General features: G+C 40.3%; 1 protein-coding gene across 1 annotated transcript; it reads right to left on the reverse strand.

Moving 5' to 3' along the window:
- Positions 1-38,933: 38,933 nt before the first annotated feature.
- Positions 38,934-41,759, reverse strand: LOC145130897 (uncharacterized). Its single transcript, XM_079065651.1, has 6 exons — positions 41,678-41,759; positions 40,672-40,991; positions 40,517-40,604; positions 40,155-40,425; positions 39,457-39,878; positions 38,934-39,148 (listed from the first exon to the last, which is right to left on the reverse strand). Exons 1-6 carry the CDS (start codon positions 41,757-41,759, stop codon positions 38,934-38,936), a joined length of 1,398 nt encoding a protein of 465 aa, XP_078921777.1.
- Positions 41,760-72,089: the final 30,330 nt, after the last annotated feature.

Raw genomic sequence — 72,089 nt, forward strand, 5'->3', positions numbered from 1 at the left:
TTTCTAGCTGTCTCAAGATTAACGATTATAGCTATTGGGGATATGCCAAATTTAATCAAGGCTTTTGTAACAGCCTAAAATCCAAGTAAAAATTTTCATTTTAAAAAATAGAAATTACATCCATAATATGTTTCCAAATCCATTACACCTTAAACATGTTCAATTATCAGAGTAATAAATTCAGTAAGTGCGGAAAATATTGGAGAGTAAATGTTGTGCCATCAAGCTGGGCCCTTCCCCTCAGTACCGGAAGTACCTGAAATCAGAATTCAAACTGTAAGCAGATGCTTAGTGAGTTCCCAAAATACCACATAACATACAATCACAAAATACCATGCAACACACATAGGATTGCCACAGGCTACCCCCATGGTCTTTCTCCTGGAATGCCATGGGCTACCCCCATGGTCTGATATCTAAGTGCCATGGGCCACCCCCATGATCTTTCATAAAAGTGTCACGGGCTACCCCTGGGGTCTTCAGACAAGTAAGCACATAGAAAACTATCATTTCCACATGTCACGTAATGGGCCGACAATGGTGATGGGTTTTGAGCATAGCAAACAATTCCTATGTGTGCATGCAACCCTAATTTATTTGATCTATGTTTTCTCTATTAGACATACAAGCACTGAACACAAAATATAGAAACCCTAGGAGGAACATGTAATTTTCGAAATTAATAATAAACTAGGGTTAGGATACATACCTTTAAGATTGTTATTGTAAACAATCTTGAATCCTTGCTTGAAAGACCTTTGGTAGTAAGCGCCACAAGTGTCGTGCCTTTAATGGTTCACAAACAAACCCTAGAAACCAAGGAAAAACATAGACGAGTCATAAACGAAATTCAACCCTAGGGAGGGTTTATATAGGTGTTAGTAAGTTATTGGATAAGGCAGGTATCTCTAAGATAACCCTAATCCCTTAACTTCTTCCCTAAGGCATCCAAGGCACCCTTAGAGTCCAAGAAACCCTCGAGACACTCTAGATTTCGTTCCCCCCTATTTAGGGAGGCTCTAGAATTGCCCAATGCTCAACTATGGAATATTGTCACCTTTAGTCCCTGCACTTTTAATTAATTCCTTTAACCCCAAAATTAATTCCAAATTAATTTCTGATTAAATATTAACTAAACAATATGATTTCTAATTAATATATTATTTCCATAATACATTAATAAATCATTTATTTTGATTTCTAATTAATTTATTAACCAAGTAATAAATTAATAAATCATTCTTCTCTCTCTTAAAAGTTATCCTATTCAATTGCCAGGTTTGAAGGCAACCCAAAAGGACTGTGCTACCATCAATTCAAGTTTATACCAATTATAGTTATGGGCTTAGACACCTAATCCAACAGTCTCTCACTTGGATAAGTCTAATAACTATAACTGCCAGTATAACTACTGAATTGACTAGCAAAGTGTAGCTACCAAAAGCCGCTGTCGAACTCTGACCCAGTCAGTGACGTGTCCTAAGATAAGTGATCCAATATTCCTCTGTTCCACAAGATATCGTATGGACATGAGACATGAATTATAATCAATCTCTCTGTCCAAGATTTGTTTCCTAATTTCCGATTTATGATGACTAATATCAGACTACTAATTGAACACATCAACTCAGTCCAGGCTTGGCCAAGCGCTTTAGACGTCATCATCAAATCATCGAGGGGCCCACAAATATCGTTTTTTCCTATTTAGGGAAAAAGGAACGGATAAAATTCGACTCATATGCTTGCACTATTACTCATCAAATCACACACAACAATACGTTTTATAACATCAAGTTACTGACGCGTTTACGTATTATCAACGCACAACTGACTCGTAAACAACAACTCATATATATTCGTTTCAAGAATATAAGATATTATCGTCTCAAAAATACTCGTGATAAAATACATGAAGTAATTGTCTGAATGTGGGTTTCTCCAATACTTAAAATCCCCATTTTCAAGTACTCATGAACATTGTAGGAAAACTGTTGCTATGTATAATCTCCATAGACAATCTACAATTCAAATCACAACAGTCTTAATTCGCTACTTACTTCCAAAAGTACGATTGACCGTGGATGTTTGAATAATCCAATTATTCGGGAAGTAAAACATGCGAAATGAAACACAATAATAACCTAATTAACTATGGTCTAAAAACTACTGAATATAAATAAAACACTTATTATTTAATCACCATATTAATTATACTTTATTAATTGTATAATGTTTCGATTAATCAATTAAACACTTGAATTAAACATGAGTCATGCCATGTTATAAACATGCATACTATGTCTCTTTATGGTCCTTCCTTTGTAAACAAATCAATTGGACATAATTCCAATGATGCTCATATCACAATTCCAAATCCTTATTACAAGTGTAAGAATTCCAATTTCTTGTCACCACTAAATGTGTTGGAGTCTAACCTTGCATGCAATATCCTTTTGTGATGATGTGGCGTCAAAGTCACTGTGACTTAGCCAATGATGTCACAAAATGCTCCATTGAAACTTTTTTACTAAAACAATTTCATGGTAATGAAGTATCAAATTCAAGGTAAACCCCTTGAACATCTTCCTTGCATTAAAGTTTCTAACTCACATGTAGATTTCAATAACTAACTCTCACTATGGAAACACTTCCATATTTTCATATGACTACAAATTCTGAATAAGAATCGCCTCCACTCAGAATTATGTCAATATGGTCCTTCCAACCAATATTATACTTCCAACTATCCACAAGCAAGCAATCCTTTGGTATAACCTCAGAATGTTCTTTACAGTTGTTTAACAACTTTAGTCATACCAAGTTCTAGTCTTTTTCCCTCTTAATGCCCTAGGCATTTGGAAAATCAGAACAACTGAATATTATGGCATATGTAATCGATCCTATATACGAAGCATACGGGATTCGATACATAATGTCTCACATAAAGACATGATACTTGATCAGTCTCTTACTATAATATTTCCATATATTAAATTTCCTATGTTGAATCATTTCAACACGGTATTCATATATGCCCATGACCAAGTTCTTTCAAATCCTTTCAATCCAAACTTTTAGATTTGAAATGAAGTATAAGTGCCCTCTTCCCTAAATCCTTTTGTAGCGAAACAATTCCTAAACTTTTCAATTTTGTAAATTTGAAATCTTTGTTTCCTAAAACTAGTATTGCCAACCTGCAATACTTAGCATAACAAATATGCTCCCACTAGCTATGACATGTACCCAGAAATCAACTGGACTTCTAGAAATCAATACTCTTGACTTCCTTACTAAAGTTCAGATTTCTGATACGTGATGCTTTGATAAGTCTTCATCTAGACTTCTCAAGCTCATACACATGTCATTAGATAGCATATGTTTTTGTTTAAACCCTTTCAGAACTTATAGCTATAAGTATTGAACGTTCAAACTATTTCTTGCAATTTCTGACAATTTGAACTATGAAAAGGGCTGTCGTAATCATATGCGAATTTGAGAACGCAATTATCACAACTGCTAACCATAATGATAGTAATCAGATTTAAAATCTACTAGCGAAAATGTTTCCTCATAATCATTTTCATGAATAGGGGAGAAACCTTTTGCCACCTAGATTTTATGGTGTATGTGTTCCCATCCATGTGAATGTTATCATTTCCAACCCACAATCACAACATAAGGTTTATGATAAAATTCAAATTTAGCTTTTATGGACTGAACTTGCTTGTTCTTAATTTCTTGCCTTATGGTAGCCGCAGGGCCTACCAACGCTTCCATGTTGTTTAAGCAACTCACTTCCATTGGTCAATGTACCATCACCGACCAACGTTGTCACACCCCCAAACCAGACGGCGGAAACGTCCGAGGGTGGATGACTTCATTTGTAGTATCACAACACACGCATTATAGCAATCAAAGTACAAAAAACCATTGCATTAATATGTACAAGTTTTTACATGTGTTCAATCACTGTATATTGACACCAAAATAGTTATACAAAAAAAATACAAATACAGAACACTGGTTTACAAACAGAACGGTTTTATGGGATTAAAACTACTTTTCATATACATCAGAAAATACTGGATTTTCTGGAACAGTTTACTTATTCAAGAAACAGAAACATACTTTCAAACATAAATACTTATGCACTCACTCAACTTTATGTTGATACTCTCTTTTCAAATTACTTTTATTCTCAGGGAATCAGTAGACAGATACTCCCCAAGCTTTTGAGAAGATGGAGCTATTTTGAGTCATGTCTTCTTCTTTTGTATAACTATTTTGGTGTCAATATACAGTGATTCAACACATGTAAAAACTTGTACATATTAATGCAATGGTTGTTTGTACTTTGATTACTATAATGCGTGTGTTGTGATACTACAAATGAAGTCATCCACCCCCGGACGTTTCTGCCGTCTGGTTTGGGGGTGTGACAGATTGGTATCAGAGCATTATTTATAGTGAACTCAGTATATCAATCCATAAAAGATATACAAACTATAAATACATTGGGGATAAGAGATCTGACTACAAGTATACTTTAAAAAAAATTAAGTATTTTTACAAGAAGTATACTAACACTCATACCTACAAGTACAATATCACAGTTATAAGAACTTAAAAGTATTTGGATGTTGGACACTGCAGTCAAGCCTGGGCAGTTATGTAATCATATCTGGGATTAATATAGCCTGATCAACTATATTGGTTTAAGATATGACCGACATGTGTTTGGGAGTGATGGTAGTGTTGCGACATGTCTAAAACTTACCAACTATACATATACAAAAGAACTCTAGAACAGAACATAAAGTTAAAATACTATAGGAGTATTTTAGGCACTATATACTAATAACAAACATGTGAAAACAAAAGAATCATTGTTGGTAGAACTATAAATATTAAGGGTATATTACAGTTATATATAATTTAAGTTATATAGACTTAGAATATGTGATCCATCTTTATTTCATGTTCCTTGTTTGGTTGTGGATTTAGAGCAGGATCATTTAATCAAAGGTCGGTTATACCCAAGTTATATATAATTAGTATACACTTTGTAATTATAAAAGTACCCAAAACGTGTCATACAAAATTCATTACTTGTTAATTGTAAGTTTCTCTCATAGAAACTTGTATTTTCAATCTATCGTTACTAATTATATTCTATATCTCTTATCCCTATTCTCACTTAGATATCAATGGCTGGATTCCATCTACCCGGAGACCCGTACTTTCCCAATCAGGGAAATGGAGGATGGCTTGATGAAGAGCCAGAAGAGAATCATGAAATCCCCTTAGATGATGATTTTGCAGAAAATTTTCTTGAAGATACTGATTCAGAGTCAGAAGCCTATAATCCACCACCAGTTGTTCAGAATCCCAATACATGACAAAATTTCCAAGGCCCAACGCCTTTATGGGCGATAAACTTAGATAGGTGGAGTAACGAACAGGGTCACAACCTTCCTTACCAAGGAGACCGAAGCTTCTACAATCTGGACACAGGAGGCTCAGAAAATAGAGCCCTCCCAGTGTTAGTTCGTTGTGTAGCGCGCAACGATGAACAAGGAAGAGCTGCTATCGACCGAGTCATGCAGGTTGATGCTTCTACAGGAGTCAACACTGTTCGCATTTGTAACTTAGAAGACAGTCATAATGTGACAAGGGATCGTACTAATTACTTGCTGAGAGAACTAGCAGCATCCCAAGCCGAAGTTAGAGAACTGCGAGAACGATAAAGATCATTAGACAGGCGTGTGTACGAAATAGAACGCCAGTTAGCCAAATCCAGGGCCGGGCCTAGTAGGAAGTAGATCATACTTTACTTGTTCACTACTTACTCTTTTGGTTATAGATTAAGTGTACGTATATGTTCCAGCGTTATTTTTCATAGTTTTCAGTACGACCGCGAAAATTTCATTTTCGGTAGGTCGGTATGATGTCGATGTTTCCCAGTACCTTGGTATATTGTAGACCTGTTCTAAGGTCAAGTTTTCAGAAACTCTATGTACTTAATATAAAAATACAATCGACATACATTTCCATACTCTTTGAAAAATAACCATTCAAATTCATATTACCCTGTTGCAAGTTGTACTTGTAGTATAATTCTATAAGTGTTTTAGTTCAGAGATATCATATTCATGTTCATCCTTAATATCTGATTGCCTTTCCATCTTTTATTTCTTAAAGTGAAAGATGCCTCCAAGGAGAAACCCAAGGCGTATCAATGTAAATGAAGCGCCAACACCACCTCCGCCACCACCTCCTCAATTTGACGCTGCCATGTTCCAGGCGGTGGTCACGACAGTTGTTGCAGCTGCTATGTCTCATATAAACACCATTGGCGTAAGTGGATTAGGAGTTGGTGTGCATCCCTCCAACCACAGCGAGAGTCACGGGCACTCACGAGAGTGTACCTATAAGGACTTCTCGAACGCCAAACCCAGGACCTTTAATGGAACTGGAGGAGTTATGGCGTTAAGGCAATGGATTGAGAAAACAGAGGCAGTCTTCGAGATCTGCTCCTGCCCGGAAGGTAGCAAAGTTAAATTTGTTGCTTGTACATTTGCTGATAGAGCCCTAACATGGTGGAACGGCCATGTTAAGTCACTGACCTTGGTAGTGGCTAACTCCATAAGTTGGGAGAACTTGAAGACCATGCTGATGCGGGAGTACTGTCTGCAGGGTGAAATTCAAAAGCTCGAGCAAGAGCTTTGGGGTCTGACTATGGTTGGTTCAGACATAACAAACTACACAAATCGATTCTGTGACTTAGCGATCCTATGTCCAGAAATGGTTGCTTTGGAGAGCAAAAAAATCGAGAGGTACATCTGGGGACTGTCACCCCAGATTCAGGCAAGTGTCATTGCTTCCAGGCCTGTTACCTTTGACAGTGCCAAAGAGATGGCACAGTCTCTCATTGACCATGGAGCTCGTCAAAACTATGTGGTTGCTGTCCCAGAACAACCCAAGGGAAACAACAACAACAGCAAGAATAAAGGTTGGAATAAAAGGAAGGGAAAATCTTCTCAGGAAACCTCGAAAAAGCAACAGCTAGTGGCCGTCCATGCTGCTACTGTACCTACTGCTATTCCTGCTAACCCTACACCAGCTAAGCCTTATGTTGTTAATATCCCCAAATGCAACAAGTGCAATTATCACTACAACGGAAATTTCCGAGAAATACAGTGTCGTAAATGCAACAGAAAAGGGCATACTGCCCGATTCTGTACTTCACCACCCCAACCGATTAACCAAGTACCTGCCGCTGGAGTAGGTCAAGCATGCTATGGATGCGGTGATGTGGGACATTTCAAAAGAGATTGTCCGAAAGCTGGAAATACCGGTGGAGTTGGGAGGATTCTAGCATTGGGTCACGAAGAAGCGATGACAGACCCTACAGTGGTCACAGGTATGTTCCTTCTCAACAATACTTATGCATGCATTCTATTTGATTGTGGTGCTGAGAAGAGCTTCGTGAGCCATAATTTCAAACACATGCTAAATCAAAACTCCCAAACACTAAATGAAACTTTCACAGTCGAAATGGCTAACGGGAAATCCGAATACACCAACGATATATACATAGGATGTACCGTTACCTTGAATAACTTTTCATTCCCAATAGACCTTATGCCGGTCTCTATCAAAAGTTTCGAGGTCATAATAGGTATGGATTGGTTGTGCCCCAACCATGCTGACATCCTATGTTATTAAAGAGCCATTCGCCTGAACTTACCAACTAATGAAACTCTTATCATTTGTGGCGACAAACCTGGAACGAACCTTCAGATCATTTCTTGCATCAAGGCTCAAAAGTACCTTCGCAAGGAGTACTGTGCTTTCTTAGCTCATGTGGTAGACAAAAAGCAAGAAGTGAAAGACATCGCGAGCATTCCTAAGGTCTGCGACTTTCCCGACATTTTTCCCTACGATCTTCCAGGAGTGCCTCCCGAATGACAAGTCGAATTCAGAATCGACTTAATCCCTGGGGCTAACCCTATAGCCAAATCCCCCTATCGTCTTGCACCTTCAGAAATGCAGGAATTATCCAGCCAGCTGAACGAACTCCATAGCAAAGGTTTCATAAGACCAAGCTTCTCACCCTGGGGAGCACCGATTTTGTTCGTGAAGAAGAAGGATGGATCATTCCGTATGTGCATAGACTACCGCGAGCTGAATAAACTTACCATCAAGAATCGATATCCACTGCCTCGTATTGACGATCTGTTCGACCAGCTTCAAGGTGCGAGCTACTTCTCGAAAATAGACTTTAGATCCGGGTATCACCAGTTACGGATTTTGGAGGAGGACATTCCCAAAACCGCATTCAGAACTCGTTATGGTCATTACGAGTTTGTAGTAATCCCATTCAGATTGAAAAATGCACTTGCTGCATTCATGGATTTGATGAACAGAGTCTGTCGTTCATTCCTGGTCTAATTCGTCATAGTCTTCATTGACGACATCCTTATCTACTCAAGAAGTGAAGAAGGGCACGACCAACATCTTCGTCAAGTCTTGCAAACACTGAGAACAGAGAAGTTATATGCGAAGTTCTCAAAGTGCGAGTTTTGGATCAGGAAGGTTGATTTCCTAGGTCACATGGTCAGTTCAGAAGGAATACACATGGACCCTTCCAAAATCAAGGCAATCGAAGACTGGCCAGCACCCAAAACACCTACAGAAATCTGTCATTTCTTAGGTCTTGCTGGCTACTATAGCAAATTTATTCAAAATTTTTCCCGAGTTGCTAAACCACTTACCACCCTGACACAAAAGGGTTTAGTTTTTAGTTGGGGAGAGAAACAAGAAACAACGTTCCAAACGCTGAGGCGAGCTCTGTGCAGTACACCGATGTTGTCTTTTCCTGAAGGGACAGAGGATTTTGTAGTGTAACTGTGATGCTTTTAGTCAAGGGCTTGGATGTGTTCTTATTTAAAGAGGAAAGGTTATATCCTACGCCTCGAGACAACTAAAGATGCATGAGGTCAACTATACAACACTTGACCTTGAACTAGGAGTAGTAGTATTCGCTCTGAAGATCTGGAGACATTATTTATATGGCACGAAATGTACAATATTCACGAACCTATATATTTGACCAGAAAGAACTGAATATGAGACAACGACGGTGGGTGGAGCTACTGAACGACTACGAATGTGAGATTCTTTATCACCCCGGTAAGGCCAACGTAGTAGCTGACGCCCTTAGCAGAAAAGAATACTCAGGATTCCAAGTAAAGTCGTTGACCATGACAATCCATTCACATCTGTCCACACAGATAAAAGAGGCTCAACTCGAGGCCTTGAGACCCAAAAACGTGGCAGGTGAAACCCTGAGAGGAATGGATAAAAACTTCGAAGTCAGAGATGATAGTGCCTATTGTTTCATGAACCGAATCTGGACACCAAAGTTCGGTGGTTACAGAGACGTGGTTATGAATGAAGCTCACAAAACCCGATACACCATTCATCCAGGTTCAGACAAGATGTATCTGGACCTCAAGAAACTGTACTGGTGGCCTAACATGAATGCCGAAATCGCTACCTTTGTGGGCAAGTGCCTTACTTGTGCCAAAGTCAAGCTAGAGTACCAGAAACCTTCAGGTTTATTGCAACAACCTGAAATCCCTGAATGGAAGTGGGAGCGGATTACAATGGATTTCATAACTAAGTTACCCAAGACATCGGGTGGTTATGATACTATTTGGGTAATCGTTGATAGATTAACCAAATCCGCACACTTCTTGCCAATAAAGGAAAACGACAAGATGGAGAAGCTAACAAGAATTTACCTCAAGGAGATAGTTAGATTGCATGGTGTGCCAATATCTATTATTTCTGACCGGGATAGTAGATTCACTTATTGTTTCTGGCAGTCTTTACAAAACACTCTGGGAACTAGGCTGGACATGAGTACAGCCTACCATCCACAAACCGACAGACAGAGTGAGATGACGATTTAAACTCTAGAAGATATGTTGCGAGCCTGCATGATAGACTTTGGAAAGGAATGGGATACTCATTTACCCCTTGTCGAATTCTTTTATAACAAAAGTTATCACACTAGCATAAAGGCTGCTCCATTCGAAGCCCTCTATGGCCGCAAGTGTAGATCACCTTTGTGTTGGGTTGAAGTGGGTGACACGCAGCTAGCTAGAAGTCAAGTTCCTGACAGTACTCTCACTGGTCCGGAAATCATTCGTGAAACTACGGAGAAAATTATACAAATTCGGGAGCGACTTAAAGCTTCCAGATATAGACAGAAAAGCTACGCTGACAAAAGGAGAAAACTTTTGGAATTCCAGGTTGGTGATCGCGTCTTGTTGAAGGTCTCACCCTGGAAGGGCTTGATGTGCTTTGAAAAGCGTGGCAAGGTGAACCCAAGGTACATAGGACCATTCGCAATTCTTGCTAGAATCGGTCCAGTAGCTTACAAACTCCGACTACCTCAAGAACTAAGTAACATACATCCTATCTTCCACGTCTCTAACCTGAAAAAGTGTTTATACGATGAGACTCTTGTTATCCCACTCAACGACATCAAGATAGACGAGAGCCTCAGCTTCGTGGAAGAACCCGTAGAAATCTTAGACATGGAAGTAAAGAGAACCAAACAAAGCCGTATCCCGATAGTGAAGGTTCGCTGGAATGCAAAACGGGGACCGGAATTCACTTGGGAGCGGGAGGATCAAATGCAACAGAAGTATCCACATCTTTTTCCCTAGTCTTTCTATATCTCTTTAATCCAAATTTCGGGACGAAATTCTCTCTAACGGGGGGATAATGTAATATCCCGTAATTTTCTATATGTAAAGTCAACCCTAGTCAATCAAAGTCAAACTTGGGTCAACTAAAGTCTTCTTTATTGTTTTGGGTTTTATTAAGGTTAAACTAATAACCTTTGTTTATTAAAAATGCTTAAAATAATTGTGGGTGAAATAGGAAGGGAAATGCATAAAAACCGAGAACTTTCGCATCTCATTCTCTTCCTTCGCTTCGGACCGCAAACCTTCGGGCCGCAAAAGGTTCACGGTCGTGAACTCCTCGGACCGTGAACCCTCGCAACCGTGATCATTCTAGCCGACTTCGCAACCGTAAACACTTCTCGGCCAGCTGACTTCGGACCGTATATGAGGTTCACGACCTTGAACCCTCGGATACATATACTTTTCAGCCGAGTTTTCTTCAGTTTTTACACTATCAAACACCAATCCAAGCCTTTTTCTCTCAAGTATCATCAGCCAAGAACACAAAGAACAACCTCTCTCCTCAAGAACATGATTTATTCATCCTTTATCATCATATTCAAGTGTTAAAACACTAGTTCTTCATAAGATCCAACTGGTATCATTTCTTGATCTTGTTATCATTTCAAGAACACCATTTAATCTTCTTATACTTGGCTAAAAATCATTTGATTTCACTAGTCTTCACGAAGAACAAGAAGAACACACGAAGAACACGAAGAATAAGCACCTGAAAACCTTTGAATATTATTAGAAACGTGCATAGGATCATCAAGTGTTCTTCAATCATTCAAGAACATTGGGCCGTGAACCCTTCAAGCTAGGGCCGTGAACACCCCTCTCCTGGCCGTGAACACCTATCAGCTTCCATTTTAGCTTCTAACACTCCAATTTGTAAGTTATACTTACAAATTAATCCAATTTCCAATCATTTCTATGATTATATTAGCTAATTGGATGCATATATGCTATACAAATCATTATATGGGACTTATTTTGCTATGGGATTTCACTTGTGGAACTAAACATCCTATACCAAATCATCATTTGAATCACCTTCCAAAAGGTGAGTTCATACCCCCGTATTTTCATAGTTTTTACTGTTTTAAGGGGGGAGGGGGGGGGGGGGAATACAAGTCTAACACAAGGATTTTGTGTTACAAACAAATGGTTTCAAAACATCTTACCAAAATGGATTTAAATTATCATCAAATCAAATGATTTCAAATTGTGTTAAAATGACATTAAGTCATCAAAAGTATTTCAAAATATTAAACTTTTTAAATGATTTTATAAACTTATATTTTCCCCAGAAATCATATACATATATATATATATATATATATATATATATATATATATATATATATATATAAAAGATTTAAAAGGCTTAGGACTGATAACTCGCTTTGGTTCCTTTTCCTTGTTTGGATGTGGGCTTATAGTATCGGTTATTTATCCGAATGTCATTTAAATTTTACTTATATATATTTGTATATGTATATAAATATAAAAGTTATTTCATCCAGTTCAAATACCCTTTGTAACATGTTGAGCAATGGGTTGCATTCATAAACAGTTAGTACTGTGAGACCAAAATAGATATGATGTGCAGGGACAAGGTTTGATAACTCAAACCTTGAGTGAATGCTTAAGATCAATGTCTGCTTGCTAATAAATGTTCTAGTCAAGCCTGGAAAGACCAGTCAAGTCTACAAATGATCAAGTCATAAATGGAGAATGAGAATAAATGATCAAGGTAAAGATAATAAATGAAGAACAACAAGAATGATTGAAATAACTTCGTAAATGCCAAAAGTTGAGTGAAAGATCCGTTTTTGACTTTGCATTGAAAGCTCCTATAAATAGGAGTGAAGGTTACAACGAATTAACTAGAAAACTTACATAGGACTGGACAATAGAAATGTTCCTGACATTCTGATTGTCTAATATAACAAAAGACTAAGTCCTATGAAATGTCACATCAATAAAAAGACAAACTTAATAAATGCACAAAGACAAAATATTGTTACTTCGGATCAGCATCCATTCCGGACATGAGAATCATTCCGGAATGCCTTCAGCTTCGTATCTTCTTCTCTTCTGGTCCGGACAGATTCCGGACCACTCCTCACATTTGACTCCATACCATTTGTTTTGGAATACAAGTACTTCGGAATCCGGACATAGGATTGCTAGAGGTTGACTTTCAGGTTCCAACAATCTCCCCCTAAGTAAACTTAGCAATCCATCCAATTACACTACTTCTTCCTTGATGAAGGTGTAAGCTCGGAATAACCATTCTCTGACTTCAATGTACCAGGTCAGTTGGCTTACAAATTTTGCTTTGACCTGTTCCGGAGCTTTAGACTTTGATGCACGAGAGATGAACTTCCGAAGTGCTTTGATTGGGACTAGGTATTTGTCAAGGACACGAAAAAAGTCCTTCTTGTTTGTTTTCTTGGTTGTATAGACAAACCCTAGACCGGATTCATCGATTGGACCATCTTCAAGCAGATCAGCTTCCGGAAGAACATAGGTGATCTTCGCAATGAAGTCTTCAGTTCCGTAGAGGTGAGCCAACTCATAGTCGCATCTGCAGAATTCCGTGACGTAATCCTTGAGGAAGCTTAGAGCAGCATGAAAGGCACCCATGCCGATATCGTTGTTTTGCATTCCTTGAAAGTGAGCAGCCAGAGTCAGAATGTCGTTCGGATTCAAGGAAGGGAAGTCCGCATCAGTAATGGTTTGGTAGGTAGGCTTGTTCCGGAAGACGTGAAATCGAAATAGTGGGAAGTTGAGTTCGAATTTCACTAGGATTTTTCTTGCAAATCCATGAACTTTGGTGATTCTTTTTCTAGTCCATACTTCCTTAAACGGTTGAGCATTCTTGGAGTAGAATGTTTCAAGCCTTTCTCGTTCCGTCCGGAGGATCACTTTCGGATCGTCATTTGGGTGAAGAGGAGCAAACTTGATGTAGTACTTGCTGAAAGGAGAGAGAGGAAGATCGAGTTGTTTGGAATCGTTGGTGGGAACATCGTAGTACATAAACGGAACAATTTCTAGATCACGAAGTATGCCTTCACGACAAAGAGGAGATATGCCACGCATCGGATCAGGATTATCCTTAAGAGCTTGGATCCGGATGCTGTCCTCCAGTGGCTTGTTGATTTCATCCTGAGACCATCCTTGTTTTTGCTTGGGAGGATGCCTGGAGTGGAAGGCTTGTTGTTTAGCAATCATTGGCATTTTGCCTTTGTCTCTTTTTAGAGCGGCCATGATGACCTGCATGTTTTCATCTACGGCAAATTCCGGAGTGGGGTTCGGAAGAGGATCTTCCGGAATGTCATCAGGTCTCCGGAGTGGAGAGCCCTGGTCTATTTCAGCAATTTTTGGAGCCAGAATAGGTGGGAGCATAGAAGGAGTGGCTCGGAAGGCTTCAGCTGTGAGGAAGGTTTTGGCTTTGGCCATTTGAATGGCCCTTCGAAGAGCGTCAGGTAGAGAGGATGGACAAGAGGTTGCAGACCATATCCTCTTTTCTTCCTCTGTCAATACCTTTGGAAATAGCTTCTTCGGAGCCTCCAGACCAAGAACTCCTTTGGTGATATATTTTTCTTCTTCACTGTCTTCTTCATCATCAGAGGAAATTCCTAGAAGTCCGGACACAACTTGGGCTTCATCTTCGGAATTCAAGTCTTCATCTCGGAGTGTGAACTCTGAGGCAGGTTTCCATGGTTGGCTAGGACCTTCTCCCCCTCTTGCAGTGGTGGAGCTTGGAACCAGTGCAAGTAGTAAAGAGTTATTTAGATCATCAAATTTGGAAAAGACTTTCTGAAGACCCGTGTTGAGTTGAAGAGTGAGGGTATTGTATTCTTCAGAAGTGGGAGCTTGAGCAACAAGGTGGTCGAACAGATGACCGAGAACAGCTAACGTCTCATCAAACTTTCAATTCGGAACATCAACGATGTTCCAAGTGAATCGAAGTAGCTTGATGAGGACTTGTTAAATTATAAGGTTCATCTCATACTTCTTCTTGATCTCTTTCTCTAGCCTTTGTATTTGTTTCTCATGACGAATATGGGTCTTCTTAATAAGATCTTTGGTAGCAGACACCAAGTCGTCATGGACTTTGAGAATAGAGGTGATTAGGTTGAGATAGCGGTCAACCAAAACATCATATTTAGTTTCAACTTCCTCGATGGAGTGCTTGAGTCGGAGAGAAATCAGTTGATCTAGTTGGGCTTCTCGTTCCGCAACTAAAGGTCCGGACTGTTGTGAGAGAGACTGGAGGATGGCATCGAGTTTGGAATCAAGTCTGGAAACCTTTTGATCCATCTTTGTGTTGAGCTCGGTTACAAATGTTTCGATTGAAGAGAATTTCTTCATAGTATCTGACACATTGGTTTGAATTTCGAGGAGAGCAAAAGGATTAATGTAATCACCAGCAGAGGATTCGGAGTCAGAGTCCGAGTGTTGCGGCAGAGCTTGTCGTGATGAAGTATGTGTGGATGGACCAGGCTTAGTAGTGGCATCATCTTTATGTAGCTGGGAGTTGGTTCCACCATCCGGAGTGGTTGAAGAAGATGATCCGAAGTCAAAAGCAGACTTGGAGGTTGATGGCTTGGATTGAAAGCGGACGGATGACATGAAGTTGGGGTCCGGAACAAAATTTCCTTCATCATTGATCATTATTTCTTCGGAGAGTTCTTCGTCCGAATCAATTTGGAATACGTTGGTGTGAGTGGTGATGGGAGGTTGTTCCGAAGCTAGTTCTTGATTGGCATCATCATCTGTAGGAGGAACATACGGAAGGTTGCTTTGATGAGCTCTGTTGTACATTGAAGTAAGAGTGGCCTCCACTTGAGCTCTTGTCAGATCCGGATGTCTGGAGACAGCCCTGTTAACATAATCTTCCCATTGGGGATCGTTAGCACCTGGTCGTCCTGTACACCTTCCGGGTATCAGACCAGTTGAGGCATCCGGAGTCGGAGGGACTGCTCCAGCTCCGGAATGATTAGGGTACGGAACAGGGGTTCCGAAGTGTGTGCTTGTGTGAGAAACGAGAGGGATATGAAATGAGACTCGTGGGTGTGTTCCAGGGGGCTGCAAGGAACTATTGTCAACACTGGCATCACCTTTTTGGGAAGGAGAGGGTGGATTATGTGGAGACTCCCCGTGAGTGTGTGCAGGTGATGTTGAAACATTAAGGGGTACTTCAGATGAGTGGGTTGGTGGGGTGTTCGGACGGCCATAGTCAGTCTGAATGTCATGAGCATCTTCCTTTGGAGAGGAAGAGATGACTTTGGTTCTCTTTTTAGGATTTGACTTGGTGGGAGAATTCTTCCGTTTGGCAGATTTTTTAATCTTAGGTCCGGACGTGGGAGGACTGGCCTCTTCCGAAATGGGTTCAACTGAGACTGGGGCTGGTTGTGTTGGGTCAAACACAACCAAAGTCTCTAAATGTTGTTTCAGATAAATAGAATTGGAAGGAATTAAGGCCAACATGTGGTCCGAAAGTCGTCTAACCGGACCAAAGGAGGATTGGTCCGGAATCCTATAGGCCTTGACAACCTTGAAAGAAACACATACCTCCAGAGAAACTGTGGAGACCGGAATTGGTTCGGAAAGCTCATTAAAGAGTTGTTGAATCGTCAGTGCCCAGAACCTAGGGCTCGAAATTTCATTGTCCTTTCTCTTGATGACAAATTTGCAGAAATATTGCCATAGAACCTCGGGAAGATCAACCGCGTTGTCTCGTCCGGAGTAGATGCTATAGAAAATATGAAGCTAGTCCTTGCTGAGTGTATCGCTTCCTCCGTGCTTACCAGATAGCCCTCAAATGATGAAGTGCATCAACACAGTCCAGAGTCCAGAGATGGCTGATTTCTTGAAGTCTTTTGCTCTGTAGTCTTGATTGTAACCAATGTGGTTCAAGAATGTCTGAAACTCTTCAGCAGTAGGTTCTTGGACTTTGAATCCCTTGGGGTTTGGTTTAACACTGATCGCCTTTAAGAAGGTAGATTTGTAGATTGGGATAATTTGATCGCCAATGATTTTTGTCTCCAACACACCGTCGACTTCCTTGATTCTTGCGAAAGCCCTGTGGAGATAATGAAGTGGAAGAGGAGGTTCAAGAATTTTAGTGAGAGGGATGGAGATGGGATGATTAGCGATAAACTCAACCATAACACGAACATATTCATCATAATCTTCAGGATTTAGGGAAAACAGTTGCTTCGTGTCCCTTAGGAATGGTTCAGGGGTTGTTGATGATGAAGAACCTTTTGAGCGTTTCTTCTTGGCAATGGACTTCTTGGGAGTTGAGGCGGTTGGAGCAGTTTTCTGTGGTGAAGAGTGGGAAGCCATTGTTGCAGAGTTAAGAATGCTTGAAGAACACGAAGAACACATATAGAATTTAAGGGTTTAGGAGGTATTGGGCGTGTAAAGAGGTAAAAAGGGGTTTTAATGGGTATTTATAGGTAAGGGAGGTGGGTCGGATTAGTAGGGTAATGACGAGGATCCGAAAAACGGGTTACATTAAATGAGTAATTGGTTTAGGGGGCTGAGTTGACCTGGGAGGTGAAAGGTGAGGTTGTTTGTAGCTTGAAATGGAAAACCCTAAACGGCGATTCGATGGTTGCTTTATGGGGCGTGCAATCGTGTCACGAAATTCGAGGAAGATAGGATAAAGATCTTCTTAAAAAATAACCGTTGAAAAAACGCTTCACCTTATTAACCTTTGGAATTCCGGATGAGCGGTTCCGGACAGAGTTTGATCCGGAGAATAAAAGGTTGTGCTCCGGAACATGGTTGTTTTGAAAAGTGGTCCGGAATGAGAGATAATCCGGAGAGAGTTTCGATTCCGGAGTCAGAAACTCATTGTGATTTCGAAAAAGATTTTAGATTCTGGAGCAGAAATTCCGGAATAATGATTTTCAAGAATTTTCGGAGTGAAATTTGAGAAAAATTTCCGGAACATGATTGGGAAAGCATTCCAGAATAAGAATTGAGAAAACTTCCGGAATGGAATTTGAGAAAACTTCCAGAATGGAATTTGAGAAAACTTCCGGAATGGAATTTGAGAAAACTTCCAGAGTGGATTTTGAAATTCCGAAGTGCAGAATGCAATACCTTTCCGGAGTGGAATTCCAGGATGAGATCATGAAGTATATTCTGAGATGACAATGTGGACTTTGAATAACAAATAATCAGGAAGAACTGTACAGCTTAAAACTCAAGTGATGGTCAGAAATAAAGACAAGTAAAATGATCCTATGTATTTAGAGAGAAAGTAATTCCGAGATGAAAATTTTAGTTTGGAACTAATTTTCTTTCGAATACGTCTATCAAAGAGAACAAGTCTCTTGAAAGAGCTGAGAATCTGGTATCATCATACCCATCTTGTTCAGAAAACCATTGAATTTGGTTTCGTCTAATGCCTTAGTAAAGACATCAGCAATCTCATCGTCAGATGGAACAAAAATGAGTTCAATGTTACCATTTAGGACATGATCTTTTATGAAATGGTACCTTATATCACTGTGCTTAGTCATTGAGTGCTGAATTGGATTGTGGGAAATCGCAATGGCACTTTGAGAATCACAATAGATAGGAATGCGTTGAAAGCGGTAACCATAATCCAAGAGTTGAGATTTCATCCACAGAACCTGAGATGTACAGCTGGAAGCAGTGATGTATTCGGCTTCGGCTGTAGAGAGTGCAATGCAGTTCTGTTTCTTGGATGACCAACTGACCAAACAACCACCTAAGAATTGACAGCCACCTGAAGTGCTTTTTCTATCAAGTTGAAGACCACCATAGTTTGAATCTGAATAGGCTTGAAGTAGGAAGCTCTCATTTGCTGGGTACTAGATTTCGAGACTCTTTGTACCTTTGAGGTATCGGAAAATTTGTTTCACGGCCAAGAGATGAGACATCTTTGGGTTGACTTGAAATCTAGCACATAAACATGTGGAAAACATGATATCCGGACGACTTGCTATGAGATAGAGCAAAGATCCAATCATTCCACGGTACTTCTTTTCATCAACTGAAACACCTGAAGGGTCGGCAAAGATCTTGTGTCCGAAGCCCATTGGTACCTTGGCTGAGGCACATGTGTCCATTGAGTATTTCTTGAGGAGTTCTGAAATGTTCTTCTCTTGGTGAATGAAGATTCCTCTGTTAGTCTGTTTGACTTGGAGGCCAAGAAAGAAGCTTAACTCCAGATTCATGCTCATTTGGAACCGATTGATCATTAGTTTAGCAAAGTCAGCAACCATAGATGAATCTGTAGATCCAAAAATGATTTCGTCCACATAAATTTGTACCAGCATGAGATGCTTTCCATTTGATCTTCGGAACAGGGTAGGATCTAGAATTCCCCTTTGGAAACCGGAGCGCTTGAGAAAATCAGTGATAGTATTGTACCATGCCCGAGGAGCATGCTTGAGTCCGTAGACTGCCTTCCGGAGTTTGTAACAGTAGTCCATTGAGTATTTCTTGAGGCGTTCCGAAATGTACTTCTCTTGGTGAATGAAGATTCCTCTGTTAGTCTGTTTTACTTAGAGGCCAATAAAGAAGCTTAACTCCTGATTCATGCTCATTTGGAATCGATTGATCATTAGTTTAGCAAAGTTAGCAACCATAGATGAATCCGTAGATCCAAAAATGATTTCGTCCACATAAATTTGTACCAGCATGAGATGCTTTCCATTTGATCTTCGGAACAGGGTAGGATCTAGAATTCCTCTTTGGAAACTGGAGCGCTTGATAAAATCAGCGCTTGATTTCGTCCACATAAGTTTGTAACAGTAGTTCGGAAAGGAGAGATTTACAAAACCGGGGGGCTGTTGAAGGTATACTTCAGTGTCAAGTTCACCGTTAAGAAAAGCACTCTTAACATCCATTTGGTAAACTTTGAAGCCTTTGTGAGTAGCATATGCAAGAAAGATTCTGATGGCTTCAAGACGTGCAACAGGAGCAAAGGTCTCATGGTAGTCGAGCCCTTCAATCTGTGTAAATCCTTTTGCCACCAATCTTGCTTTATTTCGAATAATAACTCCTGCGTCATCTAGCTTGTTGTGAAATACCCATCTCGTACCGACAATGGGATGATTCTGAGGAGGAGGTACGAGAGTCCAAACTTTATTTCGGTCAAATTCTGCCAGTTCTTCTTGCATGGATCTAATCCAGTCAGCATGCTCTAATGCGTGCTTAATGGATTTGGGTTCAACCATGGATATAAATGCTGAGAAATGGCATTCATTTTGGATACTTGTAGCAGAACGAGTCTGTACACCAACATTGGGGTTTCCGATTGCTTGGTTCGGAGGATGATCCTTTGTCCAAACATGTAACCTTGGGAGTTCTTGTGCAGCCGTTGATCCGATATCAACAATGGAGTTGATTTGCTCCCCATGAATGATTTGAATGTTAGGATGATGCTCCTCCTGAACTTCTGAACCAGAGAGATTGACATCATCATCATCAGAAGGGAACTCAAAGAAATTTTCATTTTCATCAACGTTGAGAGGATTGGAGTCATCGAAATTAGCAGCTGCATCTTGGAAGCCATCCACATTTGATTCAAGAGAGAGATTAGCATTTTCCCCCTCAACCTGAGAAGGTTGAAATGGTTCGGAATCAAATGGAGGGAGGCTTGGGATCGGACCGGAGACGTTTTGTGAGATAGGGGCTTCCGAAGGAGAGATTTGATTGAGAGTTGGCCTTGGTCGAGATTCCAAATCAAGGGCGGTTTTGGAAGGACCAAAGAGAGTTTCAAAGTCAACTTCAAGAATTGTTTGGGGGTTCGGACACTCTGGCGGAGGAGCATCGGACTCCAAAATGTGAGTTGTAATATGGGTTGGGCCAGAGTTCCGAACGAAGTTGTCATCGAAAGTAATGTCAAAGCTTTCTTCCAGAACACGAGTTCTCCGGTTAAGAACTCTGTAAGCTTTTGATTTTGAGGAGTACCCAAGGAATGTGGCTTCATCTGCTTTAGGTTGAAACTTGGTAAGCTGATCATGGTTGTTCTTGATGAAGCACCTGCATCTGAAAACATGCAAAAACGAGATTGTTGGCTTCCGACCATTCATTGCTTCGTACGGTGTCATGTTGAGGCGTCGATTGATGATACTCCGATTTTAAGTGAAACAGGCAGTAGATACCGCTTCAGCCCAAAGATAGAGTTGTAGATTTGCGAAGTTCAACATGAATCGAGAAACTTCAACTAGAGTTATATTGCGTCTTTCGACTACACCATTTTGTTGTGGAGTATAAGGAGCTGAGAAGTTGTGGTCGATTCCTTTTTCAGTGAGAAATTTTTCAATGGTGGAATTAGTGAATTCCGATCCATTGTCACTTCGGATTCTCCTAACTGGGATTTTGATAAGATCTTCTATTCCTTTGATAAATTTTATGAGCTCGGAGGCTGTTTCGGATTTCAGCCTTAGGAAGAAGACCCAAGTGAACCTTGTAAAATCATCAACAATCACAAGAATGTATTTCTTATGATGAAGACTTTCTACAGTGGATGATCCATAAAGATCAATGTGTAGAAGCTCCAATGGTTCCGAAATGGATTTTTTGATGATAACAGGATGACCCTTCTTCGATTGCTTACCACACTCACAAGCAACACACAAATGATCATTTTCGAATTTGAGAAGAGGTAAACCTCTCACCATTTCACCGGATACGAGATCATTCATGTACCGAAAGTTTAGATAAGCGAGCCTTCGGTGCCATAACCAACTAATGTCAGGAACAACTTTGGAGAGAAGGCAGAGTTGCGGTTTGCCAATAATCATGTTGATGTCGAGCGGGTACATGTTCTTGTTGCGAAGCGACTTGATTAAACACTCTTTCCGGTCTTCAGTCATTACATAACTGTACTTTTTCCAAAATTCAACACGTCAATTTGAATCAGTGAGCTGAGCAACACTTATCAAATTATGTTTTAGATCAGCTACATAAGCCACATGTGAGATAGAGAAGTTTCCATTGGTGAGAGTCCCATAACCACAAATTTGAGAGTTGGAGTTGTTGCCATACGTCACGTAACCAACGTTTGGAGAAAGCTTTAGATCTCGCAGAAAATCTTTCTGCCCCATCATGTGCATGGAGCAGGCACTATCAATATACCATATTGTTTATTGCTCCGAAGCACAAAGTTCCTGCAAAATTAGTGAGTAATGGAGTTTTTAGGCTCCGAATTAGACTTTGGGACGTAGGCACGGGCTTTGGACTTTGATTGTGACTTAGGAACAACTTTGTGTTTTTGGGTGGTATTCTTTGTATTCTTTGGAAACAGATAGAAGGCTAATGTCTTTTCATCTATCCAGTAGTCATATTCAATGACTTGGGGTTTCTGAACAGTCTTCTTTGGACCTTTGACTATAGGAGTGTTGGAAACAGTTGTAACCTGTAACGCCCGTGTTTCTAGGCTAGGCATTAATATTGACATAATAGTCTAGGTTAACCTTTGTAACTCATTTAGAAGAAATGAAAAAGAATTATGTGAATATTATGTGAAAATTATGTGTTTGATGCTTAATTATTAGGGTTTAATTAATTAAGAATAAAAATGAGCGTCGAAAATAAATATTAGATAAAGCCGATATCTATTAAGAAAGTTGTAGTGGTCGTGACAAGGATTACAGATATATAAAGAATGCCGAAATCCGAGTTATAACGAAGAAGTTATGACCTGTCGAAGTTTCGCGACAAAACCGGCACGGTGCCGAATGTCGTAAAAAGTGAGTTTTCGATAAACTACTTTTTAGCTTTAGTGATCTAAACGAAAGTCGTAGTGTTCGTTAAACTGAGAGTAGGTATAAAAAGAACGCCTAAATCTGACTTCGTATGAGGAAGTTATGATTTTTCGAAGTTTCAGCTTAGTAGTAAACAGCTAAAAACTCGAATTTTAGGTCAAGTGATTTTTAGCCGACACGACCTAAACGAGAATCGAAGGTCTCGTCAATAGTAGCACAACGGTAAAAAGACAGACGAAAACGGACGTTGGATGAAGATGTTATGAATTTTTAACGGATTTCCTGTCCCGGTCTGTTAAAAATAATAATATAAAAATTAAAGTCAAAATTAGCCGATGAAGTCTAAACGAAACTTGCAGAGCGTAATTTTACCTACGCGTGCATATAAAGAACGTCAAAATCGGAGCTCGTATGCGAAAGTTATGGATTTTAGAAGTTTTGGCGCGAAAATCGAGAAAAAAATGTCAAAACCAGAAAATTTCGCATACGTGGACTTCGGCCACGCCACCTTCGCTGCATGAGTGCCACGTGTCCGAAATTGCTGTGTCATTAGAAGCGTGTCCGAACCGGAGAGTCATCCGAAGTGGTCCAATGAGAAACCGACGCGTGTGCCTCGGTGGCGAGCCCTCGCATCCGACGCGTGTACAGTGACTCATCGCATCCGAGCCAGCTGCTTCGCTCCGCAGACACCACACGCCTTCGCCTCCTGATGCCACCTGCCCTCGCATGCGAGACGTGTCCGAGCCTCCTGCTGCCTCGTGTCCTCGGTGCTGACTCCCTTCTCTCGGCCGACTTCGGATCTCACCCTATAAATAGAAGGGTTGCGAGATCTTCCGGCTACTTTTGGAAAATTCTCATTTTTCATCCCTTTTTCAATAATTTAGCCATTTTAACATCCCCCAAAGCCCCGGTATCGATTATAGCACCCGGAACACGCCCCGAAGTGCCCGAAGACCCGGAAAATTTTATCTTTTCGGTTTCGAAGCCCGACCCTCGCAGAGCCCGGTTTCTCAATAAAACTGTCGGTTTTATTAGAAACGATCATTTTAGGCAACGAAGTGCTGCCCGATTATCGTTAAATCAAGTGAGTATGTAGTTACTTTCACCTTACACATAGATATGAAGTATTTTATATAAAATACGTGCTGTGTGAATATATATTGTTTGTTTATTTGAGATGGATATTGAAGGAATGATTTATACATGTTTTTAAATAATTTTAAACTGTATATGTATTTTATCTAAAAAAATGTTGGGTAAAACATGGGTAGATGAAATAGTGGGGGTGTGATGAAACGTGAGTTGGACAGATGAGATGATCAGTGATATAGATCATGAGTTAAATAGTGGGTGTGTGATGAAAGGTAAGTTGGATAGATGAGATGATCAGTGATATAGATCATGAGTTGAGAGTGAGTGGTGAAATATGATAAAAGCCCTTACCCAAACGTTGGCATGAGTGATGCAATATGAGAAAAGCCCTTACCCAAACGTTGGCCCATGTCATTCAGCAGAGTATGGATGACAACCATGGACTATTCTAGACGGTCTGTGGAACACTAGCAGGCTTGCAACCTGTAAGTGTGTGAACTATATGTTCATCAGCTGTACTCTAAAAACCCATTGACATGTATTGCGGGGGGGGGGGGGGGGGGGAACTCTCATGGGAAATACCATCGATGAAGAAGAGCTTTGGGCTTAGCATATGGAAAACCCATTGACATGTATTGCGGGGGGGGGGGGGAACTCTCGTGGGAAATACCATCGATGAATAAGAGCTATGGACTTAGCACATGGAAAACCCATTGACATGTATTGCGGGGGGGGGGGGGGGGGATTCCCGTGGGAAATACTGTCGATAAATAAGAGCTATGGACTTAGCACATGGCGACGATGTGACTTCGTTGCTGAGGGAAAGCAATGTTGTCACCCCGATGTTTGTCTTATTTGACATAAATTATAGAGGGAAGCAATGTTGTCACCTAATTGGTTGTTTTATGTTAGGATGTCTTGTTTGACATAAATTGCTGAGGAAAGCAAATGTTGTCACCCCTAGTGAAAATCCTTAGGCTAGGTCCCTTGTGATAGTTGTTTTAGGGACGTAAAGTGAGGATAATGGGAATGGGTAATTAGGGTTATTTTGGTTGATGAAATTAATAAATTTATTGTTGATTGAGAACTTAATAAGTTTATTATTTATTGTGGGTTGAAAACCCTATATGCTCACCAGGCTACCAAGCCTGACCCACTCAGTTATCGATTCGAAGTTGACAACATTGCTTTACACTGAGAGATTAAAAGAGAAGTAGATCACTAGTGTAAATGAATGTAAGTTTTGTTTATGCTTATGTTTTTGTATTGACAATGACATCCCAATGGTTTAAGTGAATAAAATACATTTCTTCGGAAATGATTTGATAACATATTTATCATGTTTTTCTGGGAACAAATTCCGCAACACTTTTAATCAAATGATTACTCTAAAATTATATTAAAAGCATAAATTAAATCGGTCTTTTCTGGCCATGAAATTGGGGATGTAACAGTTGGTATCAGAGCATTAGTTTAAGCGAACTAGGAATTTGTAGGATTTCTAGACTTAAACTTAGAATGCTAAGTGATGATTGTGAGATGAGTGTCTGCTATATTTTAGACACGAGCACAAGTTTATTTTAGGGAAGATGCCTAAAATGTTTTATGTGTTAAATATTTTATGTTATAGCTATAAGGATGCCTTATATGATATTATTTGTTCGGATCTATGGTCTGTTGCCGACCGGATCTGGAAACCTTATGTGTGTAGGATTCTAAGCGTATGATTACGAGATTAGAACTAACATGTAAACGTTTCGAAGTGATAAGGAGATTTATACGTCTATCATAAATAAACCTTTCCTATCTTAAATTCTCGCCCGGTACACCGAACGTCTGTTTGGGTGTACAAAACGTTATGGTGAAGACTCATAGAGAATTGAGTAGATGGAGGAAATGAAAAGCTTATGATAGTGAATGATACCTATCAGAAGATATCGTAAGAGTGGTATCTTGCCTTTAGAATATGTCTAATAAAATAATGGAACGTTTAGAGGGGTACGGTACGTCTGAAGTACACCTTCGATTGGCAGGATGATGGAATGGTTGGTGTAATTCTTGAAGTTGTCCCATCGTCTGGAATTTCCATCACCAACCAAGTTGAAGTAGAATTGATGATTGAAGATACGCATGGAAGAAGTCCTAGTAGAGTCTAGGAAAATTTTATGATTAATTGGACACATTCGTATGTGTTAATATGTTTTGTGATTTTAGGACATGGGGACTGCGAGACAGTACTTGGGACGAGTATGAGTAGGTGTGAATAGTAGTAGAGATCTATACTACTGGAGGCACAGGACTCACACTTGGATTAGGGAAAGTCACAAGGTTACCAAGGAACTAGTAATTGATTCCGTCTTATTCTAGTCTGTCGTTACCATCGTTTCGGTAATGACTAAGAAGATGATTGTTATTCCGACCCTAGTGGTCATATCAAATTGAGTCCGACTACGATGAGTTTATTATGTGGTTCAGATAACCAAGTTCGATGTAGTAGTTGACTTAAGCCGAATTGAAGTAAAGGATGATCAAAGCGATCAATAGAAGTATCGCGTTCGTTGTTAAAGAAGTTGGGTTAGGTTGTGTTCTGACCCAAAGGGATAAAGTGATAGCGTATGCATTGAGGCAATTGAAGGAGCATGAAAAGAACTACCCCACTCATGATCTGAAGTTGGCAGTGGTAGTATTCGCCTTAAAGAGAGGGAGACACTATCTTTATGGTACTAAATGCAAACTTTTCACTGATCATAAGAGTCTTCAATATCTCTTTAATCAGATGGAATTGAACATGAGGCAACGACGCTGGCTAGAGTTACTCAAGGACTACGACTGTGAGATACTTTACCACCCTGGTAAAGCAAATGTTGTTGCCGATGCTCTCAGTCAAAAGGTAAATCTTGAAAAGAAAAGGCCAAGAGCGTTGAGAATTGAAGTTGTCTCGACAATTGTGGAAGGTATAAAGAAAGCTCAAGAGGAAGCTTTAGAGAAAAATGACCGAAAGGAAGAACGTTTGGGATAAAACGTTGGTGTTTGATACAAACGGTCAAGGACTGAAGGTATTCAAAGACAGGATTTGGGTACCTAAGATGGGAGGAGTAAGAGATCTTCTGATGGAAGAAACTCACAAGACCATGTACTCGATTCATCCTGGCGGTTCAAAAATGTATAGGGATCTAAAACCCTACTACTGGTGGCCGACGATGAAGCTCGATGTTGCTAAGTATGTGGCCGAGTGTGTAACTTGTGCTAGGGTTAAGGCACAACATCAGAAACCGTATGGGAGTTTAGAACGTTTACCTGTACCCATGGGTAAATGGGAAGACATCACCATGGATTTTGTGACTAAACTGCCCAGAACAAGGAATGGTCACGACATGATTTGGGTGGTCGTTGATCGCTTCACTAAGAGTGCGCATTTAATAGCAGCCAACGAGAAATGGTCTATGGATAAACTTGCGAATTCTTACGTGAAGGAAATTGTGAGGCTTCACGGTATTTCGTTAACGATTGTATCCGATCATGACAGCCGTTTTACCTCAAGGTTTTGGAGGAGTCTATAAGCGGAATTGGGTACCAAGTTGTGTTTGAATACAACTTACCATCCACAAACCGATGGTCAGAGCGAACGAACAATTAAAACATTGGAGGATATGCTGAGAGCATGTACCCTAGAATTCCAATGTAACGCCCCAATTCTGGTATGTAGTTTAAATAAGGTAATTTTCATTTCCTAAGAGGTACTCGACGAGTCCGATGCTCAACTCGTCGAGTAGAGTCGGGATTGGCATGCGGTTTAAGTTGGCGACTCGACGAGTCCATATTCCCGGACTCGGCGAGTCTGCCAGTCTGGATGAAACCCTAATTTCAAGAGTTTGCACCCAATTTAAACATCTTATGTGCCCTAAGACCAGCCTCCCCTCACCCACAAAGAGTCCCATACGAAACCCTAGCCGTCTTGGAGCATTTTTGGAGTAATTTCTCTCTTGTGAAGGTTTTAGTGCATCTTGGGGATTTTGGGAAAGAAGAGAGAAGATAAGTATTCAAGGGGAGCAAGTAGATCCAGATTTCTTGTTGCATTTTAGTCTCCTTTGAGGTATCAAGCTCGAATCTTTGCTTATTATCAATTAGATCTCTTGAGAAGTTTGCTCTTGTTGATTTTGAGCCCTTTCTAGACCTTAGGGTCGAATTAAGAGTTAATATGATGAATGGACTTCAGATCTAAGCTTTTCAAAGCCTCTTAAGCTCAAGGTTGCCACCTTTATTGAGACAAGTTTCCATTCCAAGCTTAGATCTCTTCCTTTAGCTTATTTTGGGTATTTGAGCTTCATATTAGCATGCATGCACGTAAAGTTAGAAACTTTAAGTGAAAAATCAGCCCTAGGGGCCCAGATCTATGAATGGAATGCACTGGATTCGAACAGAAACGACTGTTAGTAATGTCATGCTTGGGACTCGACGAGTCGTTCTTCAAACTCGACGAGTCGAGTCGCGAGTCCCCAATTTTTCCCCCATTTGAGAGTTTAAGGTGGAATCAGTGAGTAGATAATGGACTCGGTGAGTTAAGGCTCAGATCTAGTAGTGGAGGGACTCGACGAGTTGTTCATACAACTCGACGAGTCAAGGACTGATCTCATTCATAGGATGAAGGAGGACTCGACGAGTTGTTCATACAACTCGGCGAGTCAGATGAAGATGAACTAGATGTTAGTATCGAAGAGGAACTCGTCAAGCCTTTGCCAAACTCGACGAGTAGAAGCGTATAGAGGTTTGGGAAATAAGGACAGGGACTTGGCGAGTTGGCGGCCCAACTCGGTGAGTCAGGTCAACTGAGAGTTGACTTTGGCCAGAAGGTTGACTTTGACCAGGGCTAAAATAGTCATTTTACCCTGAGGGCAGTTATCAGTATCTGATCTAGTGTTTTTGGGATGTGTAGCCGGGGAGTTCCGGAGCAGCAGTCAGCCAGCTTCAGATTTAGCATCTCAGCAGCCAGCGTTACGAGGTGAGTTTCCTACCAGTAGGAACGGGTCTATGGCCACAATGTCGGCCCGTTTAGATAGCAGTAGTTCCGGACTCCGGTCCGATGCAGTAGTTCAGTATGCTTGATGTCTTTGTGATTCAGGCATGTTCATGTGTTAGTTAGTCCGGACTGCGGTCCGATGTAGTATGCAGTATATGTGTTTATGTTATATGTTATGTTATGCTATGTTCAGTTAGTCCGGACTTCGGTCCGATGCAGGGGGCAAGGCCCCAGTTAGTCCGGACTTCGGTCCGATGCAGGGGGCAAGGCCCCAGTTAGTCCGGACTTAAGTCCGATGCAGTGGGCAAGGCCCAAGTTAGTCCGGACCTCGGTCCGATGCAGTGGGATAGATGTGAAAGGTAGTATGGGCCCGTACTACTGAAAGCAGAGGATCCGTACTTGAATCGAGGAAGGCTGAGATGAAACCAGGAAACTTGTAGCAGTAGCGATCCCTCGAGATATATCAGTGTTTATGACGTTTGTCTATATGTGTTTCAGAATGGTGGTTTTACGCCCTAGGCCAGCAGTCGGCAGTTCAGGTGCCGGAGAGGGATCAGGATCAGGCTCGGGGGCCGAGCATATGGATGAGCAGACTAGGGAGTTTCTCTCTTCAGAGATTACTCGCATCATACTCGAGCAGACTCCTGTGATCTTTGGTTCGATCAAGGAGGGTATTTTGGAGTTGATGGACGAGAGGTTGAGCACGTTCCGTGCTGAGGTGTCGACCATGATGGGGTCGCGCACACTCACTTTCAGGGAGTTCAGAGCATGTGGAGCTCCAGACTACCATGGGGCGCGGGACCCCATAGCAAGTACCAGGTGGTTGGCGGATGTCGCCAATGCTTTCCGCACCAGCAGATGTCCCGAGGGGGACAAGGTCAGACTAGCATCCTGTCTTCTGAAGGACAAGGCACGAGCTTGGTGGGAGGAGATCGGACATGTCATTGGAGATGACGCAACCCTTGATGCGATGAACTGGACTGATTTTGTTACCAGGTTCAGAGCCGAGTTTGCACCAGTTATTGAGGTGCATCAGTTAGCCAGGGAGTTTCAGGATCTCACCCAGACTACTGAGACAGTGGCGGAGATTACCACCAAGTTCAGGGAGAGGGCTTTTCTCATTCCTCAGTATGCAGCTGATGAGGAAATGAAGAAGGCACGTTATCATGAGATGTTGCGGAGTGATATCCGCCAGTTTATGAGCCGGTCCAGCTGTAAAACGTTGGATGATATGATTGCAAGGGCTCGCGAGAGAGAGATTGATCTAGAGAGGGAGAAGAAGAGGAAGCCAGAGGCGGCATCTGGCACAGGGAGTTCGGGCAAAAAGCCCAAGGTATCAGATCACAGATGTAGAGGACAGAAGAGCCACAGTCGGTGTGGCAAGTGTGGGAGATTGCACAATGGGGCGTGCAAGGCAGGTAGTGCCGGTTGCTACAAGTGCGGCCGGACCGGACATATGAGCAGAGATTGTACAGCTACTGCTACCACCACTACAACATCTGATCTGATTTGCTTCCATTGCAATCAGAGGGGACATAAAAAGTCCCAGTGTCCGAGTTTGGCAGCAGCAGGGAAGGTGGCGGCACCTGCCCCTGCTACTTTGAGGATTACAGACGGCCGTCAGGGCCGGGGTGAGGCGCGAGTGGCGAAGAGTAGAGCTTTTCAGATGACAGCGGAGGAGGCGCGAGCGACTCCTGATGTTGGGATGGGTATGTATCTTCCTTTCATCTCTTTATTGATATTGATTGTTTCTTATGAGTGTATGTTTGTATATATAGGGTCGTTCCTAGTGAACGACATTTCAGCTACAGTATTGTTTGATTCGGGGACTACCCGATCATTTGTTTCGCTTGCGCTTAGCAAGAGGTTTAGCAGAGCTCCGGGGGAGCTGGATTGTCCACTCGAGGTGGAGATAGCGGACGACAGGACCGTCAGGGTTGCGAGAGTGCATAAGGGGTGTTCGCTTCGGTTATTCGATGAGCAGTTTTCAGTAGACTTGGTTCCTATTCCTCTGCGAGGGAACAAGGTTATAGTGGGTATGGATTGGCTGAGCCCCAATGGGGCAGTGATTGATTGTGAGCTGCAGTTAGTGAGGGTTCGCACTCCCGGTGGGGGAGAGTTAGTGATTCAGGGCGAGAGGCCACAACGCGGACCGATTCTCTGTTCAGCAGCGAGAGCGAGGCGCTACTTCCAGCAGGGTTGCGCGGGGTATACTGCCTATGTTTTAGATGCCCGGGAGAAGGGCAAGGCGACAGTCGACGATGTTCCGATAGTGCGAGACTACCCGGATGTATTTCCAGAGGATTTGCCTGGAGTACCTCCTGAGAGACATGTTGAGTTCAGGATTGACCTGGTTCCTGGTGCGGCTCCGATAGCGAAGGCACCATATCGGTTGGCTCCTCTAGAGATGCAGGAGTTGTCTACGCAGCTACAGGAGCTGCTAGACAAGGGTTTTATCAGGCCGAGTAGTTCACCATGGGGAGCCCCGATCCTGTTCGTGAGGAAGAAGGATGGGTCGCACCATATGTGCATAGATTACCGGGAGCTGAACAAGGTAACGGTGAAGAACCGTTACCCACTTCCGAGGATAGATGATTTGTTTGACCAGCTTCAGGGAGCATCTTGGTTCTCCAAGATCGATCTACGGTCAGGATATCACCAGATGCGGGTCAGGGATGAGGATGTGCAGAAGACCGCTTTTAGGACCCACTATGGTCATTATGAGTTTGTGGTGATGCCGTTCGGGCTCACCAACGCTCCAGCCGCGTTCTTGGACCTCATGAACCGCGTATGCAGACCGATGCTGGATCGGTCAGTGATAGTGTTCATTGATGACATCTTGGTTTATTCCAAGACTCAGGAGCAACATGAGGAGCACCTGAGAGAGGTGCTAGAGACGCTGAGGAGGGAGAGACTGTTCGCGAAGTTCTCTAAGTGCGAGTTCTGGTTGCGCGAGGTGCAGTTCCTTGGTCACCTCGTCAACCAGAAGGGTATACTAGTAGATCCGGCCAAGATAGAGGCCGTGATGCAGTGGGAGGTCCCGAGGTCTCCATCTGAGATTCGGAGCTTCTTAGGATTGGCAGGGTATTATAGGAGATTCATTCAGGATTTCTCCAAGATAGCAGTTCCACTCAACCGACTGACTAAGAAGTCGGTGGTGTTCCACTGGGGGCCTGAGCAGCAGGCAACATTTGAGACCCTCAGACAGAGATTGTACGAGACGCCGATCCTCAGCCTGCCAGAGGGAGTAGAGGGTTTTGTAGTTTATTGTGATGCTTCGATCACATGTATGGGAGCAGTGTTGATGCAACGAGGGCATGTGATAGCTTATGCCTCTAGACAATTTAAGCCTCACGAGGCTAACTATCCGACGCACGATTTAGAGTTGGGGGCAGTGGTGTTCGCCCTCAAGATTTGGAGACATTACCTCTATGGGGTCCGCTGTATCATTTACACGGATCACAAGAGTTTGAGGTACCTCATGGATCAGCCGAATCTGAACATGAGGCAGTGCCGATGGTTAGACGTAGTAAAGGATTATGACTGTGAGATCCTTTATCATCCGGGCAAGGCCACCGTAGTGGCCAACGCCCTGAGCCGCAAGGCGGTAGCAGCCCCGATCAGGGATATTTGTCTGAGAATGACAGTGATTACTCCATTGTTGGAGCAGATTAGAGAGGAACATGTTAAGGGCCTAAAGGAAGAGAGGCAGAAGTGTGGGAGGATTGTGGGCCGTGTAGCCTCTTTCGATTATGACAGTCGAGGATTGTTGACCCTTCATGGGAGAGTTTGGGTACCGTACTGGGGCAGAGTACGGCAGGTGTTGATGGATGAGGCTCATAAGTCTCGTTTTTCCATCCACCCAGGGGCGACGAAGATGTATAGAGATCTTCGACCCAATTATTGGTGGCCCTGCATGAAGCGGGACGTAGCTTGGTACGTGGAGAGATGCCTGACCTGCAGGAAGGTCAAGGCGGAACATCAGAGGCCCCACGACAAGATGCAGCCGTTAGACATTCCTGTGTGGAAATGGGAGGATATCACTATGGATTTCATCACTAAGCTTCCCAGGACCGCACGTGGAGTTGATTCGATTTGGGTCATAGTGGATCGGTTGAACAAGAGCGCGCATTTTATACGGATTCAGGAGAGTATATCAGCTGAAAAGCTAGCTGATATTTATGTGCGTGAGGTAGTGGCAAGACATGGAGTGCCTGTCTCGGTGGTATCAGACCGAGACGTTCGTTTTACTTCCAGGTTTTGGAAGCGGTTTCACGATGAGATGGGTACTCGTCTCCATTTTAGTACCGCTTTCCACCCCCAGACGGATGGGCAGACCGAGAGGACGATTCAGACTCTCAAGGACATGCTTCGGGCATGTGTCCTAGATTTTGGTGGCAGTTGGGATACGTATCTTCCATTAGCGGAATTTTCGTATAACAACAGTTACCACGCTAGTATTGACCACCCTCCTTTCGAGATGCTCTACGGGAGGAAGTGTAGGACCCCGATTTGTTGGGGTGAGGTCGGTCAGCGAGTCATCGGGAGTACCGAGGTGGTGCTCAGGACCACAGAGTTGATCCAGCAGGTCCGTAGCAGACTGCAGACTGCGCAAAGTCGGCAGAAGAGTTACGCCGACAGGAGGCGTTCGGACTTGGAGTTCCAGGTGGGCGATATGGTCCTCCTGAAGGTATCACCTTGGAAGGGTGTTATCAGGTTCCGGAAAAGGGGCAAGCTGGGCCCCAAGTTCATTGGTCCTTTTAGGGTTTTGGCCCGGGTGGGTCGGGTTGCTTATCGGTTGGATCTTCTAGCAGAGCTTAGCCAGATCCACAACACTTTCCATGTTTCGCAGTTGAGGAAGTGTTTGCTGAACGAGTCAGCAGTGGTACCCTTGGAGGATATTCAGGTTGATAGCAGCTTGAATTATATTGAGAGGCCAGTTGCGATCTTGGATCGGAAGACGAAGACCTTGAGAAACAAGGTAGTCCAACTAGTGAAGGTGCAGTGGCAACACCGGAAAGGTTCAGAGTGGACGTGGGAGGCCGAGGAGGAAATGAGGGAGCATTATCCGGAGTTATTTATAGATCCAGCAGCAGCAGACTTCGAGGGCGAAGTCTAAGATAAGTGGGGGAGAGTTGTAACGCCCCAATTCTGGTATGTAATTTAAATAAGGTAATTTTCATTTCCTAAGAGGTACTCGACAAGTCCGATGCTCAACTCGTCGAGTAGAGTCGGGATTGGCACGCGGTTTAAGTTGGCGAATCGACGAGTCCATATTCCCGGACTCGGCGAGTCTGCTAGTCTGGATGAAACCCTAATTTCAAGGGTTTGCAACCTATTTAAACATCTTATGTGCCCCAAGACCAGCCTCCCTCACCCACAAAGAGTCCCATACGAAACCCTAGCCGTCTTGGAGCATTTTTGGAGTATTTCTCTCTTGTGAAGGTTTTAGTGCATCTTGGGGATTTTGGGAAAGAAGAGAGAAGAGAAGTATTCAAGGGGAGCAAGTAGATCCGGATTTCTTGTTGCATTTCAGTCTCCTTTGAGGTATCAAGCTCGAATCTTTGCTTATTATCAATTAGATCTCTTGAGAAGTTTGCTCTTGTTGATTTTGAGCCCTTTCTAGACCTTAGGGTCGAATTAAGAGTTAATATGATGAATGGACTTCAGATCTAAGCTTTCCATAGCCTCTTAAGCTCAAGGTTGCCACCTTTATTGAGCCAAGTTTCCATTCCAAGCTTAGATCTCTTCCTTTAGCTTATTTTGGGTATTTGAGCTTCATATTAGCATGCACGCACGTAAAGTTAGAAACTTTACGTGAAAAATCAGCCCTAGGGGCCCAGATCTATGAATGGAATGCACTGGATTCGAGCAGAATCGACTGTTAGTAATGTCATGCTTGGGACTCGGCGAGTCGTTCTTCAAACTCGACGAGTCGAGTCGCGAGTCCCCAATTTTTCCCCCATTTGAGAGTTTAAGGTGGAATCAGTGAGTAGATAATGGACTCGGTGAGTTAAGGCTCAGATCTAGTAGTGGAGGGACTCGACGAGTTGTTCATACAACTCGACGAGTCAAGGACTGATCTCATTCATAGGATGAAGGAGGACTCGACGAGTTGTTCATACAACTCGGCGAGTCAGATGAAGATGAACTAGATGTTAGTATCGAAGAGGAACTCGTCAAGCCTTTGCCAAACTCGACAAGTAGAAGCGTATAGAGGTTTGGGAAATAAGGACAGGGACTCGGCGAGTTGGCGGCCCAACTCGGCGAGTCAGGTCAACTGAGAGTTGACTTTGGCCAGAAGGTTGACTTTGACTAGGGGTAAAATAGTCATTTTAACCTGAGGGCAGTTATCAGTATCTGATCTAGTGTTTTTGGGATGTGTAGCCGGGGAGTTCCGGAGCAGCAGTCAGCCAGCTTCAGATTTAGCATCTCAGCAGCCAGCGTTACGAGGTGAGTTTCCTACCAGTAGGAACGGGTCTACGGCCACAATGCCGGCCCGTTTAGATAGCAGTAGTTCCGGACTCCGGTCCGATGCAGTAGTTCAGTATGCTTGATGTCTTTGTGATTCAGGCATGTTCATGTGTTAGTTAGTCCGAACTGCAGTATGCATGTCCGATGCAGTAGTTCAGTAGGCATGTTCATGCAGTATGCAGTATATGTGTTTATGTTATATGCTATGTTATGCTATGTTCAGTTAGTCCGGACTTCGGTCCGATGCAGGGGGCAAGGCCCCAGTTAGTCCGAACTTCGGTCCGATGCAGGGGGCAAGGCCCCAGTTAGTCTGGACTTCGGTCCGATGCAGAGGGCAAGGCCCCAGTTAGTCCAGACTTCGGTCCGATGCAGGGGGCAAGGCCCTAGTTAGTCCGGACTTCGGTCCGATGCCGGGGGAAAGGCCCCAGTTAGTCCGTACTTCGGTCCGATGCAGAGGGCAAGGCCCAAGTTAGTCCGGACCTCGGTCCGATGCAGTGGGCAAGGCCCAATATGTGCTTTATGTGTTATTGTATGGCATGTGGTAGTTTGGGGGAGCTCACTAAGCTTCGTGCTTACAGTTTCAGTTTTGGTTTCAGGTACTTCCGCTAGCAAAGGGAAGAGCTCGGGATGATGACATCGCACACACCGCAGTTTCAGATTTAGCCTGGGAGCATTTGAGACTCTGATATTTTTATTATTCAGTTTTTGATACAGTGATTGACATGAGATTTTGAAATACACGACTTATGGTTTTTCTTATATGATATTGGATATATGGTTTTGGTAATGTTTTCAAACGAAATTTTTAGGCTGTATTTTTGGCATGTTACATCCAAGGTAACTGGGGTAAACACTTACCTCTAGTAGAATTTTCCTATAATGATAGTTTCCACTCGAACATCTAGATGGCACCTTATCACGCTTTGTATGGAGAAAAGTGTCGAACGCCGTCAGGTTGACTGGAAGCTGGGGAAAAGCAGTTTGTGGGACCTGAAATAGTCCATCAGACTGCTGAAAAGTTGAAAGTGATTAGGGAAAGGATGTTAGCTGCTCAAGAATCGTCAAAAGAGCTATGCTGACAAGAAAAGACAACTGATATCATTCGAAGTTGGAGATTCGGTTTTACTTAAAGTCTCATCGTGGACGGGACTTATAAGATTTGCTAAGAGGGGAAAATTGAGTCCAAGGTTTATTGGACCATTTAAAGTTCTTCAGAGGATCGGGAATCAAACTTACAAGCTAAAATTACCAGAAGAACTAGAGGGTATTTATAATACCTTTCATATGTGTTATTTGAGGAAGTTCACGGGAGATGTGCCCGACATAATTCCCATTTCTAAATTAAGGTTGGATGAAAACAAGAGGTTGATTGAAGAACCAGAGGCAATCGTTGACCGTAAGACTAAGAAGTTGTGACGCAAAATGGTCGATTTAGTGCTTGTGCGTTGGAAACATACGAATGGGCCAAATCTCACCTGGGAAACGGAGAGTGACATGATGAGTCGCTACCCGTATTTGTTTGATGATGTGTGATTCCGGGGACGGAATCATTCTAAGGGGGGAGAGAATTGTAATGCGCGTGTTTCTAGGCTAGGCATTAATATTGACATAATAGTCTAGGTTAACCTTTGTAACTCATTTAGAAGAAATGAAAAGGAATTATGTGAATATTATGTGAAAATTATGTGTTTTATGCTTAATTATTAGGGTTTAATTAATTTCGAAAATAAATATTAAATAAAACCGATATCTGTTAAGAAAGTTGTAGTGGTCGTGACAAGGATTACAGATATATAAAGAATACCGAAATCCGAGTTATAACGAAGAAGTTATGACCTGTCGAAGTTTCGTGACAAAACCGGTACGGTGCCGAATGTCGTAAAAAGTTAGTTTTCGATAAACTACTTTTTATCTTTAGTGATCTAAACGAAAGTCGTAGTGTTCGTTAAATCGAGAGTAGGTATAAAAAGAACGCCCAAATCTGACTTCGTATGAGGAAGTTATGATTTTTCGAAGTTTCAGCTTAGCAGTAGACAGCTAAAAACTCGAATTTTAGGTCAAGTGATTTTTAGCCGACACGACCTAAACGAGAATCGAAGGTCTCGTCAATAGTAGCACAACGGTAAAAAGACAGACGAAAACGGACGTCGGATGAAGATGTTATGAATTTTTAACAGATTTCCTGTCCCGGTCTGTTAAAAATAATAATATAAAAATTAAATTCAAAATTAGCCAACGAAGTCTAAACGAAACTTGTAGAGCGTAATTTTACCTACGCGTGCATATAAAGAACGTCAAAAACGGAGCTCGTATGCGAAAGTTATGGATTTTAGAAGTTTTGGCGCGAAAATCGAGAAAAAAATGTCAAAACCGGGAAATTTCGCATACGTGGACTTTAGTTAACCCAAGTTTGACTTTGATTGACTAGGGTTGACTTACAAGTAGAAAATAACGGGATGTTACATTATCCCCCCGTTAAAGAGAATTTCGTCCCGAAATGGACTAAAGCGTTACAGAAAGACTAGGGAAAAAGATGAGGTTATTTATGTTGCATTTGATCCTCCCGCTCCCAAGTGAATTTAGGTCCTCGTTATGCACTTAAGCGGACCCTCACTAACGGGATAGGGGTTTGATTAGACTTATCGACTTCACTGTCTAGGATTTCTACGGGGTTTTCCACAAAGTTGAGGTTCTCGCTCACCTCGGTCTAATAGAGTGGGATAGCAAAAGTCTCGTCGGAAAAACACTTTTCAAGTTAAAGACATGGAAGGTATGATGTATATTATTGAATTCTCGAGGTAGTCGGGGTTTATAAGCTACTGGATTAAATCTAGTAAGAATCTCGAATGGTTATATGTTTTCGTATTCCACGCTTTCTGAAGCGTATCATGCCTTTCCAGGGTGAGGCCATCACATGACGTGGTCACCAACCTGGAATTCCAAGGGTTTCCTCCTATTGAGGTCGTAGCTTTTCTGACTGACTTTGGAAGCTTTTCGTCGTTCCCATATTCATACTCTCTTTTTGGTAGTTTCTCGGATGATTTCCGGACTAGCGAAGGTGTTGTCTGGAATTTGACCTCTAGCTAGTCGAGTTTCACCTAATTTAGTCCAGTGCAGAGAGGATCTGCACTTGTGACCATAAAGGGCTTCAAATGGAGAAACTTTAATGCTAGTATGGTAAGGAACTCGACTAGCTGGTAAATAGGTATCCCATTCTTTACCAAAGTTGATCACATATGCCCTCATCATGACTTCTAATGCTTGAATCGTTCTCTCATTCTGTCTGTCGGTTTGTGGATGGTAGGTTATACTCATGACTAGCCTAGTTTCCTCAAAGATTTCTGAAGTGACTGACTGAACTAGGCGATGATTCTACTATCTCGGATAGAGATAACAAATATTGGAACACCGTGCGGTCTAACTAATCTCTCGGACACACGTTCTACTTAGGGGCTATTTGGCAGGATCTGAATTTTTAAGATCTGAATTTTTAAGAGATCTGAATTTCTAAGAGGGTCTGAAATTTTAAGAGCTGAATGTTTAACATGTTGTTTGGTTGGCACCTCTGAATTGTTGTGCTGAATTATTAAAATGACCATTTTACCCTTCTGTTTTATTTTTTTATTGAATTCAATTGTTTATTTAGAAAATAACCTAATAAATTTCTTAAATATTTATTTAAAAAAATATAAACACCATATAAAATCCAAATTTATCATAAATCAAAATTAAACACAAATCCAAATCAAACATAAATATTTTTAAATGCACAAAATCATAATAAAATCCCAATAAAATCCTACAAATTTAATTTTATCCCATTTGATTCCCAATCTGGTCACGCAAATTATCTATGTATTCATTGCCTTGTGAACCCCATTCCATATCGTGTACGTTTTGTCCATTATTCTCTCCCCCTTGTGCTTGAGCATTGTTCTCCTCGAACGCCATAAATAACTCATCATGAATATCGCATTTCCTTATGAAATTGTGGACCGCAAAACAGGTAACGACTATATCTCTTTGCACTGAAAAAGGAAAACGAGCCATTCATTTTAGGATTGGGAATATCGCCTTCAAAACACCGTAAGCACGTTCAATAACATTTATGAGTTGCGCATGTGCATAATTGAATTTTTCTTCCTTAGTTAACGGACGTCGTCGTCGATAATCGGCTAACCAATACCTCGTGTTGCGGTAAGGAGTCATAAATCCACGAGTGTTGGTGTATGCATCATCGCAAAGGTAATATTTATCTATACACATGAGTGAAGGAAGTATTATATATAGAAATTTAAAATCGTATTTTTGAATCAATTTAAAAAGAATTACAAACCTGGAGGAGGGAACGGAAAGCCTGAAGTCGGGTTACATGCAACTTCTTTCAAAATCCGTGAATCATGTGTTATACCCTCCCAACCGGCCCATACGAATGTGAATATCATATCAAAATCACAAATTCCTAAAACATTTTGAAAGCATTCACCTTTTCCTCTTCCCCTGTAGCGAGTTTGTTGATCAGCAGGCACAACTGCATGTACAAGAGTTCCATCTAACGCACCTATTGCTCCAGGAAAGATTTCTTTTAGCCTACGATGTCTTTCTGATGAATTCACGGTTGCATTAGAATTCGTTGGCACTATAACTTCTTTTGCAAAAATCATCATTGCCCTTCCAATTCTATTGGATGCTAGATTCAACCAATAGCAACATAACAAAATGAAAAATGCAATTTCTTCATCTGAATCCATAACCAATCTGTTATTTTAAACAATAACAATTATATTAACAACAAATATATTAACAACATATAAATTAACAAGTCATTCATGTCATATAAAAATCTAGTAATCCAAAACATCAAGTCATTCATGTCATATAAAATTCTAGTAATACAAAATATCAAGTAATCCCAAAAAAACCATCAGGTTCAAACCAAACATCAAGTAATCCAAAAAAACCATCTAGTTCAAACCAAACATCTAGTTATCCAAAAAAAATATCAAAACATTCAAAACATCTACTTAGCGAAACATTCCATAATGTGCTCCAACAGTCTTGACCCAATTCTCACAAATAGCTGGATCAATGGTTAACCACACGTGCCTCTTATCCGTACCTTCACCAAAAAGAGCAACAACAGTAGTGTATCTTGGATCAAATATTCCCCATCCTAACTTCTCCAACTTTTCCATACACGCACCCAAATTTGAAGAAGAATGCTTTTCCACAAATATTTTAGCAACTGTGACAATATCTTCCCCGATTTCAAGCAATCTTGAGTTCGATGCATCTTTACCCTTATCTTTACTTTTATTTTGACTCTTTGCCGTATCTGTAGTCTTTTATTTTGAATCTACGAGGAAGGGTAGAAGTTGGTCCCCAACTATGCATGCCTGTCACAGTCGCGCCTTCAAACAACTGTGTGCAAAGGTCGGGGTACGGTAGTGGTGTGCATCTCAAAGAATCCACATGTTTGTTCGACTGTTTGGAAAAAATATTTTATTATTTAAAAACATGATAATCTATTTTTTATAAATTAACAAAATACCTTCGCTTCTAGTTCCCATTCTTCTTTGGAAAGATTGAAGGTGTTGGTTGTTGAATTGTACACATTACCAGTTTTGTTTTTTAACTTCAAAAAAGCACCAAACTTTGACTTTAGGTAGTCATAGCGGTTCTTCATTTGTTTTTGGTCGGCAATAAAGTTATGTTCAATTTTTAGTGTTTCAGCTACATTCTTCCAAGAAAGTGCTTTCAAACTACTCCCTTCTCGTCCATTGACCGTAACTTCACGTAAACAAGCTTCTAGAAATGTTTTCTCTACACCTTCTACCTTCCAACTAATCCTATCCTTCTTTTCTCCCATTTCTTTGATCAATTCAACAAAAAAAAATACATGTTTTAGCAACAAGTTATGCATTGCAAATACACATTTTCAGCAAAACTAATGCATATTTCCTAATAACAGCAAGAACATATATGATTTCACTATAACATCAAACACAAATATGATTTCAACAACATTTCAGCATAATAATAGAATATAAAAACATTGAACATAAACAATTGAATATCAAAAATAAAACATAAAACATAACAGGGAAATCAAACATAACAGGGAAATCAAACATAATAATAGAACATATCAACATTTCATTATGTCCATTGAAAACATTCAGATTGGTTCATATAACATCAAACTCAGCATATAACATCAACATTGAACAAATAACATCAACATATAACTAATCAGGAACTCATAGCAGGGAAATCAATTTTTTTTTCGTTTTTTTGAAGAAATCAGAGACAAATAACATAAGATGATGTCGATTTTCAGAAGAATTAACACATCAGGAACAAATCAGGAACAAATCGTTTAGGAGCAGCAATAATTAACACATACCTGGTTTCGTTTTTTTAACAAATCAGGAAGAAAGAAGAAGAGCAGCAAGAAATTGGTTTCCAGGTTTGGGAGCAGCAAGCAAAACGATTTTCAGAAGAAGGAAGAAAGAAGAATAGCAAAGAAATCGATTTTAAGTAGAAGAACCACTTACCTGAAGCGTCGGCGGGAGGACGTCCGGTGGCGGTGACGGCGTTCCACGGAGAAGCGTCGTCGACGGGAAAGGGTGGAGGCATCGTCGTCACATCGGATCCTTGCTGGTGAAGAGAACAGCGGGAGCCGGTAGCAGATGCGAAGTGAGAAAGAAGAAAAGACGGAAGAAACTATCGATGGGTATTAGGGAAAAATAGGTACGCGGCTTCTTTTTTTATTTTTCAGACCGTGCTCAAGATTTGAAAAAATAAGAGGCAATTATAGTTTTAAGAGGTAAAAATTAAGATGCAGACAAACGATCTGAATCTGAATTTTTAAGACATTGCCTCTTAATTTTGTAATTAAGAGGTAAACAAACGGACCCTTAGCTTCTCTATTTTGCCTGCTTCCTTCAATTTGCAGGAAATGTGCGGACCTGGTTAATCTGTCGACGATCACCCAAAATGGTATCAAGTCCACCTGTTGCCCTGGGGTAACTTCATTATGAAGCCCATTGTAATCCGCTACCACTTCCACTCAGGTATCTCTGGTTGTTGTAGTAAGCCTGCGGGCTTTTGCTCTGATGTTCATGATAAGACTCATACTTGGCTCATCCACCATCACCTCATGTAGACAAGTCGTATATAATTTAGATTAAAAAAACGTTCAGATGGGTGACTCTTCCCCAAATCCACAACCAGACAAGGAACAGGAGATAGGGCGGAATCACACATCCTAAATCTTGCTAAGTCTAAATTATATACCACTCTCGCGTGGTTACTAAATTCTGAGATCTATTGGGGATACCTCGGGTGGTTACTAAATTCTGAGACTTCTTTGGTGCTTTTCGCTTCAAGTTTCCTATCTACTGAGTAGACTAGAAGGGCGTGGTACGCCTCGCATGGGCACTTCTAAAGTTTTGAAGCGAGAGACGATTTAAGGGTTTGTGTTATGGACTGAAAGAATTTCATTTGACGGTTGATTAAGGGAAAAGTTCTTTTACACAACCAATGAATTTTGCATGGTGAGGACCAAGCCAAACCATGTCGGATGATGAGGTCGAAACTTCTCGACGAAATAGATATTAAGTCGATCTGGAAGAAATGATTACTAGGACGATGAACTATCCTATGTACATAAGTCTTCAGCGCTTTCGGTTTTATTCTGTTATTATTCCTGTGAACCTCTTTTTGATTTGTAATTGGCGAGTACTAACAATACGAGGGTTATGATAATTTGAAATTATGAACTTTCATGAAATGATCCCTACTAGGTCTCTCTATAATCGCTTGGTGTACACAAGTCATGTATAATTAAGATTGGTAAGACAGTTGACTGAGCGACCATGCCCTAAATCCACAACCAAACAAGGAACAGGAAATGAGGCGGAATCACTCACTCTAAATCTACAAATATTAATTATAAATTACTCTAATGTATACACTAAGCCATCATAGCTTACTTGCTAGGGTTCTCAGTTTTTATACGAGTGTTGTGATTTGGTTCAAATCGAGAGAATGATTATAATTATGATTAATTTTTGGGGTTTGGAAGCGTACCAAAAATATAGCAGGGTTCTTTGATGCCTCCCCATGCTCTGGGGTTAAACTCCTCCTACTCCCCCGTCATTCTTCTCTGTTGGACAGTCCCTCTTCAAATGTCCTATTGCACCACAAAGATGACATATTGGACTGGTTCCAACATTGGTAGTTGAAGTGATGAACTCGACCGGAGTCCTATAGATGCAGGCGGTGTGCCCCCTCATGTTGCATCTTAGGGTTCTCGTTTACCTTGATTTCGTCGAGTGGGACTATAAGAGTTTCGGCGTTCAAACACTTCTTAGGGTTGGACACGTGGAGTGTGGGATGTATGATGTTGAGTTCTTGTGGTAACCCAAGTCTATAGGCTACTGGACCGATCCTGGCGAGGATCTCGAATGGTCTAATGAAGATTGTGTACTTGACGCCCTAGAGGTAGGGTCTCTAGACCTTAAGACGAACACTATTGTCACTAAGGTTAAGGTTGTGTGTGGTACAACTGGCCTTATGAATCTTAGGTTGTCTTGGGAGTTTCTTCCTACGGAATTCTAAGCTAGTGGTATGTCGACCTTTGCTTGTTTCTTTTAAGTTGGTAGAATAGGTCGTCGATTTGGAATGGAGGATATTGGCCCTTAATGGTGGGTTGGTTTGGCTCTTGGTAGTCAATGTTCATATGGACAATCTGCCCTTCTTCTTCACGAGCCATACTAGTGTTCTCCAATGTGAGAGGCTTGGTCTGATAATTTCCTTACTTATTAGGTCGTTCCATCGATCGGACAATTTCTGTATTTATGTTGGTGCTAAGTGGTATTGGGGATTTGGCTACGGGAATGGCTCCAAAAGTCGAGTCGATTCCGGAATCAACGTGGCACGCGGGTGGTATTTCCGAAAGAACTTCTGGGAGTACCTCGGGAAGGTTATAAAGCTTTGGGATATCCTTGATGTGGTACCCCTTTCATAGGTACTCCTGAGCCCGGATATATGGGACGATTCGAAGGTTTGTGTCGGGTCTGTCGTTTATGGATTGAAAGGGTTTCGTTAGTCGATCGGTTAAGGCGAAGAGTCTTTTCGTAGCACATGAAATTGGTACAGTGAGGACCAAGCCAATCCATGTCAAATGACGACGTTGGAACTTCTTATTGTAACAAGTGTTAAGTTGTAACGCCCGTGTTTCTAGGCTAGGCATTAATATTGACATAATGATCTAGGTTAACCTTTGTAACTCATTTAGAAGAAATGAAAAGGAATTATGTGAATATTATGTGAATTATGTGTTTTATGCTTAATTATTAGGGTTTAATTAATTAAGAATAAAAATGAGCGTCAAAAATTAAATTTTAGATAAAGCCGATATCTATTAAGAAACTTGTAGTGGGCGTGACAAGGATTACGAATATATAAAGAATGCCGAAATCCGAGTTATAACGAAGAAGTTATGACCTGTCGAAGTTTCGCGATAAACCGGCACAGTGCTAAATGTCGTAAAAAGTGAGTTTTCGATAAACTACTTTTTAGCCTTAGTGATCTAAACAAAACTCGTAGTGTTGGTTAAACCGAGAGTAGGTATAAAAAGAACACCCAAATATGACTTCGTATGAGGAAGTTATGATTTTTCGAAGTTTCAGCTTAGCAGTAGACAGCTAAAAAATCGAATTTTAGATCGAGTGATTTTTAGCATACACGACCTAAACGAGAATCGAAGGTCTCGTCATTAGTAGTACAACGGTAAAAAGTCTGATGAAAACGGACGTTGGATGAAGAAGTTATGAATTTTTAACGGATTTCCTGTGCCGGTCTGTTAAAAATTAAAATATAAAAATTAAATATCAAAATTAGCCGCCGAAGTCTAAACGGAAGTTGTAGAGCGTAATTTTACCTACGCGTGCATATAAAGAACGTCAAAAACGAAGCTCGTATGCGAAAGTTATGGATTTTAGAAGTTTTTGCACAAAAATCGAGAAAATTCGCATAGTCACGTTTTTGCCACGTCACCCTCGCTTAGAACGTGCCACGTGTCCGAAATGGGTGAGTCAGGCGAGCCACGTGTCCGAGCTGCTGAGTCATCCGAGCTCCTGACCTTATCCGAAGCGGTCCAATAGCGGTGCGACACATACTCTCTTCCCTCGTGTCCGAACCATCGCATGAGTGCCATGGATGCCCTTACTTCAGACCTAGACCTCGGTCCAGTAAGAAGAGGACAGCAAGCCTTCGCACGCGCAGACCTCGTGCGAGCCATCCCCCTGCGAGCCTCGGATCTTCGCCACCTGGAGGCTTCTCAGCCGTTGGATCAGGAGCTTCGGCCCCTATAAATAGGAGGGTGCGAGACCTCCCGGCGGTATTTTGAAAACTTGTCAATTTTAGCCCCTAAACCCATATTTCTTTCATTCTAACTTCCCCCGAAGCACCAGTATCGATTATAAGCCCCGGAATACGCCACGAAGTACCCGAGAAGCCCGAAAAATTTATCTTTTCGGTTTCGAAGCCCGACCCTTCGTAGATCCCGGTTTCTCAATAAAACTCTCGGTTTTATTAGAAACGATCGTTTTAGGAAACGAATTGCTGCCCGATTTTCATTAAATCAGGTGAGTGTGTAGTTACTTTCACCTTACACATAGATATGAAGTATTTTACATAAAATACATGTTGTATGAATATATATTGTTTGTTTATTTGAGATGGGTGTTGAAGGAATGATTTATACAGGTTTTTAAATAATTTAAACTGTATATGTATTTTTATCTACGAAAAAATGTTGGGTAAAACATGGGTAGATGAAATAGTGGGTGTGATGAAAGGTGAGTTGGATAGATGAGATGATCAGTGATAGAGATCATGATTTGAGAGGGAGTGGTGAAATAAGATCATGAGTTGATAGTGAGGGCTGAAGCCCTTACCCAAACGTTGGCGTGAGTGGTGCAATATGAGAAAAGCCCTTACCCAAACGTGGGCCCCCGTCATTCAGCAGAGTATGGATGACAACCATGGACTATTCTAGACAGTCTGTGGAACACTAGCAGGCCCGCAACCTGTAGGTGTAATGAACTATAAGTTCGTTTGCTGTACTCTAAAAACCCATTGACATGTATTGGAGGGGGGAATACCTGTAAATAATAATGTCGATAAATGAGAGCTATGGACTTAGCACATGTTGAATAAACCTTGGCAACTATGGACTTAGTGCCCGTTGTATAAACCCAGGTAACGAGGTGACTTTGTGTCTATTCCTTAGGATGAATCCTTAGGAAGGAGTGATAGTTGATTCTTAGGGTAAGCCCTTAAGAAATAAATAAGATAATGGGGTTGGGGTAATTCGGTTGATTGATTGATGTTTAAGCATATTAAATTATGTATTGTGGGTTGAAAACCCTATATGCTCACCAGGCTTCCAAGCCTGACCCACTCAGCTGTTTATATTACAGGTAGAGGACCCCGAGCATAGTCGGATGATGATGATGAGTGATTTTTGGATTATAGGCCAGTAGTTATAAATAACTGTTGTAAAGCTTATAATGTCTTGATTATGCTTTTGATCTGTATCGGAACATGACATCCCGAGGTTTTGATATAAAAGGAAATTATATATTTCTTAAAGAAAGGTTTTGACAAACTTTTATCATGTTTTGTTTTGGGGACCAATTCCGCAACATCTTTTAAAAAGATTTCTCTGATTTTATTTTAAAAAACATAAATTAAATCGGTCTTTTCTGGCCGAGAAATTAGGGGATGTCACAGTTGGTATGAGAGCATTAGTTTAAGCGAACTAAGAAATTGTAGGATTTCTAGACTTAAACTTAGAATGCTAAGTGATGATTGTGAGATAAGTGCCACCATATTTTAGACACGAGCACTAGTTTATTTTAGGAAAGATGCCTAAAATGCTTTTACGTGCTAAATGCTATATGTTTGCCATATATGCCATTATTTGTTCGGATCTATGGTCTGTTGCCGACCGGATCTGGAAACCTTATGTGTGTAGGATTCTAAACGTATGACTACGATATTAGAACTAACATATAAACGTTTCGGAGTAATAACGAAGATTTAACGTCTATCGAAAATAAAGATCTAAAATCACCTACGATTGGTGTATAGATCAAAATGACAAGTACGCAAAGTGAATTCGGAAACGATAATCCGCAGCCTGAGCCAATCACGATGACTGGGGTGCAGGAAATGGTGCGTACGATGTTAGATGAACAGATGGAAGAAACAAAACGTTTACTTCAATAAAGTAAGGATGAACTTACTGTGCCAGTACGTCAGGCATCTGTTCTTGAGGCAACTATTAGAGTTGCTAAGTCTATTGAAGAAATGATCAATGACAGGACCGCCAACAAGGTTGAAGTTGACAAAAAGAGGAAACTTGAGGGGTCCTCAAGGCCCAACAAGAGCAACATATCCTCAAAGTATGGCAAAAGAAGAGATAAAGGAAAATGGTGCGGGAAGTGCAAAAATAAACACTCTGGGAATTGTGACGGGAAGGTGAAGTGCTTTAGGTGTGGAGAAATAGGGCATTACGCCAATCAGTGTACGATTCTCAAGGGGGTGTGTTATGTATGTAAAGAAGAAGGCCATATTTCTAAGAACTGTCCGAAGAACAATGAAGTAACAAGGCCAAGTGAACCATCAACGCCAAAGGAATTTCGGGATATCCTTGACGAAGCGATTAATAACGCTAGGAAGTAGAAGTAGAGACTTGATACCCGAAGATCAAGTTACGAAGTAGTAATGTGAATAGTAACAAGTGGTTTAGCCTATTAGAGGCATAGTATAGGGTAAACTTGAACCTTTGTGTAATCGTTTCATGGAAATAATATAAACCCTGGTTTTATCATCTGATGAATGGAATGGTTGGTGTAATTCTTGAAGTTGTCCCATCGTCTGGAGTTTCCATCACCAACCAAGTTGAAGTAGAATTGATCATTGAAGATACGCATGGAAAAAGTCTTAGTAGAGTCTAGGAAAATTTTATGATTAATTGGACACATTCGTATGTGTTAAATTGTTTTGTGATTTTAGGACTTGGGGACTGCGAGACCGTACTTGGGACGAGTATGAGTAGGTGTGAATAGTAGTAGAGATCTATACTACTGGAAGCACAGGACTCACACTTGGATCAGGGAAAGTCACAAGGTTACCAAGAAACTAGTAATTGATTCCGTCTTATTCTAGTCTGTCGTTACCATCGTTTCGGTAATGACTAAGAAGATGATTGTTATTCCGACCTTAGAGGTCATATCGAATCGAGTCCGACTAAGATGAGTTTATTATGTGGTTCAGAGAACCAAGTTCGATGTAGTATTTAACTTAAGCGAGAAGATTGAAGTGAGAAATGATCAAAGCGATCAATAGAAGTATCACACTCATTGTTGAAGAAGTTGGTAGTTAGAAATGATACATGTTGAACTATGATTGTATCACATTAGAACATGAAGATAGGTATAATTTGTTCTGAAATTTGTCCATAGGAGATCTGAGTCTAAGTAGTGTATTATACAATGAGAGATCATTAGAACATGACCCATCGGTCTGTTATAATAAACGAAGGAAGATACTTATTCTAAGAAGAAGGAGTCCTCAATAAGGATTTATTTTGTAACTCGAAGGTTACAATTGAAAGTCCTACGAAGATCTGAAGCTTTTTAAGATTCGTCGGATAATACCGAAGGTTTATCCAAGGCTTTTCTTCGATCGCGACTCCATTAGCAGCTTTGACCCACAAAGGAGTTGTATATATACTTGGAGTGAGAAGCATAAGGAAGTTTTGATAAGTTAAAGTAGACGTTGTGCGAAGCACCGATTCTTTCGTTACCTGAAGGAGTTGATGACTTCACATTTTATAGTAATGCCTCTGGAGTTGGGTTAGGTTGTGTTCTGACCCAAAGGGATAAAGTGATAGCGTATGCATCGAGGCAATTGAAAGAGCATGAAAAGAACTACCCCACTCATGGTCTGGAGTTGACAGCGGTAGTATTCGCCTTAAAGGTATGGAGAAGGAATTGAACATGAGGCAACGGCACTGGCTAGAGTTACTCAAGGACTACGACTGTGAGATACTTTACCATCCTGGTAAAGAAAATATTGTTGCTAATGCTCTCAGTCGGAAGGTAAATCTTGAAAAGAAAAGGCCAACAGCGTTGAGAATTGAAGTTGTCTCGACAATTGTGAAAGCTCAAGAGGAAGCTTTAGAGAGAAATGACCAAAAGGAGGAACGTTTGGGCAAAACGTTGGTGTTTAATACAAACGGTCAAGGATTGAAGGTATTCAAATATAGGAATTGGGTACCTAAGGCGGGAGGAGTAAGAGGTCTTCTGATGGAAGAAGCTCACAAAACCATGTACTCGATTCATCCCGGCAGTACAAAAATGTATAGGGATCTAAAACCCTATTACTGGTGGCCGACGATGAAGCTCGATGTTGCTAAGTATGTGGCCGAGTGTGTAACTTGTGCTAGGGTTAAGGCACAACATCAGAAACCGTATGGGAGTTTAGAAGCTTTGCCTATACCCATAGGCAAATGGGAAGACATCACTATGGATTTTGTGACTAAGCTGCCCATAACAAGGAACGGTCACGACATGATTTGGGTGGTCGTTGATCGCTTCACTAAGAGTGCGCATTTCATAGCAGCCAACGAGAAATGGTCTATGGATAAACTTGCGAATTCTTATGTGAAAGAAATTGTGAGGCTTCACGGTGTTCCGTTAATGATTGTATCCGATCGTAACAGCCGTTTTACCTCAAGGTGTTGGAGGAGTTTGTAAGAGGAATTGGGTACCAAGTTGTGTTTGAATATGGCTTACCATCCACAAACCGATGATCAAAGCGAACGAACGATTCAAACATTGGAGGATATGCTGAGAGCATGTACCCTAGAATTCCAAGGTAACTGGGATGAACACTTACCTTTAGTAGAATTTTTCTAGGGTAATAGTTTCCAACTCAAGCATCAAGATGGCACCTTATCACGCTTTGTATGGGGAAAAGTGTTGAATGCCGTCATGGTGACTGGAAGCTGGGGAAAAGCAGCTTATGGGACTTGAAATAGTCCATCAGACTGCTGGAAAGTTGAAAGTGATTAGGGAAAGGATGTTAGCTGCTCAAAAGAGCTATGCTGACAAGAAAAGACAACCGATATCATTCGAAGTTGGAGATTCGGTTTTACTTAAAGTCTCGTCGTGGAAGGGACTTATAAGGTTTGGTAGAAGGGGAAAGTTGAGTCCAAGGTTTATTGGACCATTTAAAGTTCTTCGGAGGATCGGGAATCAAGCTTACAAGCTAGAATTACCGGAAGAACTGGAGGGTATTTATAACACATTTCTTGTGTGTTATTTGAGGAAGTTCACGGGAGGTGTGCCCGACATAATTCCCATTTCTGAATTAAGGTTGGATGAGAGCAAGAGGTTAATTGGAGAACCTGAGGCAATCGTTGACCGTAAGACTAAGAAGTTGTAACGTAAGATAGTCGATTTAGTGCTTCTGCGTTGGAAACATATAAATGGGCCAAATCCCACCTGGGAAACGGAGAGTGACATGGTGAGTCGCTACCCGTAGTTGTTTGTCGTTGTCTGATTCTAGGGACGGAATCATCCTAAGGGGGAGAGAGTTGTAACGCCCGTGTTTCTAGGCTAGGCATTAATATTGACATAATGGTCTAGGTTAACCTTTGTAACTCATTTAGAATAAATGAAAAGGAATTATGTGAATTATGTGTTTTATGCTTAATTATTAGGGTTTAATTAATTAAGAATAAAAATGAGCGTCAAAAATTAAATTTTAGATAAAGCCGATATCTATTAAGAAACTTGTAGTGGGCGTGACAAGGATTACGGATATATAAAGAATGCCGAAATCCGAGTTATAACGAAGAAGTTATGACCTGTCGAAGTTTCGCGATAAACCGGCACGGTGCTGAATGTCGTAAAAAGTGAGTTTTCGATAAACTACTTTTTAGCCTTAGTGATCTAAACGAAACTCGTAGTGTTCGTTAAACCGAGAGTAGGTATAAAAAGAACACCCAAATCTGACTTCGTATGAGGAAGTTATGATTTTTCGAAGTTTCAGCTTAACAGTAGACAGCTAAAAACTCGAATTTTAGATCGAGTGATTTTTAGCCGACACGACCTAAACGAGAATCGAAGGTCTCGTCATTAGTAGCACAACGGTAAAAAGTCTGACGAAAACGGACGTCGGATGAAGAAGTTATGAATTTTTAACGGATTTCCTGTCCCGGTCTGTTAAAAATAATAAGAAAAAACTAAATATCAAAATTAGCCGACGAAGTCTAAACGGAAATTGTAGAGCGTAATTTTACCTACGCGTGCATATAAAGAACGTCAAAAACGGAGCTCGTATACGAAAGTTATGGATTTTAGAAGTTTTTGCACAAAAATCGAGAAAATTCGCATAGTCACGTTTTTGCCACGTCACCCTCGCTTAGAACGTGCCACGTGTCCGAAATGGGTGAGTCAGGCGAGCCACGTGTCCGAGCTGCTGAGTCATCCGAGCTCCTGACCTTATCCGAAGCGGTCCAATAGCGGTGCGACACATACTCTCTTCCCTCGTGTCCGAACCATCGCATGAGTGCCACGGATGCCCCTACTTCGGACCTAGACCTCAGTCCAGTAAGAAGAGGACAACAAGCCTTCGCACGCGCAGACCTCGTGCGAGCCATCCCCCTGCGAGCCTCAGATCTTCGCCACCTTGAGACTTCTCAGCCGTCGGATCAGGAGCTTCGGCCCCTATAAATAGGAGGGTACGAGACCTCCCGGGGGTATTTTGAAAACTTGTCAATTTTAGCCCCTAAACCCATATTTCTTTCATCCTAACTTCCCCCGAAGCCCCGGTATCGATTATAAGCCCCGGAATACGCCACGAAGTGCCCGAGAAGCCCGAAAAATTTATCTTTTCGGTTTCGAAGCCCGACCCTTCATAGAGCCCGGTTTCTCAATAAAACTCCCGGTTTTATTAGAAACGATCGTTTTAGGAAACGAATTGCTGACCGATTTTCATTAAATCAGGTGAGTGTGTAGTTACTTTCGCCTTACACATAGATATGAAGTATTTTACATAAAATACGTGTTGTGTGAATATATATTGTTTGTTTATTTGAGATGGGTGTTGAAGGAATGATTTATACAGGTTTTTAAATAATTTAAACTGTATATGTATTTTTATCTACGAAAAAATGTTGGGTAAAACATGGGTAGATGAAATAGTGGGTGTGATGAAAGGTGAGTTGGATAGATGAGATGATCAGTGATAGAGATCATGATTTGAGAGGGAGTGGTGAAATAAGATCATGAGTTGATAGTGAGGGCTGAAGCCCTTACCCAAACGTTGGCGTGAGTGGTGCAATATGAGAAAAGCCCTTACCCAAACGTGGGCCCCCGTCATTCAGCAGAGTATGGATGACAACCATGGACTATTCTAGACAGTCTGTGGAACACTAGCAGGCCCGCAACCTGTAGGTGTAATGAACTATAAGTTCGTTTGCTGTACTCTAAAAACCCATTGACATGTATTGCAGGGGGGAATACCTGTAAATAATAATGTCGATAAATGAGAGCTATGGACTTAGCACATGTTGAATAAACCTTGGCAGCTATGGACTTAGTGCCCGTTGTATAAACCCCGGTGACGAGGTGACTTTGTGTCTATTCCTTAGGATGAATCCTTAGGAAGGAGTGATAGTTGATTCTTAGGGTAAACCCTTAAGAAATAAATAAGATAATGGGTTTGGGGTAATTCGGTTGATTGATTGATGTTTAAGCATATTAAATTATGTATTGTGGGTTGAAAACCCTATATGCTCACCAGGCTTCCAAGCCTGACCCACTCAGCTGTTTATATTACAGGTAGAGGACCCCGAGCATAGTCGGATGATGATGATGAGTGATTTTTGGATTATAGGCCAGTAGTTATAAATAACTGTTGTAAGGCTTATAATGTCTTGATTATGCTTTTGATCTGTATCGGAACATGACATCCCGAGGTTTTGATATAAAAGGAAATTATATATTTCTTAAAGAAAGGTTTTGACAAACTTTTATCATGTTTTGTTTTGGGGACCAATTCTGCAACATCTTTTAAAAAGATTTCTCTGATTTTATTTTAAAAAGCATTAATTAAATCAGTCTTTTCTGGCCGAGAAATTAGGGGATGTCACATAAGTCGATTTGGAAGGGGTGATTGTTTTAGAATAATGTTGTATTCTATGTATATGTCTTTAATGCTTCTAGTTTTATCCTTTTATTACTACTGCAAATATTTTGTACCTGTAATTAGTGAGTACTAGCAGTGCTAGTGCTTTGATAAATAGTGATGAAATTTCGTTGTATGGTTCCTACTAGGTTCCTCTATAATCGTTTGGTGTAACCAGTCGTATATAATTAAGATTGAAAAGATAGTCAAATGAGTGACTCTTCCCTAGGCCCACAACCAAACAAGGAACAGGAAATAAGGCGGAATCATACAGTCTAAGTCTGTAGAATCTTAATCATATATGACCCTAATGTTTACACCAGCCATCATAGATCACCTGTAAGAATCCTTAGTTTTTATATGAATGATGTGATTTATTCGGGTGAGGGGGGCAATTCAAGGCTTAGATATTGTTGTTTGGAAACGTACCGATAACCACTAGTGGTTCTGGGAGAGTCTCTCCTTTAGTGATCAAAAGTACCATTCCATTACTATCAACATTCGTGTCCCTGGCTCTGGGCACTCCCTTTTGAAATTCCTAGTCTCGCCACAACCGTAGCAGGTTTGGCTTGCTCTGGCACTGGCGGCTTGGGCGGCCTGTCGGGTTGGCACTCTACAAAAGCGAGTGGTATGCCCTTTTCTATTGCAATTCTTACAATGCATCTCTCGGCAGGATCCTTTGTGATGGAAGTTACATTTGTGGCACTTGGGTTGGTTTCGAACATGTGATTTCATTGGCACTGAGGCAGTAGGGGTAGTAGCGGCATGAGCTGCCACAATTTGTTGTCTTTTGGCAGGTACCTGAGTCGAACGACCCCCTTTCTTGTTCCAAAACTTACGTTTCTTGGGTGGTTCCCCTCCTTTGTCGCGGGAGTTCTTAGGTTTGTGATTTAGGGTGTCCTTGCAGGAACACATCTGTTGGTGTCCTTGGTTGCCACCGGGGTTGGTACTGTTGGCACTGCTCCCGTTTCCGTTTGCGTTGTTAATGCTAAGTTGTGCAATGACGGCTGTCACAGCGGCTGTTATGGTGGCTTGAAATGTAGTGAGCTCCATTTGTAGAACTAGTGTTTCTCCGGTAGGCTGGTTACATCCTTGTTGTGGCATGATTCTGTTGTATGGCGCGGAACAGGCTCGTAAGTAACTATGGTCGTTGCTAGTTGTATCTCATCTATATTTTTATATATCCATATTGACGTATATACGCAGATAAATTACATGTTTTGTTGTATGAGTCCCAAATGTTTCTACCACATCATCAAAATGTACTTATGGTGGTAAGTAGTAGGTATTGTATGAACGTTATGTTTATCAAAATAGAGCATAGCCATCGATAAATTTAGTTGATTCGGGTTACATAGGTTCTTGGAGGGCGTACCTCTCTTGATTTACTACTACTAGTTGTCATGAAAGATGCAATAAACGTAAAACATAGTGTGAGTAGTGTAGTCACTAACTCACTTGGCTATACAAGTCTATCATATGCGAAAATGGCGCACAAGGTGCCCAACCATCTCACTCATTTCGCGAGTGGCTTCCTCTGACCTCTGTTCTGCTAAGGCTGCCCTAGCCTCAGCTGCAAGGATCTATTGTCTCATGGTGGCCACTTCCTCCTCTAAGGAGTGTAGATGGTTCGTAATGTCCTCCTGCTCTGCTTGCTGATTCATTATAGCTCCAGAATGGTGCTCTTTTTCTTCGCGGATGCGTCGAACTCACATTGTCGCATTCCGTGCTTCGCCTCCAATCTCCATTACTTCATGATGGAGGGCCCGAACCTGGGTATCTAGACCGGCCACTTGTGGTACAATTGGAGGTGGTGCTTGATTTGTGAGGGTCCTGGGGCCCAGAGTATGGTGTGGTGGGTGTATGCCTAATGCAGATCGTTGGTCGTCTCCTCTAGCCTAGACATGTAGTTGGGTTGTCCTTTGTGGAGGTGCATCATGGACAAGGTAGATGTCAGCTATGAAGCTTGCCCTTGCATGAGCAATAATCTCTTACTCGGTATGTTCATCCCAATAGAACCCCTATTGGGTGCTTACGTACCTGGAAGGAAGGAGGTGAAAGGGTCTCTTGCTCGCTCCCGATAGGGTAAGGCTCGTTAAGCATCTCTCCAGCACCTTCATCCTCGTCTGAATCTTAATTAGAATCCTCCCCCTCGTAATCCACCTCTGGTTATTCTTCGGGACCCACTTCTGGGTTCTCCTCATGAATCTCTTCTGGCTCCTCCTCGATCCATCTGTTGGCCACCATGGCAGGGTAGTGGGGTCTTCGTGGTGAAATTCAGCCATGTTGTCAGAGCGAGAATAGGGGTATATAAAGAATCTATGAGATTAATAGAAGTATTTCTAAATGATAATTTTTATAGTGTGATCCTGTGACAACCCGATATTCCAAGTTAATGTAATGTTCAAAAACTCAAATATTATAATCTATTTTTGGAATCCATAAAAATAGCGTCAAAAATGAAATATTCAAAAGTCTCAATTGGGATACATAAAATGTTAGATATCGTGTCAAGGTTTTCATAAATATAAAGAACACTCAAATCTGAGTTATAACGAAGAAGTTATGACCAATCGAAGATCCGCGACAAAACCGGTAAAACACTGTTAAGCCTAAAAAGTGAAATTTCAATAAAATACTTTTTAGCCTTAAGTATCTAAACGAAAATCGTAGATAATAACAAACCGTGAGCGTACATAAAAAGAACGTCCAAATCTGACTTCATATGAGGAAGTTATGAATTTTCTAAGTTTCAAAATAGCAGTAGACAGCTAAAAACTCGGAATAAAGATCGGATGATTTTTAACCGACGCAACCTAAATGAGAATTGAAGATCTCAATAATAGTAGTACAACGGTAAAAAGACAGACGAAAACGGACGTCGGATGAAGAAGTTATGAATTTTTAACGGATTTTTCCTGTCCCGGCCTATTAAAATTATATAATTAAAAATAAATTCAAAATTTGCCAAGGAAGTCTAAACGAGAGTTGTAGAGTATATTCTCACCTACGCGTGGATATAAAGAACGTCAAAAACGGAGCTCGTATGCGAAAGTTACGGATTTTCAAAGATTTGGGCACACACTTCGAGGCTTATCCGAAGGATTATGCCCCGCGTACGAGGGTACGCCCAGCGTATGCAAACACAGGGCCTCGGATCGGACACGTCTCCCCTATGCTACTCTACTCCCATCCCATCCGAAGACCGGCAACTGATGATGACGTCATCGCTGACGTACGCCCCGCGTACGAGGGTATGCCCAACGTACGAGGTACGCCCCGCGTACTTCGGAGTACGCCCAACGTACGAGGCCTGGCAGCCCCCTATAAATAAGATGTGAGGGTTCCGGCTTCTTTTGCTAATTTACACCACTTCTCTCCCATTTTCTCACTTTCGAGTCTTTTGAAGATACCCCGACGCCTCGGTTCCGTATCCAAGTTCCGACGAAGGTCCGAAGCTCCGAGATTCCCGAAAAATTTACCACTTTCCGGTCGAAGTTCTGCTCGAGAAAAATCTCGTTTTCTTCAAATCACCACACTTTCCAAGTGATTTCATACCCCTTTATTTTCACGTTTTTACTATACTTTAGGGGGGGGGGGGGGGAAATACAAGCGAAACACAAGAAAAACTTATGTGAAAATACAAATCGTTACATAGGATTTCAGATGCTTCATCTACATTTTTGTTTATAAATGTTAAACAGTACTACTACTAATGGCACACTTTACATGCAAAGTTAGTAATACACCGTGTTTTATCATCTTAATGGAACACATTTTCGAAAAACTATAATAGGTATAGTTTACGAGTTATACATGACTTTTTGCATACTATAAACACTATAAAGAGGAAATACTTACATTTACAAGGAAAATGGACTTTTCATTTCGTAAATCTATTGATAGTAAATTTTGTGAGACATTTGGCTTCACCGTACTTTCAAGTACGCATTTCAAGTCCTGTATTATAAACCATAATCTCTTGTAGGGAGAGCGTGATACTTGTGTATAGATCTATATGAGATTGACAATCCCGCACCTAAACTGTTAGCTACAGTTAGACCGGCAGGTCTGGGGTGACAAATGTCATAACACTTCAATGCCTGAAGAACGTTGTTACAGGCTGTCTGGGTCAATAGCATGGTTATAAAACTCACATGGAGTATCAAAACATTTTGATTTACGGGACTATCAAATGCATTAGTAATTATATATATACATATATAACCCTACTTACACTATTTTAGGTATGAAAATTACTTATGCATTCCAGTCTTTGGAAGTTTTCAAACTACCACACATACATGGAAAATATTGGATTTTCTAGAAACAAGCTCAATTATTTTACATAGAAAGACATACAATTCTAATACAAAAACGCTTATGAACTCACCAACTTAATTGTTAACACTTTTTCAACACTACTTGTATTTTTCAGGGATTCAGTAATACAGGTAAAACATCAGCTTTTGGAGAAGGGACGCTAAGGCGTCAGTTTTCAAACTTATAAAATCATCATATTGTAATTTATTTTGAGACATGTATCACATGCAACAATGTAACTTTTAAATTATATTTATGATGGTTGTGTTTACTTTCTTTACAAATATTCAACTATTATGATACTACATGAAGTCACCCACCCCCGAATGTTTCCGCCATTCTGGTTTGGGGGTGTGACAGATCCTTACCGGGTCCTCCTATAATCACGTAGTGTATACGAGTTGTGTATAACGAAGATCGAATAGACCTTCGAATAAGTGATCCTAGTCTAAGACCACAACAAAACAAGGAACAAGAAGTAGAGCGAAATCACAAATTCGAAGTCTATAAGATGTTAATTATATATAACCTTAACGTATACACTAAGTAATTATAGACCTGTCAGTAAGGGTCTTTAGTTTTCACATGATTTATTTTTAGTATCATAAAATACTCCTATAGTATTTTAAGCTTTATGTTTGGTTCGAGAGTTTCTTGGTATATAGAGTTGTTAAGTTTTAGACTTGTTGCTCACCACAACTATTCCCAGGCATACGTTAGTCACCTCTCGAATAAATATAGTTGATCAGGCTATATTCATCCCAGACCTGATGACATACACCAAGGTTTAATCGTAGTGTCCAACTTATCTTAATACTTTTGTTTTTTTTCTTAGTATGACACTTCCCTAATATGTATGTATGTATGTATGTATACTTCTGTAAAATATTATTATATTTAAAAGTATAACTCTTGGTCAGAGTGTTTTAGTCCCATTGTATTTATAGTTGTATATCTTGTATGGTTTGATATACTAGTTCACTATAAACAATGCCCTGATACCAATTTGTCACACCCCCAAACCAGAACGATGGAAACGTCTGGGTCGGATGGTGACTTCATGTACAGTATCATAACAATTGAATATAAATGAAACATAACAACACAAACATTCATACATTGAGATTTCAAGCATTACATTGTTTACAGATCTTTGCTTGTTCAAAGGTTGAATACAAATATATGAAAAGTAGAAAACATGAAACGATGTTGCTGGCCCTCAAGAAGGGTTGAGCACCTGTCTACTGGTTTCCTGAGACTACAGTGATTTTGAAAAGTGTCAACAATTAAGTTGGTGAGTTCATAAGAATTTATATGCGAAAAGGATTTGCAACGTCTTCGAGAAAATGATTTTTGTATAGTTTTAGAAAATCCGATATTTTCTTTAATATGAACTATAAATGTATGTATATCCTTTTCATATTTTCCCTATAAAATGATAATGTATGTTTCCAGAAAATACAATATTTTCTTAAGTATGAACTGTAGATGTATGTATTTCCTTTGTATATTTTCCTTGTAAAAATGATAATGTATGTCTCCAGAAAATTCAATATTTTCTTAAATGTGAACTGTAGTCTTAAATCCTAAGACCAAAAATGTATAAGTACGTTGTACTGTAAAATAGTATGTAGTTATATCTTTTTATAAAACTTATGAAGTGTAAGCCACCCCGTAAACCAAGTAGTGTCGTTGATCCCTATGTGAGTTATTATAACCATGCTAATACGACGAGTGGCCTGTACGACGTTCTTCAGGCATCGGAGCGGGAAGATATTTGTCACCCTAGACTTGCCAGTCTAACTGTAGCGAACAGCTGAGGTGTGGGATTGTCAATCCCGTATAGATCTATACACAACGGTCTCGCTCTCCCTCAAGGAGATTCTAGTTATAATGCAGGACTTAAGGTGTACGCTAGGTAAGTACGGTGAAGGAGCGTCTCACAAGAGCATCAACAGATTCACGGGAACTATGACTCTTTTTCTTGTAAAATGAAATAATTATACCTTTGAATAATTTTATGGTTCTTTTGAAAGGAAAGCGTGGTTTGTAACTTCCAAACTATACCAATTATAGTTTACCTTTTTTGTGTTTGTTGAGACTATTTAAATACTCTATTATATAAATATGAAGTTGTTATCTTGTGTCTAGTGTAAAAATATGAAATCAAAACATAATATTTTTCCGTTGTAACTCATCAACTTAGTAAGTGAATATAATGTAACCATTTTTGCTAGAAAAGCTATCTTTTAGTAAAGGGTTTCCAAAAACATGTAGTTTTACAAATCATAAATTTTATTATTATATTATAACATAGATTATGTTTGTTTTATTAGTTTTGCTATTCAAACATATATATATATATATATATATATATATATATATATATATATATATATATATATATATATATATATATATATCACAAGTAGTTATACCAAAAACTAGTGTTAACCATGCCTTATGCAAATAATATCTTATCTTTAACATAAAGATGAAAACATGTAAATATTTGTAAGATAAACAAAGTTTTACTTGTATTCCCCCGCCCACCCTAAAACATGAAAAAGCTTGAAAATGTGGGGGGGTATGAACTCACCTTGAGTGGATTTGTGGGTGGTGATGAAGTGATTAAGTGAAGATTTCAAGCCTAAACTCTTGAATGAAGTTGATGAACTTCCTTGGAGGTGATATTATCCTAAGGGTTTAACATATTTTAATGTGTGTAAATAGGATGATATGGACATGAAGTGTATTAAATCACTAGGAATTTATGAAATACTTACCAAAGATCTAGAATAAGCTTGAAGATATAAACTCCTTTGAAGCTTGGAATTACTTTTGAGAGAGGATGGCAGTTAACAGAAAGTAGAATGAAAAGAAGTGGTGGATTTTGTGGAGATGAATTCGTCCAAGATAAGGAAGTAACATGATGGGATGTTTACTTAGTTGACTATGGGTTAATAACTTGGGTATACGATGGGTATTGAACTGCATGGGAAACTGATGCTATATTTTATCACAAAGTCAACTTATTCTTATCTAATTCCTTCCCTGGAATAAAATCACAGTTGTAAGGGTTCCTATGGATGATTTCGGCCAAAACCATGACCCATTAAGGGTGATTTCGGCCAAAGGGTGGCCCATTAAGAGGATTTCGGTCCTAGTGCTTTGGATATTAGGTGTTTTCGGCCTTAGTAGTGTTCTATGGGGGTGTTTTTGGTTTTGAGGTGTTCTAGGGTGTTGATTTCGGTTTTGGAGTGTTCTAGGGTGGGTGGGGCACTAGGCTAAATATTATGAAACAATGTTCTAAGTTCATGATTTCTATTCCAACTGTTTGACTAGTCTTGCTTGTTAAAACTTGTTTACTTTCAAGAGGTTCTTATAAATATCATTTCCAAAGTATATATATATATATATATATATATATATATATATATATATATATATATATATACTTATGCCCTTTTGGCTTTCAAGGTTTTATTGTAACAAGGTTACAATTTAGACCTTTCTTGATCCAAATCTTTCGGGTTGTCACAAAATAACCACCTAAATCTTCTCAAGTGCTCAAGAACACCACAAAGAAGGCTTAAGGGTCGATTTAGGGTTTTTGGAGGTTTGGGGGCTGGTAAAGAGGCCAGTCCTAGGGACTTAAGGTCTTTAAATAGGGTGAAACACCCTAAAATTAGTGTTTCTTATCCTCCACGTACGTTAAGCGTAACCCTCGTATGCCCAGCGTACGAGGCGTCGCAATCCCGACTGATATATGCTTAGTACGCTAAGCGTACCATGTGGTACGCCCCACGTACTATTCCAAGGACTAAAATGCAACATTTTTAAAATGAAAGGTCAATAAGGAACATACCAAAAATCCAAGTGTTACAGCTTTAGGATGAATAACCAACTCACTAACGTATTAACCATAGGCTTTTATCTTTTATCTTTATCAAAATTACCCTTATATATACATATATATATATATATATATATATATATATATATATATATATACATATATATCTTTATATATGTATATATATGTACGTCACACTATCTTTGTATAAACCTCTTCCGGGTGTATATCCTCAAATGTGTGTGTGTGTGTATATATATATATATATATACATATTGTCATATATATACCCTAATTATGGTTATTTTAAAAGGATATTTGGGCAGTGTAACTACTAAGTACAATGCATATCCTAAATCTTGTCTAGCATATCTCCTAGTTACTTAAAGTTTCCTAGGGATTTGGCCATTATAACATCTAGCTGTTACTTACTCCTAAATTATCGGGCATCATATGTTTTTTGACACTAATCATAGCTTAAATCTAGGCATAGTATCTACAGTTATACTATCCTAAGGTATCTTGCTTATAATAAAATGACTTAATATTTATAAGATAAATATTTTTATAAAATCATTTGTTAAGCATTGAAACAATACAATAGGGGTCATGAACTAACTCTAGCGTTTGAAACTGCTGATGTAGAGTAGTTACGAGCTCGGAACTCCGGGGACCGCTCCATGAGGCAACACACAAACCAGAGAGAGGACTGTTATGAAGGTGTGTTGTGTTGAATGGAACAACCCTCTATTTATAGTTGAGTTTTGGAGGTGCGCGTCACACCTTTACTATGTGCGGCGTGCATTTGAAAATCATGGCTCCACAAGAAGTTGCCACGTGTCCCCTCCCTACTCAGCCATGTCTCTCGGAATCTGATCGAATCCGGTGTCAGGTGTGCGGTGCACAATGGCGTGCACTTGACGCAAGTAAAGATTTTTCAAAAATCATTACTTCCTCGTGTCTGCTCCAATCTAGACCCTCTCTATATCTATGTGATGGTCTCAACAGGTACTACAACTTTCCTTTTGGTTGTTTTGGCTGGTTTTGACTTTCATTTTCGAGCCCAAGCGGTGTAAGAATTAATGATTTTATAAAAATCATGACTTACTTATATTGATCCCGTTTTCGACAAACTTTTTCCTAAAGTTTGTATCTCGAGGAGTACTACGAAACTCTTTTTTTCACTTTTAGTCAAAACTCAACCAATCTCTAAGTACCGTTTCGAAGTAATTAATTTTAACTACGCGGTTGATTTTTATTTTTATAAAATCCATAATCCTCTCATTTGGAGTTATATTTTTACGAATCTTATATCCTTGAGATGACGTTGACGAGTACTATCCAAGTATGTTAACCGAATCGGAAAACGTCACAACTTTTTGATCGCTAATTTTTAGAGCCTAATAGATGATTTTTTTGCAAATAAATATAACAACATATTTGATTCTTATTATCTTAAAAAACGAATATTACAATGCTTTCTATTACATTTATTTTCTTTTTTATTTCCAAGCGGTGACTAGTGCCAGAATTTCTCAGGGTTGACATAGTCTCCCACTGTTTAGGAAATTTTGTCCTGAAATTCTACCTTGTCGATGGATTTCTTTTAGAATGCGTGAGGGTACTTTTTCTTCATTTGGTATTCTCTTTCCCATGTATACTCTATTCCTCTCTTAGAGTTTCATCGTACCTTAACTATGGGAATCCGACTCTACTTGAGCCGTTTGACCTCTCTATCCATTGTTTCGACAGGTTCTTCGATGAAGTTCAGCTTAGTGTTAACCTGAATTTCATCAAGTGGAATGACGAGCGTATCGTGAGAAAGGCATTTCTTAATATTTGACACGTGATAGACGTCGTGTACGTTATTAAGCTCTAGAGGTAATCTGAGTCGACACGTAACTGGACCTATCCTTTCAAGGATCTCGAATGGTCCTATGTATATTGGGTTTAGTTTAACTCGCCTTCCGAACCTTATAACTCCTTTACAAGGAGATACTTTGAGCATTACCTTGTCTCCTACTTGGAATTCTTGGGGTTTACGCCTCACATCAGTGTAAATCTTTTGTCGATCACGTGCTGCCCTCATGTGTTCTCTTATCTGAACTATCTTCTCTGTCGCCTCATGGATGATCTTTGAGCCTGTTCGTATGGTATCCCCTGCGAACTTCGTGGCTAGTTGGGTGTCACCAACTTCCGTCCAACAAATGGGAGAACGACATTTCCGCCCATATAGTGCTTCGAACGGCGCTGCTGTTATGCTCGCGTGATAGTTATTTTTGTACGAAAACTCAACCAATGGTAGGTGAGTATCCAATGCATTCCCAAAATCTATGACACATGATCTAAGCATTTCTTCTAGTGTTTGAATGGTCCTTTCGCTTTGACCGTCATTTTGCAGATGATTATCTATACTTATATCTAGGCGCGTAGCAAGGAATTTTTGCAAGCTCTTCCAGAAACGAGAGGTAAACCTACTCTCTCTGTCAGAGATAATGGACAAGGATACCCCATGTAATTTGATAATCTCTTTAAGGTACGTTCTGGTCAGCTTCTCCATTTTGTTCGTCTCTTTTATGGGCATGAAGTGGGCAAACTTGATTAATCTATCGACAACTACCCATATAGTGTCATAACCTGCAGTAGTCTTTGGAAACTTGGTGACAAAGTCCATTGCAATCTGCTCCCACTTCCAATCAGGAATATTTGGTTACTGTATTAATCCCGAGGGCCGTTGATGTTATGCTTTAACCTTCGAACATATTAGGCACTTGCTGACGTAGGTCACAATTTCAGCCTTCCTATTCGGCCACCAATAATGGGCCTTCAGGTCTACATACTGATGGGTTCTGAGCATTACAACATATTTTATGTGTGCATGCAACCCTAAATTGATTGGATCTAAGTTTTCCCTAATTGAACATGCAAACTTGAACAACAAAGCATAAACCCTATATCCCTAGTGTATAATCGAAATATTCACATAGAAAAGGTTATGAAACATACCTTTAAGATTGTTATTGTAAACAATCTTGAATCCTTGCTTGAAAGACCTTTGGTAGCAAGCGCCCCAAGTGTCGTGCCTCTAATAGCTCACAAACAAACTCAAGCAACCAAGGAATACTATAGAGAAAGAGGGTATAGAGAAGAATTTTGACCCTTAGGCTCTTGGAAGAGTCATTCACGAAATTCAACCCTAATGACGGTTTATATAGGTGTTAGGAAGGTATTGGATAAGCCAGGTGTATCCAAGATAACCTAATCCCTTAACTTCCTCCCTATGGTATCCAAGGCACCCTTAGAGCCCAAGGAAACCCTACAAGCATCTAGATTTTGTTCCCCTTACCACAGGGAGGTTCTATAATTGCTCACTGTTCAACTATTAAGCATTGTCACCATTAGTCCCTACATTTTCAATTAATTCCTTTAATCCCAAAATTAATTCCAAATTAATTTCTGATTAAATATTAATTAAACAATATGATTTCTAATTAATATAGTATTTCCATAATAAATTATATAATCATTTATTTTTTATTTCTAATTGATTTACTAACGAAGTAATAAATTAATAAATCATTCTTTTCTCTCTAAAAGTAATCATATTCAATTGTCAGGTTTGAAGGCAACCCAAAAGGACTGTGCTACTATCAATTCAAGTTTATACCAATTATAGTTATGGGATTAGACACCTAATACAACTGTCTCCCACTTGGATAAGTCTAATAACTCTAATTACAAGTATAACTACCAAATTGATTAGCAAATTGTAGCTACCAAAAATCGTTGTTGAGCTCTCACCTAGTCAGTGACATGTCCTAAGATAAGTGATCAAATATTCCTCTGTTTTACAAGATATCGTATAGACATGAGACATGGATTATAATCAATCTCTCTGTCTAAGATTTGTTTCCCGATTTCTAATTTATGATGACTGATATTAGACTACTAATTGAACACATCAATTCAGTCCAGACTTGGCCAAACGCTTTAGACGTCATAATCAAATCATCGAGGGGCCCACATATATCACTTTTCCCATTAGGGAAAAAGGAATGGATAAACTTCGACTTATATGCTTGTACTATTCACTCATCAAATCATGCACAACAATACGTTTTATAACATCAAGTTACTGATGCGTTTACGTAATATCCATGCTCAACTGACTTGTAAACAACAACTCATATATCTCCGTTTCAAGAATATAAGATAATATCGTCTCAAAATTACTCTTGATAAAATCCATGAAGTAATTCCCTGAGCGTGGGTTAATCCAATACTTAAAATCCCCATTTTTAAGTACTCGTGAACATTGCAGCAAACAATTGTTATGTCTAATCCCCATAGACAATCTACAATTCAATTCATGACAGTCTTAATTCGCTACTTACTTCCAAAAGTATGATCGACTATGGATTTTGAATAATCTGATTATTCGGGAAGTAAAATATGCGAAGTGAAATACAATAATAACCTAATTAACTATGGTCTTAAAACTATTGAATATAAATAAAACACTTATTATTTAATCACCAAATCGATTAGAATTTATTAATTGTATAATGTTTCGATTAATCAAGTAATCATTTGAATTAAACATCAGTCATGCCATGTTCTAAACATGCATACTATGTTTCTCTATCGTCCTTCCTTTGTGAACAGATCAATTGGACATAATTCCAATGATGCTCATATCACAATTCCAAATCCTTATTACAAGTGTAAGAATTCCAAATTTTCGTCACCACTAAATGTGTTACATTCTAACCTTGCATGCAATATCCTTTTGTGATGACGTGGCGTTAAAGTCATCAAGACTTAGTCAACCATGTCACAAAATGCTCCATTGAAACTTTGTTACTTAAAACAATTTCATGGTAATGAAGTATCAAATTCAAAGTACACTCCTTGAACATCCTTCTTGTATTAAATTTCTAACTCACATGTAGATTTCAATAATCAACTCCCACAATGGAAACATTTCCATATACCCATATCACTATCAATTCTGATCAAGAATTATCCCAATCTAAAACATGTCACTATGGTCCTTCCAAATTTATACTTCCAAATGTCTTTAGCGAACCTCAGATTGTCCTTGATAGTTGTTTAACAACTTTAGTCATATTTGTTCTAGTCCTTTTTCCTCTCAATGCCCTAGGCATTTGGAAAAACAGAACAAGTAAATATTATAGCATATGTAATCAATCATATATCCGAAGCATATGGGATTCTGTTAGGTCCCAAATATGTGGGATCTTATCTAATGATCAATCAATTGCAATAGAAATAAAGAAGAAGAAGATTAAACAACCACGATTGCATACAATTCAACTATGAAATGTCGAATACAACTTGGATAGACCGAAAACTTGCTAGAACGACCAGTCATGCCTCTGACAACCTGACAACAATTTATAGCAATACACATTAGACCGAAAACAAGTTTTCGGTCAAAGCCTGACCGAAAACCTACCTAGACCGAAAACTCATACAAACACAAAAGATGTCCTAAACACATTAATAACAGCCCTAAACCATCCATGCATTGATGCCTAGCCCAAACCAAATATATTGGCCCTTCAATCTCCCCCTTGGTTTGGGACTAGCATGATTCAGCTCTTGTCGACCACCAGTACATCGGACTTTCCCATATCACCATTCCACATTTTCTTCTCAATAATTTCAGCCACCATCGAAGTGTATTCTTTTGCAACCGGCTCAAAAATGTCTTCAGCCACAACGATCTGATGAATGGAAAGCTGATGTATGTCCCACTTACCGAATTGAAGCAAGTCCCTTTTGTCATATAAGCGGATACAATCGTTTTTAAGCTTGATGACAGCAGCATCAGTGGATTCATCATACACCCAATATAGCATGGATGTGAGAGACCCATCTGGATAATTTTGAAGGACGGGAATTTGCTTAACTTGAGCGGTAGCGGGCCACATCACTGATCTAAGAGGCCGACTTGTTTTGGGATCAATGATGCTAGGGTAAATCTTGATTATAGACTCAGCAGTCTTCATTGAAGGGAATCCCTTAGCAACTTGATCTTCTAAAAATGATTTGAACTGACCCGCCCTGGGATTGTTTGATGGATTTGAGAAGGGAGCCTTAGATAGCTCCGTAAGATCAATTCTTGTAAAGGAATTAAAATTGTGAGCATCCTTGTATAGCTCAGTGTTGCCGCTCTTTCTCCTTACCATAAACATATTCATCGTGTTATGGAATCCCCACGAGATGATTCCTGGCCGAATACCATAAACGTCTCTGAAACGATGTTCGCCCAGATCCGTAACAGTGATCTTTTGTTGATCCCAGGGGGCATTATGTTCCGAGCTCCTTTTGAATAAAAGTTGACCCTTTTCAGCTGACTGGGCCAACTTAGTGCGTTTCAACTTCATTATACTCGGAGCTTGAGCCGGTTCCTTTTCAAAACGGTTAACGACGGTGGTTGATCTTTTAGGGTTTGGAACTATGGGAGCATCTTGGTTGGGAAGATAGATCTTTTGCTCGTCAACGGATGACTTGAATTCGTCGCCAAATTTATCTTCCAGCTTCTTCTTCAAATCGTAGTAGCTGGCGGTCAGTAAGCCAAAATGTGTCTGAAGATCCGTTATCTGTTTTCATTTCTGAGCGTCTTCCTTGAGAAGATCAGCAACTTGATTATTGAGCTTGATGTTCTCAGTTTGAAGATATGCAACTTTGATATCAAGCTCGATATTTTTCTGGTTTAGCACACTAATCTCCTTTCTCAAATTAGGCACTGAGGCGTCATCATCTCCAGATATATTCTCCTCAAAAGATATACCCTTTTCGCGTGAGGAGTGTGTTGGATTTAAATTCTGAGCCAAATGCATGGCAACGTCATGATGAGGCCTTGGAGGAGACAAACTCAAGCCAGCAGATGAGCCACCAACTTCATGAATCGAGCTGGGGCCTTCCTGAATGGGCATGGATGAAGAAGAGGTAGCAGTTGTGAGTGGAGGAGTCTCTGTGGTTTGAGTTAGGTCAGGAAAAATAACTCCCACCCTTGGATCAGTTCTTTGTCTTTTCATCGGGGGCTGGGAGGTCAGGTCTGTCTGGGCTTCACTCATAATTGGCTCAGATGTAGAAATCACCCTTTCAAGGGGAGGAATCCCTGAAGAGGTGTTCATTTGAATTGAAGAATCAGCCGCTTGAACGGGAACAGGAGGCTCAACTTCTTGGTTGTCAACATTTTTCCTTATCTCCGGTGTTGGATTGGCACCATCATCGATATCATTGAAGATGTCGTCGAGATCTTCATTTGAAAAAGTGTACTCAAGTCCAGTAAATTGTACAGCAATATCATCTCTGTCATAGCCGGACAGATCAACTCTTTCATTCTCTTCTCCTTCCTCAGTTTCGGTGAATTCTTCCGTGGAACCTCCATCAAAATCACTTTGAACTGTCACATTTGTGAAATTATGCTCTTCAGCCACACTGATATTTTGAGCAGCAGCAGTTTCTTCCTCATGGTCTGAAACATCGATTACATCATTATTTACATTTGCATAATCTGATGATGCATGATCAGTTGAAGTCTACTAAGGTAACCCATGGGATTCAGAAGAGTCGGTCAGCTCGGCAAATTTTCCAAATTTCTCGAAAGGGTACTTTCCTTGGAACATGATTTTCCCTTTTCGATTTTGCTTCATCAGACTGATTGTGTTTGGTCCAAAAGCCTTCATGTCGAGAATCTCTCCCGTCTTGGCAAGGTCTGGAAAGAGGCAGTTGAGAAAAATCTGGATGAACCGAGGGTAAAGCAGGAATTGGTCCTTTGCCTTCCTTTTGAGATTAGTGACCATTTCTTCTAAGATAAATCTTGAGAAGTTAAAGTCGATTCCTGCTGCCAGTGAAATAATAGCTTGAGTATTCCTTGAAGAGATCTCGTCTGCTCCACCCTTACGCCCTGATATACAGTTAACAAACACATGAGCCAGAAACCTCCAGTATGGAGGTAGCAGCTTCTTGAGGGTCGGTGGGAAAACGCCTTCATATCCCATCTTTTCAAGGTACTCATCAACAACTCGCAGATCAATGTCGGTAGCATAAGTAGCCTTGTCATCAATCTTCAATGTGTCTCTGATAAACTGCTCAGTGATGACAATTTTACGTCCTTTGACAGTTGCTTCGATTGTGTGCGCTCCGTTGCCTTCATTTCTGATGCTAGCTGAACTCCAGAACTCGTTGATTAAATCCAAGTAGATTATGGGGTTCCAAGTGATTGCTGAGAAAATGCAGCATTCACGCAACCTGAACATCATTGACTTGAATTCACTGTGCGCCATAGGAGGATCATCAAGCAAAATGGAAACATTGTGACTTTCTGCAACCTTGAAACTTGCCATTTTAATCTGCACAAAACAGACCAGATGAGAAATCCTTTGATTAAAATGCATTGATTTTATTTCTCAATTTAATTCCTTTAGTTTGGCCATTTTAATTAAAATTATGAGTCAAAAATTAGGTTCTCGGTCAAGAAAGCCAAACCGAAAACCTAAGGACCAACACACAAGTCAAGACCGAAAGCCAAATTTCACACCGAAAATGAGCTAGACCGAAAGCCAAGAAGAGCAATTCTCAGCTGGACCGAAAGCCGTTTGAGCCGGCTCGACCGAAAACGACTCGGCTTGGACCGAAAGCCGTCTGGACCGAAAACGCCGACAGTTCATGTTTTCACGATTTGGCCACGATTTCACGGTCGATTCTCGGTAAAAATTACATGGGCATGGTCGGAAACTTCATACCTTCAAGACTGTGGGGTCGATTGAACGAAATAACACAAAAAAATTTCGAGATTTTGGAGAGGAGATAGAGGTTTTCGGTATTCTTGAAAGAAGGGGAACAAAAAATGATTCCATTTTGTTCTTTAAATACCCGGTTCAAGACCTGGTCCAAACCCGGATCCCAAACCCAATTTCCAAATCTTAATGGGCTGCAACATTTTTATTTAAAAAATGGTCCAATACTCAACACTTTATTAAAAATAACACTCTTTGAGGATTAATTCAGAAAAATAAAATAAAATAAAATTGCCTAAGATTTATAAATCCTAAAAGAATTAAAAAAAATAATAATAAAATTGAAATAAAATTTTAATTCAAACCTAAAATTAAGTCTTTAACTAAAATTAATAATTTTCATGATTTTGGGATCATAGTTGTTAGACAATCATTTGCCATTTATCAGTACCTCTCCTTTCATGAATAGATCTGGTCGATCACCAGTATTGTGGTCCACTTAAGCACGAAAAATTGTGACAAGGTTTGGACATGCTATAAGTGACAAGACAAGTTGATCCTATGTTCCTAGATAATATTTCCTAAGGACCATTCATCTGACGACGACCAAGAATATTGTTGTCCACCTAAGTTGAGCAGCGAGATCTACAGACAATCTAGAATAGTTCAGTTTTAGATGTACTAGAACATGTTTCCCGCTCCTGATATACTCCAATAATCAAGAACTTCCGAGATACTCCTTACTTTAGGTGAGCAGACTATTATTCATAGAGAGGATAGATTTAGATTATTATTAATTATAGTTTTTAGAGGGATTGAGAAGTAGAAGGTTGCCTATGCTGTGTACCAGGTCAGATTGTTAATCATACAAAGGAGACAACATATGGCTAACAGATAGGAAGAATTTCATAGATATAATATGCAGAGAAATAGATTTGCATATGTTGCAGTCCAGGTCGGATCTCTTCCAATCACGTAAAGGAGGCAACATATGACTAACAGTAAGAAAGAAAGAAAATAATTTTCTACAGACCTACTTTATCGGAATTCCCCAGTCGCCCTATCAATACCGGAATTAAGGACAGAATCCGTGCATCGAGGAAAAGTTAAACCACAGTTCTAGATACGGGTTCTTTTAATGTGACTGGTGGATTCTCATGTATATCTCCCTGCTCAACCTATCCGAGCGTCGTATTGTCAGGCTAAACGGAACTATCTAGGTCAAGATTTATCAAGTCTCTAGATTCCTTAAGTTCATCTGCACCTAGTCAAGTCCGTTAAATTCTTCGTGCCTACCAGCGCATCGAACACAGAGCCTAGACAATTCAGCTCTGGAACTTTACACAGACTCAGATTGCCCGTTATCACTTGTTGATATCACTTCCCAAAACATCACTTCACAACAAATATTTTTGATTTTTCTGATTTTCTAATGTTTTTGGATTTTCTGATTTTCTTTGTTTTTGGATTTTCTGATTTTCTAATGTTTGTTTGGTTTTTGGTTTATTTCTCCCCCTAAATTTGTGCATGGGTGAAAATGAAATTGAAATTGAAATGCGCAAATTTAAACTAACCTAAACAAAAATTAATCCTCAAAGCGAATCATTTTCAAAAAGTTTACCAGCACATCAAATCGAGCTTTGTTAAACGGCTTGGTGAACAGATACGCCACATTATTAGCAGAGGGAACCTGTTCTAGCCGAATGAGCGAACGCTCATAACAATCTCTGATAAAATGAA

This window comes from Lactuca virosa, chromosome 8, assembly GCF_052849685.1.
Source record: "Lactuca virosa cultivar CGN04683 chromosome 8, Lactuca_virosa_CGN04683_v6, whole genome shotgun sequence".
Taxonomy (NCBI): domain Eukaryota; kingdom Viridiplantae; phylum Streptophyta; class Magnoliopsida; order Asterales; family Asteraceae; genus Lactuca; species Lactuca virosa.

What these genes read in the sequence shown, in the direction of transcription:
- LOC145130897 (XM_079065651.1), bottom strand. Translation starts at nt 41,759, where the DNA reads ATGCCTCCACCCTTTCCCGTCGACGACGCTTCTCCGTGGAACGCCGTC. An exon ending in AATGGGAACTAGAAGCGAAG is followed by an intron (nt 40,605 to 40,671) that starts GTATTTTGTTAA and finishes TTTTCCAAACAG; the next exon opens with TCGAACAAACATGTGGATTC. An exon ending in TGAAGGCGCGACTGTGACAG is followed by an intron (nt 40,426 to 40,516) that starts GCATGCATAGTT and finishes ATAAAAGTAAAG; the next exon opens with ATAAGGGTAAAGATGCATCG.